The sequence below is a fragment of the Pyxicephalus adspersus genome, chromosome 2 (genome assembly GCF_032062135.1).
Source record: "Pyxicephalus adspersus chromosome 2, UCB_Pads_2.0, whole genome shotgun sequence".
In the NCBI taxonomy this organism is placed as follows: Eukaryota; Metazoa; Chordata; class Amphibia; order Anura; family Pyxicephalidae; genus Pyxicephalus; species Pyxicephalus adspersus.
Genome location: NC_092859.1, coordinates 22,937,755 through 23,009,843, shown reverse-complemented (window position 1 = coordinate 23,009,843; position 72,089 = coordinate 22,937,755). Strand labels below are relative to the sequence as shown.

At 38.9% G+C, this 72,089-nt stretch overlaps 2 protein-coding genes across 5 annotated transcripts in view; one reads left to right on the top strand and one right to left on the bottom strand.

Moving 5' to 3' along the window:
• IRAG2 (inositol 1,4,5-triphosphate receptor associated 2) overlaps positions 1 to 3,636 on the bottom strand; it is a 51,741-nt gene extending 48,105 nt beyond the window's left edge. For both annotated transcript variants that reach the window (XR_011919307.1, XM_072399932.1), the window contains exons 1-5: positions 3,045 to 3,636; positions 2,812 to 2,922; positions 2,011 to 2,191; positions 1,695 to 1,768; positions 1,191 to 1,269 (exon numbers count right to left, since the gene is read on the bottom strand). Coding sequence is in view for 1 of the 2 variants with exons in the window: in XM_072399932.1 (XP_072256033.1) it covers positions 1,191 to 1,269; positions 1,695 to 1,768; positions 2,011 to 2,191; positions 2,812 to 2,922; positions 3,045 to 3,636 (1,037 nt within the window). In the remaining variant the exon portion in view is untranslated. The remainder of the gene's footprint in view (positions 1 to 1,190; positions 1,270 to 1,694; positions 1,769 to 2,010; positions 2,192 to 2,811; positions 2,923 to 3,044) is intronic.
• A 12,515-nt stretch (positions 3,637 to 16,151) lies between these two features.
• On the top strand, positions 16,152 to 53,895 carry BCAT1 (branched chain amino acid transaminase 1). Of its 3 annotated transcripts, none has more exons than XM_072399929.1 (11): positions 16,152 to 16,269; positions 32,880 to 32,954; positions 39,759 to 39,959; positions 40,645 to 40,755; positions 41,759 to 41,878; positions 43,298 to 43,461; positions 43,841 to 43,983; positions 46,487 to 46,572; positions 48,223 to 48,363; positions 48,734 to 48,808; positions 49,894 to 53,895. In XM_072399929.1, exons 1-11 carry the CDS (start codon positions 16,264 to 16,266, stop codon positions 49,939 to 49,941), a joined length of 1,170 nt encoding a protein of 389 aa, XP_072256030.1. In that variant the 5' UTR covers positions 16,152 to 16,263; the 3' UTR covers positions 49,942 to 53,895. The 3 variants fall into 3 exon arrangements, with proteins under 3 accessions (XP_072256030.1, XP_072256031.1, XP_072256032.1); XM_072399930.1 differs by lacking the exon at positions 16,152 to 16,269 and adding an exon at positions 28,936 to 29,025; XM_072399931.1 differs by lacking the exon at positions 16,152 to 16,269 and adding an exon at positions 29,130 to 29,150.
• Positions 53,896 to 72,089: the final 18,194 nt, after the last annotated feature.

Sequence of the window (72,089 nt, the reverse complement as noted above, 5' to 3'; positions counted from 1 at the left end):
AAAAGTTAATAACTACCGTATGTAAGAATATTACTGCTATAGACAGAAGAATACTGAAATGGAACACACATGGGAACAAGAAAAATAAATAAAACCTGATTGCCGGAAATCAGTTGAAAGGGTTTATGAATCCATACGTGACATTTAAATCACATATGAATTCTTCTGGACTGAAAACCTGCTAGGTTTTTCTATTTCTTATGCAATCCAGCATAAGGAACTCTTCTAATCACATTTTGATACCTTGAAAAGCTAACTTCTTTTATTACATTCTCAAAATAAATTGAGAAGTCAAGCAGGGATGGTGAAAGCCCCTATAATAGATCTAGACCTCACTGCAGCCAAATTTACCAAAGTCTCCCATTGTTCTTGCTTCTGTGCTACCCATCTCCTGAGACCTACAAAGCTGGATCCTGGGAACATACTGGCTTACCGGTAATATCAGGCTAATTACATTGTTAGAGATAAGTGACAGCTAGATGCAAAAAATACAAACCCTTGGTAGGCAGGTCAGGTCCAAGAATGCTCATATTAAACTGAACTGTTCCCTTAATGTAGCATTTTTATTAATATTTTTGCACAGAGCATCAAATTATGGAAATCCTAATTTCTATAAACCGGATGTATTTCAAACCCCCCCATACCTTCCACCTTCACAGCAACATAACGGGTGGCGTCACTGCACTCCCTCAAGCTTTCCAAGAAACAAACTGTTCATAGCAACTATAGAAACTAATCAGACAACAGATTTCTGAGCAAGTCAAATAGTAACAGCAACAGTGTCAAGACAGCAAATGATTGTTAAAGAGAACCTGTCACATCAAGCATTTTTTAGGACCCGTGACAAGCAATAATAGTTAATAAGCTGCTAATGCTGACTTAATAAAAAGGCTGTCATACTGATTCCCTAGCTTTAAACGCTGATGACAGAGAAAATATTTCTTCTCTTGTCCTGACTTCTATTTTCTGCTTGAATATTCCCAGGTCCAGAATGCTAAGTGTTGGTACAGGAAAAAACAGGCTCCAATAAACTCTGCTGTGCTGGTAGTTCTCCTGATGTGCTGTTTTTATGGAAAGTAAAACTATATATTGGCCAGTAGTGCTAACTCGGCACACAAAATTGTCACTGCATGCGATTCTGGCATTATGCAGAGATTAGTGCATCATAAATATACAATGATTTCACTTACAGATCCCGGGAGATGTCACCGCCAAATGCCTCCAGACTGCCCGATGTAATATTCATGGTGGTCCCCGAGATCCTCCGCACTGCACAATATAGAAATCAACTTATTCTTATACAATATTTATATAGTGCCAACATGTTACGCAGTGCTGTACAAAGTCCATAGACAACTGTCCCTCAAATAAGCTCACAATCTAACGTCCCTTTCATAGTCATATGTTTGTTATACAGTCCAAGATCAATTTTGGGGGAAACCAATTAAACTAACTGCATGTTCTTGGAATTTGGGAGGAAACCCACGCAAACACAGAGGGAACCTACAAACTCCATGTAGATAGTGTCCAACCTGGGACCTAGCGCTGCAAAGGCCAAAGTGCTAACCACTGAGCCACCGTTTATAACTACAGAACAAAACTAGATTACAGATTGCAAACTATACCTATAATACAAATGGTACATAAGGAAAAAAAATCATATATATGAATGAGGTGGTGGCATCTGATCTCACCTGCCATTAGACTGTCCCGGAGTTTTATCATAGAATCCTCTGCAATAGCAGATTCCTTCAACTTAATTTCAGTGCTGGAAGACACAAAACATCAGCAATTGCAATCACCAATTACACTGCACCCCTTTAAGTGCCTGGAAATGGAATTGTCTGTAGTGAACAGGTAGAGAATGGCACATTTCATAGGTAAAATTCAATAAAGTTAAAAAATAACCCCCCCCCCCATTGCACAAACTATTATAATTATGACTTGGATGCCAGGTATAAGGTCTGATAACACCAAGAATATAGATACTCAAATGCATTTTTTTCTTACGCATTGTTGCGGCAATCGTCCACCCATTCCTTCATAATGGCATGGTAGGTGTCCAGGTCCATCGATATATCTCTCTTTTCAGGGTCCAGCATTTGGCACAGTTCGCTAAGTCCGCTGTCCTCTGAGCCACGGCTGGTCGTGTGACGCAGGTAATCCACAATCTTTGACACAGCCACTTTACCTGAGTCCAAAAATTACTTATATATGGGTTTCCAACTTATAAATGGGTTACCAATCCCCTCAAAAAATACAACTCCTACATTATGACACCAGCTACAAATATATGACTTGGCCACTTCTACATTGGGCGCCCTGCCCTGCTATATTGTTGTAAAACTGGGGGAAGGGAACATTAGTTGTGGTGGCTGCCATGCCTCCAACTGTACCACTGTCCAGTCTTCCACCAACATATTAAATGGCTAGGTAACATACCCACCCGGTGGTCTCCATTACCTGTAAGTCAGTCCTAGTACCCTCTGGACCTTTTCTCCCCACCCATAATGGCCCAGAACCATTTGGTTACACCATCAATTCATGACACTAAAGCTGATCAATTTGGATAAAATGAACCACAGGGGTGGACATACGGAGGGGCAAAGCTTACTGCACGATGGCCCCAAGTCACTTCTGTACCAGGGCCCACCGCTGCCTACATCCACCACTGATGGACACATATAAAGTTTGGGAATCCCTAAACAAATGCAGCACAAATTAGAATTTAGTAATGGTGATAGTATAGGTTGGGGCTCTAATGGTTCTTTCTATGGGCTCCCATTGTACAGTTACAGCCCTGGCCCTCACCTCTGTGTTCAGTGTCGCAGGCATGAAAAATGCTGTCTAGCAAATCCTCCTCGCAAATCAGACTGACTTCAGCTGCCGGCTCAGCTTTGTGTTCTATTATACGCTTCAAACCTGCAGAGTAGACATGAACATGCAGAATGAGTAGCCATGGGGTCACAGTGACCTGCTAAACATAACGTTGTTGATGTGGTAGCCCCCTGTGCCCCATTGCCACCCTCCTCCAGGAGTTTTACCTGCACTTTCACTCATCGACAACCTCTTCACCACTGGAGATCTCAAAGTAAAATTTTCAGATTTCTGCTCAAAGTAAAAACTTGAGATGGAGGGCAGGATCCGGTCTTCGAGGATAACACTCTTAAATTCAGAGCCCGGTATGGTAGACTGGTGAAATTTAAAGTGAGTATCTCGGGGAAGGACGACTGGTGTGGAGCAGCTCTGGGAGCTGCAGGATGGCCAAACTTTCTTGGCCTTTTCTTTGGAGACCACACTGGCAGAATAGAGCATACTGCTCAATGGGGAGTCACAGTCCAATGTTTGCTGTATCAATGGAGAATGGACCTGGATCCGTGGAGAAAAGCCGGCCACCGCACTAGGGCTGGAGAAGCTGCCTGCTTCTTTGCTGGCACTCTTCATGGCCCGATTCTTAAGAACCTCTTCCAGGTCTTTCTTAGTACTGGACTGAGGACTGTCAAAGTTCCTAGATTGAAATTTGGGTATCTGCAAATGGGGGTTGGACTCTTGGTCCCGCATCTCAATGGTCTTTATCTTGCGACGTATGCTGTCCACAGGGTTGTGCCGTTTGGTTGCCGAACCTGAGTCACCCATTTTTATCTAAACAAAATAAACCATTTACATTACACCATGAACTGTACCACCACAGCCATCATTATATGTTAGAAGTAATGCCCTGTAACAATGACAAATTTAATGATTTAGGATCCAAAAAATAAAGGGGCCAGTTTCCCCAATTTTAGCAAAAACTGGTAGAATTTGAACTTTTGCCATTTTGATGTTATGCATTGAAGTCATATTTTTGCAACAAATGGCCCCTCAATATGAAAGAGATTAGTGTGAAACACAGATCCTCATCAGAATAAAGGAAAACCAAACAGACACTATATGATGTAAAAAAAGTATCTTCTGTTCTAGGTCAATGATTAACCAAGCCAAGCTTTATTACTGAACGCAATCTAGGGAAGAAGTAGACATATATGATAGACAGACTGATAGATATTGACAGAGATTGTCATTCAAAGTATAAAATATTTTGTTGTTACATTTAAATCATATGGAGCTAATCCATTTGTTTATATTATTGGCAGCCATTACTAGGAATATTACTATATAGTAACAGAGAATAGTTATGTGTTTCCAATCACTAGGCTGGATTAAATAACTCTTAAAATCCACATTCCAAAGCTACCAAACAAGCCACATTGTGAATCTGTACAGTCCCATGTGCCAGTAATGATTGCAGGATATTCACCTGCCCTGCAGAGTACTGTGATATGTTCTCTGGAATTTGGAGAGCCAAAACTGGTAACATTACATAACAAAGAAAATATTAGGATTTCCAGCTACAAACCTGTTCCCTCTCACCTGTCCTGGGAGTTTGATCTGAACTACAGGAAGTGATCCTAAGACCAGAACCAGTTCTGGATAATCTACAGAACCAGCACCAGGTGTGTTTCCATCATCCCAACAGACAACTCTGAGCATGCTGCCCCCTGCTGGATACTCTTGTATACAAAATCTGCCCTTTGTAGAATTAAACAGGCTGGTGCTGACCTCCTACTGAAGATACCAGATGCCTGGTTGCTTTTGGTTTCAAGAAATTTGCAGTCAGAATCTTGATTAGTGTGTGTGTTGCAAACCAGTGAAATGGATAGGCATTGGAGGTAGAAAGTTAGAATGACAACCAGACAACTGGCATTTCTAAAAGTAGAGGTCACCAGTAGTAGAGTTATTTTTTCCTAGATCAGCATGTTAGAGTCTTCAGGGCCTATATATTTTTATGGGTGCATAATGCATTGCTTTAAAATGTAATATGTGTGCATTATCATGCATTGCAATATGGCAGCCAGTGCACTCTAATGTGTGCAAAAAAAGTTTTAATGCAATGCAATGGACTGCTGTTCTTTTTGATGTACTACAACACATTTGCACTAATAGAGCCTTGAGGTGTAATTGAGGCTATTGCAATGTTATTGAAAGACATAGGTGTGGAAGATTCCCCACCAGGGAATGTTAGATGAATGCCTTATAAAAAGACCTGTTGTTAAAACACCCAAAGCAAGGAAGCAAGGATATGGATGAGAGTATCAGAGACTGGGCTTTAGGAAACATCTCAGGAATGCAAACTTCCATATCTCTGTAGGGTTGTTTCCTTCAATCTGGAAGTGTTTTACTGACACATAACAGAACATTAAAGTGTAAAGCTTCACTTAAAGTGTAAGTAAAGTGTGAGTTCCCACTTGGGAGATTCACCCGCTATTTGCTGCCCCGTTAATTAAGATTTGTCACCCTAGAATAGGAAGTGATATTAATAATAAATTCTACAGTCACATTCCTACATTTACCACTTAATAAATATAAGGGCCAAAGTCTGTTATCAATCCTCCAAAAACATTGCCAATATTTAAGGCCATGCTGTATTCCAGAAGTTCACAATGTGTCCTCTGGGAGGCGCTGCTCTCCAATCATGAAATCTGCACTGACTATAAGATTAGTTATAAAGAAGTGACAATAATTATAAAACATCAACAAATCAACATAAAGATGATGAATTGATTGTTGGAAATTGTGGAGCAGAGGTTGTGATTTTTTTTTAAACAGAAAGCAAAACGCACAACCATTCTTCACAGCCCAAGACATGCATAGTGGGCTTGATTTATTAAAGCTCTCCTAGACAGGAGCAGACAGACTCAAATGGGAAAAAATGTGATCCAGCAAACCTGGAATAGATTTCCTAAAATAATTTGCTATTATTTGGCACATATTTTCAATCCTGGACCTGATTCATTTCAGGTTTGCTAGATCACCTAGGTTCTCCCATGATAGTCTATCTTCTCCAGTCTTGGAAAACTTTAATAAACCAGGTCTTATATCTTCCAACTTTTAGAGATAGGGAGGAGGAACACTTTTAAACTCATAAGTATGTGATCTCACTTATATGTATGATACACCTCTGCTGTGCTCTAATTTTTACAGACCATTGAAAAAATAATACACAATATTGGATAAACTGAATAGTGTTTTGTCTTCAACAACTATGCTTCCTTTATGTTTGCTTTTCAGAATAACAAATAGAACAATTTAGATTCCAGATATATAGTTTACTGCACGTAGACACTTTTTAAAAGCTAATAAATGATGAGCAATCAACTTAATAAAAAATAAATTTAAAATAAACACCTAATGCGGTTCCATCCATTCCATATTCTATTACAATGTTTCTCAAACAGGGTTCCTCCAAAGGTTGTTAGGGTTCCTTGGGCAATGAGCAATTTTTGCCTCTCAGGTTAGTTTAAGTAACACCAAATATTTGTTTTGGCTATCTATAAGAATGACATTATTCTCACTAGCAAGCAATGTAAAAGAAATTCTTCTTACTGACCACCACACTGATTTACATTGAGCTGTAGATATAGGAATTATAGGAGAGGGTCCCTGGAGACCTAAAAATTATTTCAAGGGTTCCTCCATGATAAAAAGTTTGAGAAACACTACTCTATTTAATGCTATCAAAAAGTTTTGGTTTTAGAAGCTCTGGAAGCTTTTTATTAGCTTTAACGCTCTATTTTCACAGCAGTAAACTAAGACCTAGGAAACATTTAGGAGGTATTACAAGGTAGCAGGTTGCTCTCTATGAGATTTTAATTCTAAGCAGTTCTTCCCTAGCAAATTGCAATGGTAATGGCCAAATAAAACCCTTTTTTTGGGTCTTCAGACTAACATAAAATGTGATTGGCTGTGGCGGCTTCCTATACATCATGATTGGTTACCTATAGGAGAGGTCAGCCAGCAGTCGTTTTGTTTAAATGTGTTTTAGGTTCCAGTTCACATCTATGGGACTGCTGTAGCTCAGGCGCATTGATAATACAATGTGCAATGTATTGGAATGTACAATGTGCTGCCCTGCGGTGGGCATTGGCAGTGGGTGCATAGTGGTGCATAATAAAAGAGGGCATATACTTCTTCTTGTTTATATTCTCAAGTAATGTAATACAGTACAGAGCGCACTACAACACACCACAGCTTGAAATAATTATTACTGTGTAGTGTGTTTCTTCTCCACAATGGCGTGAACCACAGCGCTGCGTAATATGTTGCATGAATGGATGCATATTTAGGAGTTATGCCATCCTTGCTCAGCCAAGATGGTGAAGATCAGAACTAGGAAAAGGGAGAAGAAAGAAGACGGTGGCCCCCGCAAAAGAACAAGGACAGGTCAATATATTTTAAAAAATTGCCATCAGCCAGGTACATTTATTTTATTGCAGAAGGAATATCATCATTGCAATGAAGGACCATCATTGGTGTCAGTGGTATCTGACCTGATAGTCAAAAACTGCTCATTGCTCAAGGAACCCCCATCAACTTCTAGAAGAATCCTTTATGGGAAGCACTGAATATAATTATTTATATTAATATTTGCTTGGTGTGTATAGCACTCCAGAATTTTATAAACAGGTGATTGCTATCCTGTGAACACTGACCTGTATAGCAGAATATGGGATCACAAACCCTCAGAGCTGATTGGTTTAGAAGTTGGTCTCCAGTGTACATCCAGTGCCGCAGCCAATAGGAGCAGAGCTAGTGATGGGTTTTCTTATTAGACAAACCAACATGAAATACTGAGCAGTAAAAAAATCCCGGTATTAAATAAATATATGTAATTGTTTTACTTGGGATAAATAGATGGTTTCTAGCTTTATACATAGGTTGTGTCTGGGATATAAACCAGCAGCTCTGGATGTACAGTTACATAAATGGCTCTTTATTTGGACTATATCTGGGCTAGAAAATAGCTGTTCTGGATGGACAATTGGATAAACGGCACTATTTATAGGCTGTATTTGGAATAAAGGCCAATGGCTTTGGGTGGACAGTTGGATAAATACCTCCATGCTTCTATAATGCATAAATATATGATTTACTTGTCTCTGTCCATAATACATGTTATTTTTTAATATGTGATGGAAGTGATGTAAACACTAATATGAAAGAGACTCTCTGTATGTGCTAGAGAGATCTGTGGACTGCTCTGAATATTTTACTTGTAATGCATCCAGTGCTGGAAATGTGGTTTATGTGAGCACACACCCAAAAGTCAAATTGTGCAGAAATAGAACATTTTGTAAACTAAACAAGTCATGAGATAAACCCATCGTATCTTATTACTAACCTCTCCTCTCCAATATTGTGTATCTGTAAATCAGGACACATATAGTATGTTGATGACTTGTCTTACTTGCCCAGGGACGATGACGAGGAAAGCATTGGATGGCCAGTCATTTAGTATTTTCAGAGAAGGTTAGCAATGCAAAGCCAGGGATTTCTGTTATGTTAGATTTTCTGTTCTGGACCAATCACAGCAGAATAAATTACACTTTTCTCAGTTTTAGGGGAATTTTATTATTTGAATCTGTAATTCTGATTTCCTTATTCTTAGCGGGAAGGAGTGGGCAACCCAAGGTGGGCAGGAATATCCAAACCTTCATGATGGGTAGGAGTAGTGCCAGGTACGGGTCTTACCAATTAAGTGTGCAACAGATATGGGACCAGCAAGTGACCCCCCAGACTCCTAAAACTGCAATATAACTTTTATGTGGACTGGCCATCAGAGAGGCCACACTCTATATTTCTCAATCATCCCAGTTCTTTTTTTTTCTATTTTTGTGTCCAGAGGTGGTCAGTCTCCACCACATAACCTGGATGTTGGCAGACAAGCCATTGAAAATATTTTCATATTATGCAATCAATAAGCACACACAAACACATTATATATTGATTTTTTAGATTTTAGCTGGTGCTTATCAGGGTGATAGCCGTATTTCCTCTGTTGACGCAGAGGGGTGTGTGTGTAGGGGTGTGTTGTGTACTTGGCGTGCCCCCTAACACCTGAACACACCTTCATGTTTGTACATTGAGTGTAAGGGATAACCTTGACTGTGTGATATAACAAGGTCATGTGCACCGAGGCAGCAAAGATTGGAGGATTGTAGACGTCCTTTAAATGGCCCTGAACGTCTTACACACTGGCAGTGTTATGGGAAATGGAACCTTGAAAATAATGAACAGCTCATGGTCTACTTGGGGGCAACCTTCACTAAAACAACTCTGCAGAATTCATCATGGGATACTGTAACCCAATGATATATATCAAGTAATATGGAAAACGGTGGTATCAGACCTGTAAAATATAAACTAATAAATAGTAAGCTCTTCGGGGCAGGGTCCTCTCCTCCTGTGTCACTGTCTGTACCTGTCTGTCATTTGCAATCCCTATTTAATGTACAGCGCTGGGTAATATGTTAGCACTATATAATAATAACATATGGAAAGTGGTGTCAGGTATTTATTACCATTCACAGAGGTAACAGTACTCACCTTCACAATACCTCCCCCTGATTTATCTGCAGATAAATCAGAGTCATATGTATTCAACCATCATCCAAGCTCTATATTTACTTTCTAGACTAAGATGATGGGTCAGAGCATGCAATTGTGTAAATGTTAGTGCCTGAGCAGTTTTTCTGTTCACAAACGATGGAGATCAGCACTTGATACAAAGTTACAATATTGCAGTCTGATCACTTGGAAAGAGGAAATCCCTTCTAGCAGACATGGAAGAATCTCAGAGTAGGCAAAATCACTGGAGGGGAACTCAAAATGGATTTTTAATGATGATAAGTGGAGCTTTTCTGAATAATCACCCTGTTGCTGCATATTGGGATGTCAGTAATTTATTTATGCAGGCTGATAAAAGTTTAACAAAAAATTAAGTTAATAAACATGGTTAACTGGGTAGATTTCACTTGGGTTTGGCCATGATGTTATTGCATTTAGGTGGAATTTATTTTGGATATCACCACATTGCACATGCTAGTGCAGCTCAATGCATGTATGTAGTGGTGCCGTACTTTGAAACAAATAGTACAGGAAGGTTGGGTGTGTTGCAGCAAACTGGAATTTTAGGATGACTTCATTAAAATAATGCAAGAAAAACACAAGATAATGCAATGCGGCACAGTGACCACGTGTGAACAAAGCCAAAATCTTAGCAATTAGTTTTATTAGTGTGATTGAATTGTCATCCTTTTTGTGGGTGCCCAGCTATATTCACATTGGGTAGATCGGATAGATTGGCCCTTCACTAGCCATAGCATCAAAATTGCACAAACCAAAGTGTGAATCACTGTCTGGTTTTACATTTTCACTAAACCCTCCTAATGATTCACTCCCATCATTGTTTATTGACTGCATTCCTTTTATGTCTTTATAAAGCTTGCAGTCTGACTTATTCTGTACGTTTCAGCTAAAGTTGTAATATAAGGATATAATAAAATATAATCAGACTCCCACTGAATGTTATGGTGGTTACACGTGGCAATGTAATAGAATTTTGGCAGGAGGAGAACATAGAACAGACAGGAGGGAGGAATGAAATAAGAGAGAAACTTGGCACACGGGGCTCCCCAAGGTCTACAGAGAGATCCCGAGAGATCGCACAAAGATGACCTGTTATGTATGGACACATGTTCTGTAATATAAAATAATTCCTAGAAGCCAATGCTAGAAATCCTTCATCTCCAGTCCAGGTAACCTGAGCAGACTACATATATTAATTGGAGCCCAGGCTGGCTTCTACAAGCTTAGCAGCAGGGCTATCCATCCAATTTGTCTTTAAAAAATACAGTTAAGATGAGATTTAGGATATGTTCATAAAACCTGGCAAACATTGGTGACTTCAACTGGGTTGAACATAATGTACTATAAGGCCTTTGAACAAGGTCAGCTGGTTGAATTGTCAATGATGGCGCAGATAATGTCAATTACATTGGGACTCTCTGCAGGGAATCTGTGAATAACTCATGGGACTCATGATAAGTTGTGATTGATTAGTAGTTGGGATAAATTCTGGGGGTAGATAATATTTAATTTTAAATTGGTAGTATGTCTTTGTTTTTGTTTCAATAAAGTATTTTTGTTACAATGCAGGTGTCTTTATGTACTTTAACTTTTTTTTAGGAACAAGAAAAGGGGATCCAATATATTCCTTTACTCATTGAGAAATATATGTATGAGCAACCCTTTAATAATAGGGAATCGTAGATTTCTGTAGTAGTCTAGATTTCTGGATATGGCCCTCAAATAAACCTGCTTTTTGGCAGTTAGGTACGGGGAAGTGGCCCTGTCTCTCAAGTTTGGGTCCCCCATTTGTTGCTCCATTCCTTTTGCAGGCCATGCTCCTCAAGCATACAATTTAAAGGAGTGGTCACCAACCTTTTCGGTTCCGCGGACCATTAAATTAAGGGCTCCTGACTGTGCATATGAGGGGAGTCAGGTGTCATGCAAAGGGGGAGAAACCACCCCCAGCGTGAGGTCATTCTGACATAACCCCGCCCACTCCCCCATTGCAGATCTGAGCCTGCAACGGGAGAGTGGGTGGGTTGTGTCCAGGAATACAAGGAACTGCTCAGGGGACATGGTCCGCGGCTCTGGCCAGTGCATCCCCCTAGTGAGGTCCTTCTCCTGACCCTGTTGGGGGGGGACCAACCAGAGCCACGGACCCCCAAAATTTTCCCCCGGACCACCTAAAAATGACAAGAACATGAGTGGGATGTCAAATTGATTTCTATGCAGTTGCTGAGTTCAAGTTTGCCAAACTCTTTAGCAACTGAACCTGAGCACATTTGTTCCTCTGTAGTCGTTATTACTAATGGCTGAATCATTGGTCTATTGTGCAAAAACCTCTTGATGTTTGTTAAACCCGATGTTTATGGTGAACCCTATTGGAAGACGAAGCTTCAACCTCTAGTAGTAATAGGCAAACTACATACTGATCCGCAAAGTCATGGGGGAGTACCAATGCATGATTTTTTTTTTAATATTGTATGTCTGGAAGGGAGAGAAGCATAAATATACACAAATCCAAAAAATCATTAAACCCTCCTTGAGGGTAGTTTAAGGCTGCACATAGTGTTCACTATTACCGTTATTTAAATGTAAAAAAAAAGCAATTTTATCCAGTACATCAATTTTACCCAGCACATTATTACATCTATTGATCATATGGGGTCATATTGATCATACTGAATAATAATGTGCTTTCCATATTATTTTTCATTTGTATATCTTCTGCGGTGCTATATTGAGAACATTGAGCCATTAACACCAGCCTATGCATAAGAGGAGCCTAAATTATAATGTCTTCACCACGTAGTCACACACTTTTATTATTATTTTACATTTATAGACCTCTGACATGTCCTGCAATTCTCTAAAAAGAACACAGAACCATATCGGTCATTTCAGTCTCTGCACTTAATTTCCCCACACTGGCCTGAATGAAGATTTTGAGTCTTTTGTAAAAGCTACAGAACCCTATAGTAACCCATCAGTCTTCTGACTGCTCTAAGGAAAGATAGCACATGGTTGCTAAAGGTTAAGTTAGTGGATTCTGTATATTATCATCACCTACCTCTGCTTTGCCTCAAGGAATAAGGAAGCAAAAGATGTTCCAATCTCAGCCTGTACATCCGTTGACACAGAAACATGAATTATAAAATGTCAGATTAGTATTTCTCGTTTCCGTACTAATACCCAGTGGATTAGGAGGGTCATTATTTCCTGCTATCAGTGCCAGGATGATCAGGGATGGGATGCTGTGTTGCTCAGGAGATGAAATTATTATTAAAGCAGCAAAGAGATGGGGAGCTGAGCAATGGATGGAGAGAAATTGAAATTTATGGTAATCTATGAATATGGAACAGTGATGGGTTCAAATTAATATAATTAACAGTGTAGTAGATGATGATTTCAACAAGTGATCGGGGATGAACATGCTGAAGATTAGGAGGGGGAATAATAATTACCGTAGTAGTGTTCAAAATTTAAGGCCCAGTTTATCTTCATTCAGGGCCAAATTTAAAGCCAATTTAAAGTCAAATTTAAAGCCAACCATGAAATCGTCCAGAACACTGCTCATTTGTTTCAGTTCTGCTAGAAGAACATCACTGCTGAAATGTAAGTGTTAAGGTGGGCTTCCTCATAATGAACTAGTGCACCACTGAGTGGTTAAGGGAGGAGCAGGGGACTCACCTCCAGATCCTATGAAAAGCAATGGCAGTGGTCACCAACCTTTTGGTTTTCCTGGACCACTAGTTTCACAGACTCTGGACCACATACGTGCAGGGGGCCGTGTGTCACTCAAAGGGGAAGAAACTTCCCCCAAAGTGATGTTATGATGCCAGAACCCGCCCGCTCAGACCCACCATGGGAGAGTGGGTGGGTTGTATCCAGAGACACAACCCGTCCACCACCCCAAGCCTGCAATCTGTATGCGGGACATGGTCCATGGCTCTGGCCGTTGCGCCCCCCCATGGGGGTTCTTCTCCTGACTCCGCAGCTGCTGCAAGCGTTTTCTCAAAAAGGGGTCTTCTGATAAAAAATGAGCCAGGCCTGAATGAACCTGGCTTTGATATCTGATGACTTCCATACCCCACCGGTGGATTACAACAATAGCAGCAGCATAATGCGGAGTCTTTAAAGGAACATATATTTACTAAATTAGGAACATGTGATCTGATCTTACTTGTACCTAGTGGTGCTTTGCTGCTGCTACCTCCATATTCTTCTCATTAAAGCATCTACATTCTACATAAATCTACATTTTATAATTTTTTATACTAAATTAGTGGTGCACTGTTCATTATACTCAGTGTGCCTGCAATGGCTTCCTTCAAACCCACCATCACCAGCCACCCACCAAAGGTAAAGCTTTGAAAGACCTCTCTATGACCTTCTCACCTCCAAAGCCTTTACTAATTACCTTTTTATATATTTAGCTAATTTTGGGTATAGTGAAACATAACTAAGTGAAGTCCATTTATGTCTTAAGCTTATTTTTCTTCCTATGCTACTAACCCATAAAAGACTGTTTGAGATTCTGGAATACCATGAACAGGGTTTAGACACATTTGCCTACTTTTATCTTATTTACCGGTAATACAAAGCTCTTGGGTTATTTGGTGGTTTTTCCATGTCATTTTGGTCCATCTGGATAATGTATTGACTTTTCTGAGATCAAAGCAAACCACCAGAATATATTCTATTGACCTTAGTAGTGTTCACATTAAGGAATGGCCTGCACCTGAACATCACAGCAAGTGTAATCAAACAGACCAAACAAAGCCAAGTTTGAGCAACCCTAATATTTCAAAGCAGGATCGTCACTATTAAACATTGTAGCAGTGATTATGAGAAAAAATAATGTAGAAGATGATAGAAGATTTTTACAAGCAACACTTTATCAAGAATACACATAGTGGTGATCAGGAGAATGAATCAATAGCAACATCAAAATATGTGTCTGGTGATAATAAAAAGGAAGAGTACTTCAAGTGACAGGGAGGAGGAATTATTGTACAATGACAAGAAGGATGTGTAGTATATTAAGGGGAGTAGTACAGTCAGTAGTACAGTCATAGAGGGATAAGGGTAGAAGTGCAGGAATAGTGATAAAATAATAAAATAAGAATAAAAAAACAAAAAGGATAAATACTACAGACAGGGGCAGGGAAGGTGAAGAACTAATGACAGAAGGTGAAAGAAGTACAAATCAAATGACAGAAGGAAGAAATGATTACAGATGATAGAATGAAGCAAGAAGGATTACAGGTTACTGAAGGAGAGTGACAGGTGAGGAATCAAGGGAGGAGTACAGATGTGGGATAGAAGAGTACAGATGACAGAAAGGAGGAGTACAGGTGACCAGAGGAGGGAAGGGTACAGATGAGAGAAAAGGGAGTACAGGTGACCAGAGGGGGGAGGAAGGGTACAAATGACAGAAAAGGGGGTACAGGTGACCACAGGAGGGAAGGAAGGGTACAGATGACAAAAGGAGGAGTACAGGTGATAGAAGGGGGGATAGGATGACTAGAAGTAAAAGAATGAGAGAAGGGTGATTACACCTAAAAGGGAAGGAGTACAAATGACAAGAAGAGGGATAGAGAAGTAACATAAGGAAGGAAGGTGGAGAAGTGCAGGGGAAAAGGAAAAAGAGTAGTAAAAAGAAGAAAGGCAATACAGTACAGGAGGAGCAGTACAGACAGACAGTAGAAGAAAAAGTAATACAGGCTAAAAAAGTAAGAAGGAGTACCATAGGCAGAGGACTGAAGGAGTAGTATAGGTAACAGAGGGAAGAATGTATAGTATGGGCAGAGAATGGAAGGAGGAATGGTAAAGACAGAAGAGGCTGGAAGATGTAGTACAGAGAGAGGAGGGCAGGGGGTGTAGTACATCAAGGGAAGTATAGCAGCAGTAGTAGAATATAGCAGTGATTTTCAAGCACTGTTCCGTGGCACACTAGTGTGCCGTGAGAGATCTTTAGGTGTACCGTGGGAAATTATCCAATTACCATTGTCGAGTGCCTGTGCTGTAGTGACTGGCAGAGTAATGTAATACTCTTCCATGTCAGTGGGTGGCAGTAGGTAGCTCAAGCGCCTTGTTTATTTTTAGAGGCGAGAATTAGCTACAAAGTGTAATTTTGTAACACTTTAGATTTGTGGTGTGCCGCAGGATTTTTTTAATGTAAAAAATGTGCCGTGGCTCAAAAATGGTTGAAAAACACTGGAATATAGAGAGGTGCAATGATTTAGTTGTATAGGCAAAGAAAGAAAGTAGTAGAGAAAAAAGTAGAGAAGGAGGGGTAGAACAGAGAAGGTAAAAAGGAAAAAGAGAGAAGGAGTAGTAGTGCAGAAATAGAAGAGAAGCACAGTTATACAGAGAGAAGAGGGTAGGAGCAGTAGTACAAATCGAAGAAAAAAGGAAGTGTAGTACAGGGAGGGGAACACAAAAAAAGTAGTACAAGCAGAGAAAGAAAAAAAAAGATTGGTACAGAAAAAGGAGAGTAGTACAAGCAGAGGAAAATACGAATAGTACAGTGTAAGGAGAGAGATAGTAGTATAGGCAGAGGAAGGACAGAGAAATACTACAAGCCAAGGAGGAAAGGAGAAGTAGTAGAAGCAGAGGATAGAAGCAGAGGAGGAGAAGTAGTAGAAGCAGAGGATAGAAGCAGAGGAGGAGAAGTAGTAGAAGCAGAGGAGAGGGGAGGGGTAGTAGTGCTGAGTCTCCTCCCGGCAGGCGGATCTCAATTCACAATTCTGTCCAAGCTGACTTCAACTCTGCAACGTGTCCGGGCTGCAGCAACCTCATCTACTGCCCCATATGGAGGTAAGGGGAGGAGGGTGCACCCTGTGGGGCTATTAATAGTGTATTATGTATACTCTGCACCACATGCTGGCACTGCTGTTGGAAAGTACTTATATACATCATATGCAATATACACCACATGCTGGCATTTTATTTCCTAGAGGCTGTTTGCCACCACATGCTGTCTTTCTAGTACTCTGTGAATAACTTGTTGGCATTCCTTTGCTCAGAATATATCCCATTCTAGGACTATGGCACACACTATGCATCTCATGATGGCACTCCTAGACATCCCAGGCTGGCATATTGTACAGACTATACACCCAATGCTGGCAGTCTTGTACATACTATATATCCCAGCCTGGCACTTTTGTGTGCACTATTCATCCTAGGCTGGCACTCTTGTACAATCTTTATTACACAGGCTTGCATATTGTACAAACTATACACCCCATGCTGGCAGTTGTGTATATACTATGCATCCTTTTTCTGATATTCCTGTGTACACTATACACCCCATGCTGGCACTATTGTGCACTATATACATCCGAGGCTGGCACTATTGTAGAAACTTCATAACCCATGCTGGCAGTCTTGTACATACAATAAATCTTATGCTGATATTCCTGTATACAATATACATCCTATGATGCCACTTTTTTGTGTTGTATGTATTATGTCCTTATTTGCCCTTCCACACCATCCATTGGTATGCTGCCTATTACCACCCCATATGCTTGGGATGATGTGCCATATATCATAAGTTGGCGTTTCAGTGCTGGTTACTTTGTGAATCATTTATGGGAACCTGTGTACCCTATGCAATGCACCCCCAGTTCTGTGTTATATACAGCTCATTCTTTGTAGTGTAATCAAATCATTTTACTGCTTACTCCTCCCTATATGCGATATATCTTTATTTTAATGTATATTCTTCTCTATACACTATTCTGTACATCCAAATGTAATGTATACATGATATGTATTCAGACTCTTTTCTCTTCACCTTTTGGTAATCTTTCCCCTAATTATTCTCTTCTCAGTAAAGAATGTACATTATTATTGCTATACGCTGGGCACTGGGAGTACAGCTCTGTATAAACCTGGCACTGGGAGTAAAGCACTGTATAAACCTGGCACTGTGCTGTCTCCCTCCTCTTACCATTACCAGCACCATAAAATGATGCAACATGCTTGCCATATTGGCACACTTGTGTGAAATACCAATACATTCATTTCCTATGTGCTGCCACCTGTGTATTACAATATATATTATATATGTACAATCTGATAAATGGCAAAGAGTTTAATACTGGCATTTCCTCTCTCACTGTACCCTTAATCTACCAGCTCAGAAATGTAATAAATTGCTGTGTGGCATGACACCTGGGTTTCATGTTGATAACAGATACCGTAGTTATAGGTTTAGTTTACATGGCGCTCAATTTAAACTTTAGTATATAGCAGTAATAATTATTATGCTAACATTTGTACAGTCATATAGTTCAAAGTACTTAAATATTATTCGGACAAAAACATGCAAACTCCATGTATGCCCTTAGTGTCATAATGACATTGCTGAGATTACATTAGTGCCATGTTACAGAAGTGGTGCAGGGGTTGTATGATCGGAGCAGTGTAATGTGTGATGCCATCTTATTGGTGTAACGTAATGTCTCTAGTGTGCTGGAAGTGATGAATTCAAGAACTATTGCCTAGCCCACGTTCTTCTACCCTATTGCCTAGCCCACGTTCTTCTACCCATCTTCTCTGTGGTGCCATTGAAACCAACACATATCCCTGGAAGCACCCTAAAGTGCATCCAAGGCCTATACTGCTGTCTGTGTTGCCCCTGGGGGGAATGCACCTCTTATTTGTCTTGGTGATCATCAACATTGGAACAAAATGTAATGGGAATTCCAAATATTGACAGTTGTCAGAAAAAAGGAATACGTAGAATCTTCCAATAGGGACATCTGCTTTGCCCTATTTTCCCCTAACTTTTTGTTTTGTCTATGGATTGAAAGCAAAGGCCATTTCCACAAAAACAAATATTTTAATAACTTCCCACTTAATGAAAAAACAAATAAAGAAATGTTGCACCTATACTTTAAAGCTGAACTTGTATGAAAAATAAAACTGCATGATACAGTTATATGTTTATTAAATGTAACTGTAGTTGGATTTGGCATCAGGCCCTTGGAAGCCCCCCACCTTACACCAGAATTCTGATGGTTGTTGGGAGGGAATCAGACTAATCTAAAAAGGAGCCTGCGTATAGGAGAGCACATGGAGGAATTTATCAGTCTTCTGCTTCTTTTTCATTGTCCAGACATAAGTTATATGGACAGGGAGATGGCCAGGTTCCTCTTGTAGAAGTCAGTTCATGCTGTGTGTGATGTATTCTGTCTGTTGCTGGATTCTAATTTACTGCTGTCAGAGGTCCCAGAAAACTAAATTGTATCTTTTATTTAGAAAAATCTGTTACTCTACTACTAAGGAACTGGGGATCAGCAGGGGCAGCAGCTGCCCAACATAGAAGTAGCTAATTGGTGCCCAAATGGATTGAGCCCTGGTGCCATAACACTGGTTTAGATGTCAGCTGTCACACCTGCACGGCAGGTAACTACAGGTCTGGACAGAGGGGTCATTCATCCGGGCTCATTCTGGACCTGGTCCTGGGCAAACATATTCTGCATCACTTATACAAACAGCTTTCTATGACCGCTAACAACCCTCACCTTCATTGCCTGCTGCCTTGAAATGGTCAACAGGGTGATGTCAGCATCAGGTTTACACATTTATTATCAGTTCTTTCTTTTAACATTTATAAAAACTGGAAAAGAATGAATTTAATGAGATGACTTGTCACAATAAACAGCAATAAAATATTTTTCTAGAAATGCTCTTTAAAAGTCAACCTTGAGCTCCAGAAAGTTTATATCATCATTCTGCAAGAAGAAGTATTTCTTCAATCTCCTCTCCCCATTGATAAGACTGTAACACTGTAAGTTTGTTATAAGAGAAATGGCTGCTGCAAGGGCTGATCTGTGGCAGACATAAACACAGCCAAGAACTGCACAGTCAGCATCTAAATCCAGGGGGTGAATAGTGGCCCAGAATGATGCCTCCATCTAGATGGAAAGCATATGTAAGCATTATCAGGGAAGTACTAGGATCTCAGTGAGAGATAATAAATACCTGGCAGTGTCACACTGCCATGTTCCTTGCATGCACTCGCTGCTAAATAGTTTAAATCTAAAGACAGGTTCACTTTATTAGGAAACTTGAGATCTAGGAACTTGGATGAAGTTTGTATCAGAGAGAAAAAACATTGCACATGCTCTAGTTTTGTGTTAGAGTTGCACTTTTTGTGTTTTTTTTGCATTAATTATACAAAGTCCCAATTGTGATACAATATTACAAGTACAAGCCAAAATATGTATCAAATATGTAGAAGAGAAGACCACTGCAGGTTCTCTGGGTGGAACAATCTCCATGATCCCACGTTTTATACTAAGGGTACCACGTGGGCACCTTGGCTGTGATTAGTGCATGGAGGAGGCACCAGGGACAAACATCTCAGCCTTTTTTCAGAGGAAGGATTATAGTTCTATTGTTGCTGCATGAGTTCACTCCTTTATGTGTTCCCCTCACAGCCCAGACAGCAGATTTCTACTCTTCAAGGGGCCTAGCAAGAAGGTGTCATCCATTGATATGCTGGTGGTCACAGATAAGACAAAGCACACGTCAGTGACTGCAACTTGTGCACAGAGCATGCACTGAATAGAGGAATTGGAAACCTTCACTTAGATATTTTAACATCATTTCCCATTATATTTTTATTTATGATAAACCTTTCGGCTGCAAAGATATAAATCTTTTATTGCTAGTTGATCTTTAGCAATCTTCAATATTGTTTTTAATTCTATATGGGTTGGCCTTATTTGTTCATTATATGTAGGGTCTACCCCCTGCTTAGTAGAGCTATTTGGTTATTGTGCTTTACTATTTTTCATTGTCAGTCATTAGTCATTGGTCTGCTCTTTAAAACTTTAATTCAATTTTGAGGTTTTAAAGCAAACTTTTACATATCAGCAGGGCTGGAGTTACCATTAGGTACAAGCTTACAGGCATCAGAGAAAGAATATATTGATGTCCATCCCAAGTTTTTCCTTATTGCCTGATTTGTGCTAAAAATATAATTGTCCTTGGTGCTTTCAGACCCTGCCAGGTCTTTACAGAAAAACACTGGCTACCTGTAATAGGAAAAATAAAATACCTAACCCTCCAGCAGCCTGGGTCTCCTGCCTCACCTCCAGTTCAGAAATACAGCTTGCTGTGTATCCAGCATTACATGCCATGGTTCATTCCTCCTCCTGTGTCTTCTCAAGACATAGGGATTCAAAGAAGGAGCTTTGGCACAGGACAATGCCTGTTTAACAAGTTTAACTAGTTTTACTTTTTTGTGTGGGATTTTCCTTTTTTTTCTTTAGACCTGAAAAGTTCCTTTTAAATGATCTCTTTTTGTTTTTGTGCTTTAGTGCTGTGTGGTTGGTTAAAATGTTGCTGGCATGATTCTATGGCTATGTTCAGACTGGCAGCGAGGTTGCTGTGTGGTTACCATTTCCTCATGCTAGTGACCTGCTGCCTCTAGGGAGGCGCTACATGTAGCTTCTACCCATGGCAGCCCCATAGAGAATGAATAGGGGTGGCAGTAAGCAGTTCAGTCCAATACTGCTCGCTGCTGCCTTCTGTCAAATGTTCTGACACTGGTTCTTTATTAACAGGCACAGCAGTGCGAGTGACCACACAGTTAGCTAGGTGCAAACTTTTATCACAAAAGTCAAGTCTGAACCTAGCCTAAGGGTGCTACATAGAGATGAAAGGTAATACATAATTTATAAAATACAGATTTCTCATTTATATGTGTAAAGCTGGCCATACATAACTAATTAATAGACAGATCAGTCTTTCCTTTTCATTTTTATAGTTGATTTTGCAAGCAGCTAATGACATAAAGAACCAATATTGGTGTTTTTTTGAGAATATGGCGTCAAAATTACCCCTAGCATTTAAACATCCAATAAACTATATTGAATCTGACAATGTATTTCCCAGTGTGCACAACTAGGCACATTCTAGTGGCTGAATGATTGGACTCGTGGGTGGTAAATTTTCTTTTTTTAGCAAATAATTGTGAAGTTCCGGGTGCATGGAAACAATTTTTTCAAAAATTGCCATGTGTTGCATTAGAGTAGCAGACCTCGTTATAATAAGCTCTATGCTATGGTTCATGTGAGGACAATTTACACCTGTTGTATCTCAGGTTCACCTCTTACCTGCTTATTGTCCGCCATACACTTCTAACACAGACTAGTTAGGTCTGCAGCATGGAGTCAGTAATTAGTGTACTTACTAGGGAGCAGGCATAGACCGCTGAATTTGGAATGTTGGGTTGACCATGGAATGTTTCTAGTAACCCCGAGCTGACCTATCACACCGAGCTCTGCTCTGCCTTGGTCCACTGCTCCATATATATTCTTAGATTGTAAGTGTCCATGATTACACAGTGTCTGATTTTTATTAAATTAAGGTCAACACTTCTGTGTTTTTACTTTTTCAATGTTTATTAAAAAAACACATTTTTGTTTTTCACATGTTGCAACTTTTCTCTTCCACTTGTCATCAGCATTAATATAAGAAGATAGTGTGAGATAGTCAGAGACATACATACATGCAGGCATGCTACAGAAGACGGTTTGAGACTGCAGACATGAAACAGGAGACGATCAGAGACTGCAGAAGATGGTCAGAGACTGCAGACATGAAACAAGAGACGATCAGAGACTGCAGAGACTGCAGGCATGCTACAGGAGACGGTCCGAGACTGCAGGCATGCTACAGGAGACGGTCCGAGACTGCAGGCATGCTACAGGAGACGGTCCGAGACTGCAGGCATGCTACAGGAGACGGTCAGAGACTGCAGCCATGCTACAGGAGACAGTTAGAGACTGCAGACATGCTTCAGAAGATGTTCAGAGACTGCAGAAGATGGTCAGAGACTGCAGACATGATAGAGGAGATGGTCAGAGACTGCAGAAGATGGTCAGAGACTGCAGACATGCTACAGGAGACGGTCAGAGACTGCAGAAGATGGTCAGAGACTGCAGACATGATAGAGGAGATGGTCAGAGACTGCAGACATGATAGAGGAGATGGTCAGAGACTGCTGACATACAACCTTTTTTTTAAAAAAACTTGACGGCTTTGTGCTGGTAACCTTGGGCTGTGACATGAGTTTGGGACCACTGGTACTAGGAATGGCAGATGGTAGCAGAATATGTAGCAGAGAAAGAAGCCAAACATGTTTGCTGCATTGTCGAGTGAAATGTATGTGTAAGTTCCCATTAGGGACAGGCTAGGGATGCATGCAGCAACAATGGAGGAGCACACTGTCCTTGCGCAGGACCATCTACAATTCTCATCTTAGGACACAGGGGCAAACTGGCATCTATTCTGCATAGCCGTGTCCATGGTCTTTGATATTCTGTACTTCCGAAGAGGACTCAATTGGGAAGTTTGGGGAATTTGCATACAAAACAATCATGCCTGCTGGGAGATTGAGATCCAATTATTCCTGCCCTCCACAGGGCCACCAACAATAGGGTCAGAAGGTCATCCTGTGATCTATAAGAAGAACAGAGCCCGGGGCCAGAGCTGCCTCTGTGGGCCTTATTAATGTCCAGAAGAATTCAATTTTCCTCTTTGTGACATATGATATTCAGGACTGCAAATCCTCACCTGTCCCTGACAATAAATTCCTTTTAGTTGCTGGGTCTTCAAACTGCAAGCATTTTCCACATTTTTATGGTTAAAAACTTTTTCAACTGTAGAAGCTCTACTAGAGCTTTCACTAAATTCTCCACTTCTCATATTTGCCTATTTGTTTCAGCCTTGTCTGTCTATTTATTAGCGGTCCATTCTTTTAGTCTTTGATGCAGAAATCAACTATTTAGAGTCCTATACTAGGGATTGCAGTAAAGATACTGTCCTTTTACTAAAGATTGCAGTAAATGTAATAGGTAGGCACAGCCTACATGGGAGTGACAACTCTTCTTTGCATTAAGGAGCAGTGCAGCATAGTTGTCATACTTACACAAGAAGTTGTATTAGATGTAAGTATTTATGCATGTACAAGTATTTAGCAGAATAGGAGAAAACTGTAAATGTAGAACTTCTAATAATGTTCTGCAGATTTTTTTTTCTAATGGGAGGTCATAGTTCTACTTGAAACACAAGATAGAAAAACTGCTTTTTGATCTAATGATCTTGGGTTTGCAAGGGGAGGAGGTTTTTGTCTTCTCTGAGCCGGATATTTGTTCATGTGTTTCAAGATGTTCAGAGACAATCTTAGAGATTTATATCCCTAGACAGCTGCGTGCCCTGTAAATGGGTCATTGTGCATCTGGGAAGATATTTGTATCACCCCGATCCCCCAATATAATGGCAGCTGTGTTTATTAGGAGAGGCACTGAGTGTTTCCAGTTTGTTGGAATTACTGCAGAAAAATAGATGGCTTTTTGAACAAGTGCCTTGTGCTTTGGTAACATTACCAGATCCCTTTAGATGCCTCACTTTTTTATTAAATATTGCACATAATGAAGAGGAAGGCACCATAAATCTGTGGTACTTCACCAGAGCTCCAGCATTCCCGAGCAGAACCCAAATCTGGGCATTTGTAGGGTGCACATAATGACTTTGCTGCAATTTAGGATTAGAAGATTTAGGTACTTCTTTAATTCAATGCCTATTGGTCCTTGAGGTGCCTGGAGTGTATTGGAGCAATGTGGGGTCTAAGCTTCAGCATAGAGCAGGTTGTGTGGCCCCTGGACCCCAGCAATCTATTGTGTTAGTGGAAGCATTGGTTTGTAAAGAGGCTGGAATAGAAGTAAGCTCTAGCAGTCTCGTGTTACATGTGCAGTGTCTCCAGTCTCCAACCACACCTGTATCTTGAGCTTCTCAAGGGCCCCAGGGTTAAATTGGAGCCAGACGAGATGCTTACAGACAGTAAATCTTTCCTAATTGTTTCTAGTGACAGTAGAATGAATGGGTACGGTGCAGATAGGGCTGTTCAAATTTATGGAGTAGGGTGGATAAGCAGGAGGCTCTCCGCTGTGACCTCCACCATAGATTATGAGGGTGGTTCCCCGGCCTGAGCGAATCAGGGACTGCAGTACACATGCTAGGTTTTCCTCTGATCACAATCATGATAATCATCATGTGTATATAACTTTACCCAGATTGTTCAAATCCAACTAACCCAGGAGTGGAAACTTTTCAGGGAATGAAGCAATCAGAATAGAAAAAAATGTCCCATCTCGATCCTCAGGGGTGGACATAGGGAGGTGCAAAGTGTGCCAATACATGGGGGGCCCCAAGCCAGTTATGCATAGGGCCCCACAGTTGGCTACGTTTGCATTGGTAAGCTTAAAGTGATCCCCTTATGCACTCATACTTGTTAAGGGACTCTTGTGTTCCTCAACACCCTCCCTTTCAATGTCTATGGTGGCTGCGATTTTCTAATGAGGACCATTTTTTGAGAACTAGATGTACTGCCATTGTGTGCTTGGGTTGGCACTTAGTATGAAGTACGCTATTCATAAAGCACATTCTGCTCTTGGAGAAATTACATGAATTTCCATAAGGGATCTAATGTCTTTCTGGTGGCCTATGATAGTAGAATGGTCACTGACCTCCCATAGTTACAACGTACATGGAGGTTCTTGTCTGGTCTACAAATTACCTTCATTTTTGTGTACAAGACTTATCAAGAATTTGGGTGGGATCCTGCAGAATGGACTCTAGAACTTTCCAAATGATAGCACTCTGAAATCAATTAAAGCATTTTCCCGTGTTTTGCGCCGTTTTCCCAAGTTTTATTTTTTAAACATTGCTAGCAGTGTTATAGATAACGCTCATGAACGTGCTTCAAGGAAACATGGTGTAGGTTAGCCTATTGGAATGCATGGGGATTTCAAAGATGGGCTTATTATTATTACACAGTATTTATATAGTGCCATCATATTACGTAGCGCTGTACAAGTCCATAGTCATGTCACTAACTGTCCCTCAAAGGGGTTTATAATCTAATGTCCTTACCATAGTCATATGTTATTAATACAATTGGGAAGCCAATTAACCTAACTGCATGTTTTTGGGATGAAACCCACGCAGACACGGGGAGGGCTCGCAAACTCCATTCAGATAATGTCCTGGCTGAGATTTGAACCTGGGACCTAACGCTGCAAAGGCATGAGTGTTACCCCTGAGCCACCGTGCTGCCTTAGGTTAAATGCTGGGGAAAATGTCCATGTAGACTAAGCCTTAAGTGCAAAGAGTTCATATTCCCCAGGGGTACAGTTTATTTTCTAAAATCTGTAGAAGTTTTTTTGTCAGCACTGGCCTCCTCTGGCTCAGAACAGCTCATTGTCATCCATTTCCTGTTATTGTGCTGTAACTGGCAGCCATAATTAAATTTGTGACATTCTGAAATGATTTGCGCTCTCATTCACGTGATGTCAGTGTGAGCCACATGGAAGGCGATGAAACGGAAACCCCAGATGCAGAATGTCACAGGCACCCTTTACATAAAAACCACTACATGCTACAGAGAAATTTACCGGAAAAGAACATTTTATTTTGTTCAGGTTTGCATAGTAGGATGCACCATTTCCTTCTTTGGATGACTGTTGAATGTGCAGGTCAGCTTTATTATCATCACCTAATATAAATTCTTTACATTTTTACTATGGGGGAACCCAGGTCTTTAGGGAACCCTTCTATAATTACTATATACACAGCTCACAGTATGGTAAAGTGATAATCTGTTGGAAAAATGCCTCTTACATTTCAGGTCATTGGGAAGGCTTGGGTCCCAATAGCCAAAAACATCATTAGTATCAGTTCAACTGACCTGAGAGCCACAAACTGCTCAATGATCAAGGAACCCCCAGCAACCTCCGGAGGAACCCTGGTTGAGAAACACGATATAGAAAGACGTAGAACAGAACAACTCTACCTGTACATCATGTATTCATTTTACTGGAAGCGATCACTAATTTTATTTTCAGTGACATTGAGCATAATAATATTGTGTATATAGCATTACCGTTACATCTAAAGTTGGGACGTTATTACAGAAGCTTACCACATGCTTTAAATACTTCGAATTGTCATTACAAATATGAACAAACTTCCTCTTTGGGTTCCCACATACATCAATAATTGTGACAAGCAGCAGAAGTAAGCATGCTCCCTTCTTAATTAACCACCCACGCCTTCTGCGCTCTCCTCCACAGCACACCATGTATTTAAAATATATTAATATTATTATTATTATTATTATTATTATTAATAAACAGTATTTATATAGCGCCAACATTTTACGTAGCGCTAACTATTGATAATTCCCACATTTTCCATAGTGAATCCAAATAGAATCGTGTAAATCTTATAAAAGATTTATTATTAGACTGCATATTTTATTTCAGGGTGTTGATGTTGGAAAGCCCCTTTACTGTTTATTTCTAGTTCTTTATGGAAGTGGACATTTAAAAAAGGATAAGCAGAGCAATTTTGCTGAAGCTGATTTTGCCACAGTTATTATTTTAACCTTTTTAGCCTGAATGTTTGCTTGAAAAACAACAAATATTTTATTTTCTAACAAAGCCACAACATACAATCTGGTGCTGACCTGACCCTAAATTAATGGCTTTGGTAATTGCCCGACCCTACCTAATTTTTTCCTGATGGATGAATCTGGAAAATAAATGAGATGTAGTGCAGTGTGCAAGCACAGTTTAGCCAATATTCAGATCTCTTGTCCTGACTTCCATAACCGACCCTTCTATGTGTGTTGAGAGGTTGTATAGTGTCACCAATGTCCGGTTCATTCCTCACTACTCTGCATTGCATGTTTCCTTTCTTGTGTTTGGCTTCTTGGGATATCCAAGCTGTAATGGTGATTTGTTTCAGGCAGTGGAATTAGGGGATAAAAGTTTTTAGATAGTCTCATGTTTCAGGCACAGAATAAATGTGGGAGGCAAAGTTGAGCCCTCATTGCAGGACCCATGCTTAGTGGACCCATTTAGATACGGCAGTGGTGCTTCATAGAATGGTTTCATAAGGGTACAAGTCACTTTTGTCCACATGGTTGCTTTTTCACTCCTGGAGGAAGAACCACACTACATGTGGTTGGATGTGGCCTAGATGCGGCCATCCATGTGGTTTTTCCATTACAAGTATTTACGGGGACTTTTGGCCCGATGAATGCTGATGGAAGGAAGCACCGGGGATTTTTCAGACACTCAGCATCTTTATAACTGCTGGGGAGATTTTTCTTGTATCTGATTGGAACATTTCTGTAACTTCCTCTAATATCAGCCGCACACACCGGATCTCAGCGCAGTTCCTGAACACAGCATAGTCACCTTGATTTATCAGTTTATATGACCCCATGTGACCCTGGTAAAATCATAGGTTGGGTGGCGTTTATAGAACAGCCGGCGGCATGTAATAAAAAAGTGGCACACAACATTCATAATTATAATGGATGGCGAATGGATGACGGCACAGGCGGGGCGCAGAGTATTCCTCCATACATTCCTCTGAAGTCATGTGGCTTTGATGGGAGATGACCTCAGCTGGCCACCGTATTATCTCGCTCGACTTATAAAGAATTGGCAGTGTTGTGTCAGTGTAATCAGCTTGTGTAAACACGTCGTTCACAGGTTATACGCGGCACAGCGCCAGGGGAGTACACACCGTGCCATGCTGAGGAGTCATCTAAGGGAGAACTCCAGAAACATTGCAAAAACACAGCTTCTACATCAATTCTAACCTTACAGAATGCCATCCAGATCATTGCCTACGGCACAGCTCTGGTTATATATAAAAAGAAATATGTTCTTGTAGTTCATCACACTGCAACCTACAAAGATTTCTGCTACAAGGTCAAGAGAGAAAATTGAAGATTTAAAGAGGACCCAAAAGAAGATTTATGTTAGTTAAATATTGACATTTTACTAATAAAAAGCCATCAGTGAGTTCCAGGCAGTGACTTTGCCTAGGCTAGGATAATTTTATGAGGGGCTTTGCCTCAGTCTCCTCTCTCCCCAGTGATCAGAATGCAACATTGTAATTTTGTAGCAGATCCCAAACTGAGAGGCCTAAGCAAGGCTGATCTTTGTTAGACATTTGTGAACTAATAACTGCACAGGCAATGATCACTTGTAGAAAACTTTTCCTATTATAAATGTGCAGAATTTGTATCATGTCCTGGACTGTCCTTTATACAAGATATGCTGTAATCTGTAATTCCCAATACTTTACAATTACAGCAGTTCTAGAATGATGATGATGTCATGTGTGCAGTGATGATGTCACACTAAATGTCACCATTATAATATAATGTTCAGTGTGATGATGGCCATTCAGTTCCGATAGGATAATTAACTGGAGATTTCTGACATCATACCTCAGATCTAACAGCTACTTTAGGAGATTTCTAATGAATAATAAGCACATCACACATTGATACAATGCAATGTAACTGTGACGTCACCGCACCCACTGGACCCGCATTGCTCGAGGCTTAGGGGGGCTGTGACGTCACTGGAGGGGAGCAGCGGGCTGGGAAGAAGAGAGACGTCATTGGAGTGGAGGCGGAGCGGGATGGCGAGCCTGGCACAGCAAGAGAGGGCATCGGGGCACCAGGTAACCCGCATCACCCGGGGGAGGGAGGGGCCTGTGCGGTTTATTATAGGGGATCACGTGACTGTAGAATAAACAGCACTGAGAATGAAACTGACCGATCAGCCACCGATCCGGTGTATACAGAGGTATTGTTTATATGTAACATTCATCGTACAGCAATGATATCACCTATAGAGAGATCTTGTATTTTCCTGGGAGATGCCACATGTAATGTATTATAGTGTGCCTTATATCATCTTCATCATATAGCATGCTGCAGACTTTGTGTGTGTGTGTATGTATGTATATATATATATATATATATTTGTGTGTGTGTGTGTGTGTATACCCCATAGATACCACATTGTCCCCTACAAAGGTCAGATCTGATATAATACACATCATTTGTATATACAGTAGGTGCAGGAGTATACAGCTACAGCTCCAGCATTGCCCCTACAGAGATCACACTTTATGTAATCTTTATCACATAGGATGCTGCAGGCTCTGTATGTACATCCACACTATCTGTACACTGAGCTATAGAACCAGCAGTGACCCTATAGAAGTCAGAATTTATGAATATCCATCATATGGAATCCTATAGGCTTTGTATACAGATGTACATGCATACTCATCTATAGATTAATCATTGTATAGAATCAGAAGTGATATCTTCTCCATGTTAATAGATTCTGCATGCTTTGTATATAAAACTATAGATGCAGCCCTAAAGATGGCAGATCTTATATAATTACCATGTTACAGTGCTGTATATAGATGTATGTGTGTTCTCGGCTATAGATCCATTCCTGTAGAGGTCAGATCCTATATAATAACATTCTAAAGTGCTGTTTATATGTATGTGTATACTGCTATAAATCCAGCATTGTCCTCTATGGAAGTCAAATCCTATGAAATTGCTATATTATAGAATGTTGCAGGCTATTTAATATCTGTGTACTGAGCTGTGGAACCAGTATAATTTCTATAGAGGTCAGAAAGAATATATTTTTAGTAATTTTGTGTGCTCCAGGCTCTGTATACAGATATAAATGTATACTGAACTAAAGATGCAGCATTGTCTTCTACAGAGATCAGATTATATAAATTATTTCATATACGATACTGCAGACTCTGTATAAAGATCTACAACATCTGTGTACTGAACTATAGGGAAAACTATCAGAATGTAAGGAAGCTCCATCATATGGGATGCTGCAGGCTCTGTTTTTAGATTGAAATGTTTGCTCAGCTTTATATCCAGCATTGTCCTATATGGAGGTCAGATCTGTTAAATCTACTAATTTATAGGATTCTGTAGACATTCTATATAAATGTATTGGTATATTGAACTATAGATTAGGTTTTTAATAAATCTCTACCAGACAGGATTCTTCAGACTCTGTATATATTGTGTGTATGTGTATATATATATATATATATATATATATTTATTTATATTTATATATTAACGCGTGTATATATATGTACATTGAACTATAGATCCAGCATTGCCCTATAGAAGGCAACTCATATTAGACATATTTATTCCTTTACCCTCTGGCCAGATGAGGAGGAGTGTGTATGTAATATTGGTGATGTCTGTATCAGCATCCTCTATCAATTTTATTCATTAGTCCTAAGGTCAATGTCATGTGACTCCAGAACAAGTAAATGGTTATAGTTCCCTTGAGGGCCACACTCAAGGTTCTCAATGTAATAAGATATTCTGTAATGTTTCTGCTTATGAATTGATCTTTACACATATTAACGATGGATGTTTTGTCCTAAATAATAAATGGGAAGCATATCAGAGGCTTCTTTTTTCATACCAAATCATCAAAGTATTATTCATCATCCAAACTGAAATGTTACAGATTAGAATAATATGTGGATGCATTGGATGTAGTTTTCCAGTGTGAAATACCTGGTCCCTGGTGTAAGGTATGAGCTAGGACCCCTCACTACTGTATTCCTAATGGACCAAACCCAACTACCCCCTCTCCATTTTATAACATTCTCTTCTTTCTCACTACCTCCAATTCTTTTACCCTCTCTATCTCTTCCCCTAATGGCTATAATCACTTACCTTGATCCTATATCCCATCCACATAGCCTTTCTTTTTATACATAACCCCCTATAGGTCTTATTCTGTCCTATAACTCCAAACATTATCCCGTACCCCCCTTTCCTATTAGCTCCTTATCCATCACCAAAAATACCTTAACCCTTGGAAGATTTCTTCCCACTACTTGTTCCTGCATCCAACATGTTAGATTCCCAATCACTTTGCGTTGTTTATATAAAAAGAATAAATACATTCTAGCAAGCAGATTCATATTTATTGTAAGATATTATCTTTGCCATAAAACTTTTTATTGTAGCCATGATGATGAATAATTGAGAATTAAACTGCCGGAATCTTGGGTGGAAGCTGACTGCTTTGTTTATCCCTGCATTTAATATTCATGGTAATATTGTTAGATTTTCTCAGTAAAAATTTGGGTAAAAACATTCACAAGCGTGGAAAATAGTTTAGTGTAATGTACCGTGACAAAGCCTGGTAACCCATGTGCGTATGTCCTCGTGAAGTTAATGATTACAGGGATCTCCATTCATAATGTCTTCATTAGCATCTGAGAAACTAGTAATGTACACCGCCCAGGAACGTTATGACAATACATCAAGGTCACCCATACCATAAATGTGGTTTGTTGATGGAACAAGACCTGAGCGGATGATGTCTGTAAAATGATACGTTCAATAAAGAGCTTGGAATGATTCAAACATGAGAAATAATAATCATTGAATTTCCTGCTACATTGTATTGGTAAACTGATACTCCATTGGGGGATGTTCCTAATTTATTAAAGTGTTTGTAAACACAAACAATGAACTCTTCTTATTCTCTGTTATACCGTAAATCATTGAATGCCTTTTGCTGTATCTATTTTATAAGTATAAGCTCAGTTGGTTATCCCTTACATTAGGCCTGATTTATCAAAGCTCTAGCAAACTTGTAATGGATCTGATCCAAGATTAAAACATTTGCCAAATAATAGCAAATGATTTTAAGAAATCCATTTCAGGTTTGTTGGATCACCCAGGTTCTCCAGTCTTGAAGATCTTTAATAAATTAGACCCATTCTTTCCAGCTTTGTCTTTAGACTACAGAATCCTGATGGGAAGTTTTGTGCAGTCTCACCCTGTTTCTGTTGTCCTGATACAGTGCAATGAATGACCAATGTCACCAGGGCCTGGGAGTGTAGTACTGTCAGGATCACCAGTAGAAAATTAAGAAAACTGATGTAGCCACCACATCTAAGGCAACGTACATACCTGCAATCTTTCATGATCGATGGAGAGGGGTGAATGAACAAACGGCACCCCGCTGTGCTCATCTCCATTGACATATATAGTGGTCGTTCTCCATGGATCCATGAACAACATCAGGCGACCACTATACACATAACAGACATTTTTCTTTTTTATTGGTGCATTGGAAAATCTGATTTTTGTATTTAAAAAAAAAAATACATTGAAAAAGTCATGTGTGTGGAAGGATCACAGGGAAAAAATACAATGAAATGGAGCAACAGCAGTTAATTCTATCACATTTATTAATGAATGGATCTAACCTGGATATGTCCAAGGTGAAGGTGACTCCAAAAGAACAATAAATCAGCATGTGATAGCTGTGTTTGTCTAACAATATATTGTGCAAATCTGAATTTATTTGAAGTCATCTCACCTCCTCCTCGAGAAATGTTTTGTGTACATAACAGTTAGATAAGCTGTGCAGTCACAAAATACAACAATCATTAATATTGCTCATTGTGTTGTAATTAATTTGCTGTCATATTTATTTCAGAACTGTAAGAATGGCTGTGAGAATGGAGCCCCCTTCTGTGATGGGGAGAAAGATCACGTACCCGACGCTTTCAAGGTAAATATTTTACATTTATATTGCTTTGGTATATTCCACAATGCTGTACAGAGATACTAAGCCATTGATATCAGCTTCTGCTCACACTGTAATGTCTCCACCAAAGTTACACATTATTATAAAACATTTCTATAGCTCTGACATATTCCATAATGCTGTACAGAGAACACAGAGCCAGTCACATCAGTCTTTGCATCTGAAGAGCTTTAATGTCTCAACACAGTCACAAATATTAATATACATTTATATAGCTCTGACATAATCTGTAGTGCTGTACAGAGAACACTAAGCTCATCACATCAGTCTCTGCACCAGAGGAGCTTCTTACTTTCTTTCTTTCTTTCTTTTTACCTTGCGTGTTCCTCCTTATTTGCTGCTCTTGGCTTTGAATGGACTACATCGGTTCTGTCTTTTTACTGAAACATTTTCCTGATTCCTTTTAGACCTGGCAGTCCCCAAATTGTTGGTATCACCTACTAGATTGTAAGCTCCTTGGAGCAGGGTCCTCTCCTCCTCCTGTGTCACTGTCTGTATTCGCATGTGATTTGCAACCCCTGTTTAATGTACAGCACTGCGTAATATGTTGGCGCTATATAAATCCTGTTTATTAATAATAATAATCACCTTTGACCGGAGTTCACATCATCTTTTTGGGACAGTGAATTTGCTGCACTAAGAGATAGACGTGCCCTTTAGCCATCAGACCATGACTTTAGCTTACATTGATATCTGAAAATATGTAGCAAATAATGTGAAAATATGTGAAAGTAACAATCGTTACTTTTTATTAAACTTTCCTGTAAAAAGTAAGTGCGTGTTCTGCAAAGACATTGTGAATCCCTTTAATTGTGTGTGATTGCTCTGTGTTAGTTGCGGCAGCATTTTTATATCTCAGATTAATTATGAGTGCAGTTGGGTGTAACACAGCTGTCCAAACACATTGCACAATATAATGTCCTTATCTTTTATCTTTTTATGTGCCAACAGAAAGCTCATAAAGTGAGCTAATTAGAACCGGTTTCTAAAAAGTACAGATGTTAATTTTATATCCAGATCTCTGCTGTGCTACCATATCCTAAAGTTCATCTAACCCCAACATTTGTTTAAATTTAGTTTTAGATAAGGTTACCTGTAGATCCATCAGAAATCCAATGAGTTTATAACTTTCTGTTTGGGCTGAAGAATTTCCACTGCTGCGCTGATATACCGATATCCGTCTATCCGTCTGTCCCTCTCCACTTGCATGCATTCATTTTTTTTTCCAAACAAACAACTTCCAAAATGCCACCCATAAACTGTGTATAGGGTCTCTGGGTGATGTAGTTCTGGAGTTGTGCCCTTGCAAGAATTTTACAAAATTGCTGCAGGTTATAATACAAACTGTTTATGTCAATAGGAAAGGACATAAAGCAGAGGCATGATCTCATTTGATGATAATTAAACATATACTTTAAACAGTTGCGTTCCAGTATATGGCTCAATGTTTTTTCATGCATGCCACAGAGGCTCCCTTGGGATTGACATTTTATTAAAATGTTAAGAGTTTAAAAAATTGTCTTTGCTGGCTGTCTGGGAACTAGAATATCTGCTGATCTATGATTGTCCTTTCCTACAGGCACCTCCCTTGCTAGGTATAAACTGTTTGAGTTTTCTTGGTTCTATCTTGTCACATGTACATTGTGCAGAGCTCAGAAATCATCACTTAGTGAAATACTGTATTTGTTCAGCAAACTGTGACCTTCTCCCTGAGGTCTCTGAGCTGGGAGGAATCCGACCCCCAGCGCTGGGCGTGTACCCAGAAATAGACAGGAATCTTGGCAGCATCCCTTAAACTTAGAGCTACAAGTATAAAAATCAATTATCTGCAACTGTGCTAAAGGCAGCACATTGCATCAGTTAAATTAGTGTACATCTGTCTGGATGGGGCGCTACCACTGTTGGCCGCCCTCTTAAAATTCTACTTGCCTGACTGTGGCTTACTTTATTATTTTTTAAGTCACAGACATGGAAGACCCACAGCTCCTCTCGGTGTTATTTGATATGAGAAATATTGGCAGGGTAGCACAAATAAAAGTGCTCAAATGCGTTCTTCCCTTAGCCTTTCCAGGTCCTGCTTTGATGATCAGCGTGCAATAAAATTGCTGTGCTGATGGAGGCAGGACATATATCCAGGCATGCACCGGAATTCTGGCTGACTGTATGCTGTGGTCTTAAGGCCGCTAGTCTGATTTTTTAAAATTAAAATAAGCACCTATTGTTTTTGTACATGTGTTGCAGCATGCTCTTTGTTGCAACAATCCCTGTGCCACTCATGGGGTGTAGGTGGAAGTGTCACATAGAGCACAGGGTATGCTACAAATGGTTGTGGCATAGGTGCTACATGGATTATTGTAGCATAGTAGTGTAGTATAAGTACAAATGTTTTCCATAATTAATTTGCAACCATCTAAATATTTATATTGGTATTTGAACTTTATTATTAACACTACTAAATTACCTGGAGCATTTAACCAGTGCAATTTAAGCAGTAATTTAATGTTAGCATTCATTTTTAAATAAATAGTGAAGCTCTTGCAGTAAGGTTTTTCCAGGAGGATGGGTGTGTAGTAGCCATAGAGTCATCTTTTTGAGGGGCGCAAGTGACCCTATGTACGCCCTATGTGCAATGAGTAATACATTTTTTGGTGAATTAGACAGCATTCAGCATGAAAGCCAGGAAATAAACATTTGCAGTTGCAGCCTACATGTGTCTCCTATGACAGGTGTACATTTCTCAAAGCTAAACTCCAGGAAAAACTTCCTTTGCAGTGGCTTTACCCCTGAGCTGGAGAGATTAAATGTTTGTTTATGCCTAGGGGGACCAAAACAAGTTGGTTTTCTTTCCTTATTTCGACATTCTTTCAGGTTCCATCTTCATGTAACAATTCTGCTGACTTATTTGTAAACTTCGGGCTATGGTCGCAGGTACTAACATCTTCCCCTACCGGGGCCAATAACCCAGCATTGTAATGGGAGGATGCTGCGGGTCCAATGAGCAACCATAAAGAGGCCCCAGCACTTGCCATTGTGGAACTAAAATATATAAAGTAATGGTCCCCATTGCATGAACAAATACCCTAAGCAGTGAGGCGGTAGCCAGAACAGTTAAGTCAGGTTGATAAAGATAAGCAAAGGTTGATGTCTGGATTGAGGTCTAGACTGTGACATTCCAGGATATTCAAGTTCTTGTGAAGCTCAACCTCCACCATTTTCCACCAGAATTGCTCTGTATTTGGCTATACCCATCTTGCTCTCAGCCCTGACCATTTTCCTAAAACCTTCTAATGAAAACCATCACCACTACATGATGCCTTCACCATGCTTTACAATGTGAATGGTGCTCTCCAGGCTCTGACTTTCTGGCACAAATGGCATTTTGCACTGGAGTTCTGTTTAAGTCTCATCAGATTGGAGCACCTTTTCCATGATAAGTTCTATGATTCAGCAGTCACCATGTTCCTTGATCAGAATATTGTTTTGTGCTATATTGTCTGTATATTTTATACATTTATAAGGATGTTCAAAGCTTGAGAAATATAACCAAACCACCCTGATTGTTGACATCTCTTACTCTAAAAGTGAATCTTTCCAAAGCTGTTTAGATTTGCTTTTTACGAATGATGGGGTTTTCCAGAAACAGATATATGTCCTTTAGGATCTTGTGACACCTGTTGCAAACATCTTCATACAATCAATCACTAGAACTTAGGTTTTATGGCAAAGGGGACAAAAAAGCGCACAATAAAAATGTTTCCTTTTTTTATTGGTTATAATTTTCACATTATTAGTGTAAATTGTTGGCTTTGGTGTAGATTGTGGTAATGTGTGTTTAAGTGAGCATGAGCAATAACGGATATAAATGTGTTATAAAATGCTTCCCACATACAGTGACTGTTTCAGCTGATGCTGTATTTATCTTTATAGAATCTCATTCTGTACTCTTCCTCTAGAACTGACCTTGTATGACCCATCGCTCTATCCGACATTTGGCATGGTCACACATTCCTGCGATAGCAGTTGTTTTTGGAAGACATTTGTATTGTCCTGCTTCATCTCCTCTGCTTCCCGCTGTCTGGATCAACTTGCCTCCTGCAGCAGGAAAGTGACCGCCAAGTTTTGTCCTATTAGGGGCTTTTCTTGGCATTAGTATTGTGGAGTTACACTGCTCTTCTGTGATTACTTCCTGGAGAGTCAAACATCTGGGACTGCTTCCAGGGAAGATTCCTTGAAGAGTCTTGAACCTTTTAGCCTTTGAATAATTCAGAAAAAAACTCTTGTTCAATGCTTTTTATTGGCTTCCTATAGATATAAAAGCAGACATTATATAGACATTGAAGATCTTCTTTTCCCAAGTCCCTTTCCCCACTCTCAGATTAAAATTCTAGGTTAAAGTAGATCCAAATTGAACTGAAGAATGTTTCGTTTGCTCAATTAATTGGGTATCATAAATAAATAAACATTAAATAAATAAAACAAATAAACATTTTTTGGTAAAAAAAAATATATTTTTTTCGGGTTTTCCCATTCCCCGTTAAGGCTTGTTCCTGAAGCCATTTCCTCCGGCAGGAATCCCGGAAATGGTAAAATGGCGATATCCACCTATAGTCCCTGATATGGCAAGCTGACAATGCAGGAGAATAACTGGGGGACAAGAAAGAACATTATCACCATATACCAGCAATGAGAACTTTTATGGCAGTATCATGATGGGTTATCTATCCTAAAAGAAGTTTTAGATTTAGGATAAATGGAAGTGACTTTGGAAAGTTATATTAAAGACATTCTACTGATATATTTTATATCACTTTTATATTTTTTCTTCTAATTTGATTTTCTCTATAACCTAACATTTTTTTATTCTGGGAACCAGGGGCTTCCTAATACAGGATTAGTTAGGTTTCGGATTATTCTCAAAGAATTTCGTGCCTGATGTAATTTTATTTCCCAGTGACAGGTTGCCTTTTAAATGTTTGATTCAACTTTTCTTCCAATAATGCATTTCACAGCAGATGAAGAGAATTGAGCCATGTGATCAGCAGCTGTTCTAACAGAGAGAGGGGTCCGGCTCATTGCACCGTCCAGTTGTCTCTCGGAGAAGGGGGCCGGCCCATTGCACCGTCCAGTTGTCTCTCGGAGAGGGGTCCGGCCCATTGCACCGTCCAGTTGTCTCTCGGAGAGGGGTCTGGCTCATAGCCCCCTCCACTTGTGTCATGCATTAGGTCCCCTGTGCTACTCTCTTGGTGGGATTATCCTTGTAATAGGATAACATCTTGGACTGTGTTGGGGTTTTGTTTGTTTTCTTCTTGGAAGAATTCCAGTTCGGAACAAACAGCTTTTTGTAGATAACAGTTCTAGCTGTGAAATCAGATTTTGGGATTCTTTTCTATTTAAGCATTTGCAGCAAAACAAATCTCAACTTGTATTACATTACAATAGTAAGTCCAATAAGTCCCCGTGATGAAGGAAAGGTGGGGGGTTGGGTTTAGACTCCAGTTCCTTGCATTGTTTTTATGCTGTTTTTGACCCCCTTGGAGTTTTGGGTGTTACAGAACATTGTAAGATGTTCCAAAATTACCTATTGCATTCTCCCTAGTATAAAAAATTAACCAAGCCAGCAAGGGTGGTGGAATACTCTAGCAGTGATCACATCAGGTTCTTAAAACCCGTTTTAGAATAAGTAGAAAATGCTTAGAACACCTGCCAGGGTTTATAGCTTTGAAAATTGAGGTGATGAAACACTACAATGTGTCAGTTCCTGGAAAAGCCAGCTTGTATGCAAGAAAACTGAGAACACCATGTCAAATGGATTGGTCCAAAAAATAATTTTTGTTTTTAAATAAAAATAATTACCTAAAAGTGGCCCCTAAAATGTGTGTGAACTATCCATAGACCTATTTATTGTGGTTATTAATAATTCATGTCTGTGATTGTACAACTTGGTGCTCTCATTTCTTCACCCCATGCAAAGTTTTACTTTCTTGTAAAGAATCTTGGGAAATTTGGGTTCTCTTTTCACCTTCTAATAGGTCTCTTGTTCCAGTGACAGTGATCAGAGGACTTTTCTCACTTAGGAGAGACTTCTTCTCACTTGCTGTTGTGTCTCAAGGACAGAAGAAATGTAAAGGCTCTTTCTGGCTTCTATTGGTTTCATATTTTGGGCTCGTGTTTTATGCACTTGATACATTTAACCAGTTTTCTTTAACTCACCATGGTTTGCCAAAGTTGACATATTTGGTGGATGGACCCTTTATTTGTGTTGGTTTTACAGTCTGGCGTTTAGCCTGCAGCGTGCTCTGTGCAGTGACAAGACGTTATCTCTCTTTGTATTCCTGGAAGTGCTGCCTTCACTTGCTGTAACAAGGTCGTTTCCTTTTTGTTGACTCAGTTTTACATTTTTCCCTCTGTACATCTTTCCCCCATCAATGAGCATGCATGTGACTGTATGTTAAAAGGGCGGGAGGGGTGAGGATCTTCTACTAAGAGGTCTTAACATATTCTGTGAGAGGTGCACAGAAAAAATGGAATTTGGGGATATCACTGTGCCTTTTGCCTCATCAAGGTAAAGTGCATCAAGAGGGAAACACAAAATGTGAAAACTGTATGAAGGTAAAAGAGAGTCTCCGTCCGCTTTATGCACCACTGGCATATATCTCAGTCACTCCAACTTCTGTGCTGTCCTATACCCAGGGTAACCCACACGGAAATGACTGAAGTGTTACCTGCCACTCATGGTTGGAGGTCAAATCTTTTTTTTCTCTGTTGTAGGCATCGGAAATTACCATTGAGCTGACCACCTCTCCCCAAGAAAAGCCTGACGCAAGCAATCTGGTCTTTGGCTCTGCATTTACTGATCACATGTTCATGGTCAACTGGTCAGTGCAGAAAGGGTGGGAGAAGCCAGCCATCAAACCTTTCCAGAACATTCCTATCCACCCTGCCTGTTCTGCACTTCACTACGCCATCCAGGTGAGTGAGGGAACCAAAAATGACATCTCCTAGCTGTTTTATACAATTGTTGTTGTAAAGTCCATAGTCATGTCACTAACTGTCCCTCAAAGGGGCTCACAATCTAATGTCCCTACCATAGTCATATGTCTTTAATACAGTCTAAGGTCAATTAAAGGGGAAAGCCAATTAAGCATGTTTTTGAAATGTGGGAGCAAATCAGAGTACATGGAGGAAACCCATGCAAACATGGGGAGAACCTACAAACTCTATACAGAAATAGTCCTGGCTGAGATTCAAACCTGGGAACTAGTGCTGCAAAGGCAAGAGTGCTAACCGTGCTGCCCCTAATATATAGAAGCAAACTCATTCTGAATCAATAAGGTAACAGTGGAATTCTAACCATGACTATTTAATATTAAAGCTAAACTCTGACCCAGTGAGTTAGTGTTCTGCAAAGACAGTCCATCCAGGAAAGCAGGTTTTTCAGAAGGAGGTCAAAGTAGAAGAATTTCTTTGAAATCCTTGAATCTTGTGCAGTGTTATCCTATAGAGATCATATTTATTTTTAGCTATAAGCTTCTACTCGAGCCTGGTAAAATTAACCCTGGTGATGGTTTGTGTTGGGAAGATTTGATAATTTGTATTTTTTCTGTAAAATGTATCCTATGAATTGTATCGTTCAATCATCATTTCTATCTTTCAGCTCTTTGAAGGAATGAAGGCTTACCGTGGTGTGGATGGTAAGATCAGATTGTTTCGACCTCAACTCAACATGGAACGAATGCTGCGCTCTGCCATCAGAATGACCCTTCCAGTATGTGAGAAAAACATTTTTTTATAATGTATCTGTTTTATTACATTGCAGTCGAGAGCACCACAGTCGTAGCTAGCAGCTTAATAAAATAAAAAGCATCAGAAGATAGTGTATATATCATTTCTGAAATGCATTGCATCACATATGCATTACCATATAGTGCAGTGCCACACACATTACAGAAAGACAATTGTGTGAATGGGCCTATTCATTTATGCTATTGTTTCGCTGTAAGGCATTTTCTACCACAGCATGTGGCAAAGCATACCAATCATTTTGAATGGCACCCCAAGTCACCATGCCCACACACATGCATTTTTGTGCAGTGCTTTGCCAGAAATGGTACATGCGTTTTTTCGGTACTTTATTACAGTCACCACAATGGTGTGAAAGTTGCTAGACTTGCAGAAAATGTAAATATATCAGTCTGTATTCACCCTAATTGTACTGTTGAGTGCAGGCTATCACTTTGGCAAAACTACTAAAGACTAGTTTTAGGGCTCATCCTGATTGTGGCTTTTCTTGCACTTATATAGGACATAAATCAGTAGCGATGTATATATTTTGTTTATTGTGTTAATGTGTGCAACCCAAGTAGTGTGGCCAGGAAAATATATCCATCTGCACACTCTGTATACCTACACACAGTCATAGTCCTATCAAAGCTAAATACCTGACTGCACCTTGACAGTTTGTTGCTTTTAATACGAATATGGGTTCTGTTCTCTGGTGGGAAACCTTAAATGACATATGGGGTGTACAGACCTAGAACTCAACACATGGCTGGTGAGGACCTCCTAAAATATGCACAGGAGGTATTCAGACCTAGAAACTTGGCACAGGAACGTTGGGAATGTCTTATAATGAGCCAACAGGTGTGCAGGCCTGGATTTCACCAGTAAAAGTAAAATTTCCAACATCAACCAAAACTGACATATCAGGAAGTGTGTGCAAATGTCTTCATTTTCAGAGAACTTTACTCTAATGATATTTGTGTTTCCAGCCATTCGATAAGAAGGAGCTTCTGGAGTGCATCAAGAAACTGATAGACGTTGACAGAGAATGGGTGCCAAAGTCAACCAATGCCAGTCTGTACATCCGTCCCATCTTCATGAGCGCCGAGGTGAGATTTTATTCTGATTGGAATTCATGGTCAGTGTATATATAGCCAGACTGCACAGGATCATTGCTGTGACTAACTGGAGCATCAGATAAATGGGTGATAATGGGTGATTTTGGGGTCCCTGGGATCCATTTCATTGATCAATACAATTGGCAGCCACTCCAAAACTGTTTTGATGTTTTAATATTTAACAATCATCAGACTTCAGTTAATCACACAGATACGTTTTTTTTGGGTAGGACAATGGTTAGGTTCTCTAAGGAAATGATAGTAAATGTTTTCACAGAGAGGGGGAAATGCCCTATAACTAGTTGTTCCTGGGACAGGTGTCCCTTTTGGAAAAATTTCCATACCTTCCCATTACAACTAGTATTCTGATGAGAACTGTAATATTTTGGATTTCCCATTTTCCTCTTTTAAAATGGTAATTAGGATTAATTAAGAGGATAAATCTACCTAATTGGGATGTAGACAGCAGTAAAACCTGACAAAAGTTCTAATCTTTTCCTTTTCAAAACTTTGAAAGAAGCCTGTTACACTTTCATTTTGCCATCTGTGTTTCATTAGAAAGGTTTTCATTTCCTGTCCTGTAAATTCGGAGAATATCATTCCAATGACGCGTTTCGCAACTTAAGCTTTCTCAGAACTCATGAGACTGGTATCATATTTTGGCTCATATCTACCAGATATTAAAATGAGAAATAGCCACAACTACTACTGTAATTTTTTAAGATGGCAAAATCAAAAAGAGACGAGACCAAACAGCCCCAGTATCCACCATCAACCCAACATCTCAATTTTATAAATAAGCTTAATGGGAGGGCCTTTTCATAAGGTCCTGCTGCATTTGGTGTTCAGAGTTTATCACAGACACCTTCCCCTCTTTGAATTCATTCAATTTCTTTAGTCTTTAGGCCTGTGTGTAACTGTGGTAGTAGTTGTGGCTGTTTTTAGTATTATTACCTGTTAGAAATGATCCTAATTATGATACCAATCACATCAGTCCTGAGGACACTTATGTGAAACGCGTTAAACACCCTGTGAGATTGAATGTACAACTAAAGTCCTTGTTACAGCAAATATATCATATGTGCTTATACCTTGTAATTCATGCCTTAAAAGTTCCTTAAATTGGTTTGCAATGACAGAGACTCAAGACAGCATTTGTGAGCAACTCCAGAGAACTAACACCCACATACAGTCCTGGAAGGGTCACCCCTCCATGGCATGGTGATCATGGTGCCATCCTAGGTTTTCTGCATCCCTTTCACCCCCTTACCTGTTTACAGCAGAGGAGTCTGTTCAACTCTGCAAGATTGAAGCATAGGCTGGAGTTCAGATTTGAGATTTTGTTTTTGGATTCTGTATATGTGATCGTACTTCTTTTATCAATTTGAGTTTTTTTTCTCACATCTGCAGCCCTCTCTTGGTGTGAAGAGACCATCCAAGGCTGTATTATTTGTCATCCTTAGCCCAGTCGGGGCTTATTTCCCAAGTGGAGCTTTTAATCCGGTGTCACTATGGGCTGATCCAAAGTATGTGCGTGCCTGGAAGGGAGGCACCGGGGACAGCAAGGTCGGAGGGTGAGTGTTACTTTATATCTTTTTGCAGTTTCCATCCTAAATGGCATGATAACCTCAGTGTGATACATAATTTGGGGGAAACACATTCTAACCCCAGGGGAATTTGGTATGTCTTGGCTCAGTAAGTACTCGGCATACTCAAATCTTTGCCCTGAATTGGCAAAATACTTTAATAAAGGCTCTATGTCTAACCATTAATGACCTGGGATTGTCTCATTAACTAAGAACTCCACAAACCCAGTTTATTTTTGGCTTAGAAAAAAATGATAATGCATATTAGACTTTCCATCAGTTATCACGTTTCCTAGTCAGCATTTGCAGAACAATGACTGATCCGGAGTTGCACTTTACAGATGTGTTTACCTGTTGTGTCCCCAAGGAATTATGGCAATGCCCTCTTTGCGCAGTATGAGGCTCAGGATGCCGGCTGTCAGCAGGTCCTCTGGTTATACGGAGAGGATGAGCAGATCACTGAAGTCGGGACAATGAACCTCTTCCTCTATTGGACAAATGAAGATGGAGGTAGGTTATTCATTTCTATATAGGAAACTTGTACATAGACATCAATCACTTTTGAGTTCTTGCTGTAAATAAAATTTGCCTGGCTGTTACCTGAAGCTAAACTCTAGGCAGATAAAATAAGTAATGCAGGTTTCTATTCATTAAAACATATTTATTTATGTATGTATAAAGCTGACCGATGAGCTACAGTTTCCCTGTTATTCTGTACTCATTTGTCATGTATTGTTTTATTTAAATAAACTCCTTTTCTGTAATTTGGTTTAAAAATTTTCAATAAAAATACAATAAAAGTGACCAGTTTAGGTGACCTGGTATCAGCCTTTTGCGATCCTTGTACTGATACTTTTTTTTTTTAATAAATATATTTTATACCTATCTACGTGCAAAAGATGATCATTTACCTGTCATTAAATATTACACACCGAGACTATGTAATGTAAAAGTTGTGCGTTCTGTGGAACCATGAAGCAGCAGGACAGAGAGCACAGATCTGGGTGCTGGCAGATGGTCTGGAGACAAATTAATTTTAGATCCAATTTACAGCTTAAAGATTCCTTTACTAAAGAAAATAAGAGAAAGGCAAAGACACAGTTGTGTTAGTGACTACAGTCTGGGAGATCTAAGCAGAATGTTTCCTGGTCTTATTTGTAGTCACATACTGGGGTTCTGCTAAATAAATTCTTCCTCTCTGGTATACACGATAGACCTAACCTAAATACAAGTTTGGCAAGACTACACTTTCTTTTTTGAAAATACTCTGATCTACTGGCGGAGTTTGACCCCTTATCCGTCTATCTCATTTCCCCTAAAATACTCTGTTTGGGGACTCCTTCCTCTATCTACCCTTCTCCTGAAATACTCTGCACTACTGGAGGATTCTGCTCTTCCTTATTTTTAATTATTTTCTCCTGATATAATTTGTACTATTGGATGACTCTGCTCCTTCCTCTATCTATATCCCTTCTCCTGAAATACTCTGCACTTATGGAGGATTCTGCTCTTCCCTCTATCCAGTTATTTTCTCCTGATACAGTTAGTTCCTGAGTTAGGGACATCCGACATATGGACGACACCTAGATATGAATGGGGGGGGGGCTTCCCTGCTTGCTTGTGTGCAGGATGGAGGCTTGATAGGGGGGCGGTTTTGCATGGCTTGCAGAAGAAATCTTTTGCTAAACACAGCTGAGGTTGTGGGTGATCTTAGGGGGGTGAACTCTTCTCTAATATCTTGTAACTCTTTAATGACCAAGAAAAAACTCTGCAGTTGTTTCTTTTTGATTATCAAAGCACAGCTTGGTCCAGAACTTAATGAATGTCTAGGCTCCATAAAGATTTGGGGTTTTTTTGTGCTTTTTTTGTGATTAACTCACAGTGAGGATTTTATACTGTAACTGATACCGTACATACAAATTCAACAAAGAATAAACCTACAGTCCCTATCACGTCTGTAACCCGGGGACTACCTGTATACTCTGTACTGTTGGAAGACTGCTCCTTCCTCTATCTATTCCTCTTTTTCTGAAATACTCTGTACTGCTACAGGACACTGATCCTTGCTCTAACTTTAGCTCCTAAATCTCCAGGGTGAGATATTAGTAAATATCAGTGTATTTATATTGTCGGATCACTTACCTCTCTCAGAATCAATGCTCTGTATCTGTCAGCCAGTGTTTCACCTGCAGTATAAATACAGGTAGATGTGTGGATCTATTTATCTGTTACTCAGATGCTTCCAGGACTTAAGACATGAGTTACAACAAACTCCCCCTTAGTAGAAATCCCTGACTCTGTATTTCTGCTGACCCCACAAAGTTTTATCCGGGAACCCCAGGAGTCATATTCCTCTTCCTGGCAGATTCACAGATAATATGACACCTGACTCCCGGGGCCCCATTCATAAAAAAGGTCTCTCAGCAGGTGGCTCGGCCATGGCAGCACATCTAAGGAATCTAAAGATGGACAGGAGAATACAATATACAACTGAGCAAAAAGAGTTTAGAATCTTTAAATAGCAAATTGTGTAACTATTACCTTCAGTAGTCCAATCATGTGAAAAGAAAATCCCTGTTCACTCCAATCATTTGCATGAATAATTAATGATTTGCATTAATGTGAACAAAGTAAACCGAAGTGTGCTCCCATATGATAGGATAATTGAAGGTAATATTCATCCAATTTATTTTTCAGAGATTCTTATTTTCTTTAGTAAATAAACTTCCATTTCCTCTTTAATGATTATTTTTGATATTTATTTTAGTACTATTCTTTTATTGGGTGAAGGGCTGGGTTGGGTATTTCATTATGTTTTCTATACTAGTGCAGTTAGGAATTGTGAATCACCTATAGGGTGACTATTATTATTATTATTATTATTATTAGTTGCAGTTATTTCTTCACTGACAGCTGAAAGGATTGGTTAACTATCCAAAGAATTTTTAATTCTCTGTGACCTTCACAATTCCAATTGCCAGTAACCACTATAACTCAATTAATTATTTTGCAGAACTAGAACTGGCTACTCCCCCCCTCGATGGAATCATTCTTCCTGGAGTTACAAGGCGTAGTATACTAGACCTCGCCGCCAAATGGGTGAGTACTTTGTACAAAGCTGAATCAAGACTTTTTAAGGTGAGGATGTGTGCAATCACTTCACCCCCCAGGCCATTTAATTTGGGTCTAAAAAACAAATACAAATGTTTACATGCAAAAGGGTAAAATAGTGCAAATGTAAAAAGAAGTTAATAAAATAATGTTTTCGGTTGTAAAAAAAGCTAATTAGGTTTAACTACAAAAGAGTTGATTTGCCTCATTCACTAGAATAATAAATTTAACTATAATTCCAATTTTCCCAGCACAATCTAATAAAACTTTATTATATAGCTTATTAAATATTTTATTTTAGGCTTTGACATATTCCAATGTGCTGTACAGAGAACAATGACGACCCCTAGTGGACATAGGAATATGGAACTACAGAGTATAATAATGTACTGCAGGTGCATTTCATCTGTGCAGGGCAGACTTCTCCATAAATAGGACTTTTCACCTGCACCGTACTTGGTGCTCATTTATTATAGTCAAAATAAAAAAATTATTATAAATAAAATAAAATACATTTTAAAATAATAAAGGACCCAATTTTTTTTCACTGTACTGTTACCTAGAAACTTGTTAGCCCTTTTGTGATAGCAAAAAAATGACATTAAAATAAAAGCAATGGAAACATAAAATATTAGCACAATGTGTAAAAATTCAAGAACAAAAAAAGAAAAAAAGGACCCACAGCCTTGCCCATATGCATATATTGACATTTGCTTAACACATCCTGGGTATAGCCAAGTACACCAGAATCCTTTTTTCAACTAAGCAGCTGTAATGGTCACCTATTTTAGTTTTTTTTTTTAATAAAACAGGGAATCTAAAACTTCCTGGTAAATGTTTAAGGGAATGTCTGGATTATCTGTTTTATAAAAAGTGCCCTTTGAGTAACATCACTTTTTGACTCTTAGCTGTTTAACATACATTTTTCAGCTTTGAGATACTTTGTATCTACAGGTAGTCCCTGTGTTAAGGACATCGGACATACGAACGATTCCTAGATACAAACAGGGATTCCCTGCTCGCTTGTTTGCAGGACGGAGGCTTGATGGGGGAGGGGGTGATTTGCATGACTTGCAGAAGTCTTTTGCCAAACACAGCTGAGGTTGTGGGTGATCTTAAGTTCTTTCTGCAGCCTCTTGCAACTCTTTAATGACCAAGACAAATTCTGCAGTTGTTTCTTTTTGCATATCAAAGCACAGAATGTCCAGGCTTCTTAAAGATTTTTTTTTTTGCTTTGTGAATAATTTTTTAGTTACAGTTATGTTTTTATACAGTAACTGACACTACGCTGCCTAATAATATGTTGAGACAAACATCTGTCCTAGTTGTATTTATTAAAATAATGTACCTGTTCCGACTTACATACAAATTCAACTTAAGAACAAACCTACAGTCCCCATGTAGTATGTAACCCGGGAACTAACTGTATTGTATTTATTCTGGCAGATCCAAGTATTCACAGTTCAGAATGAGGATTCTGTTATTGCATATTGGGGCTTTTTGTTAAACCTGGGTCCAGCATAAGCCAGAATTTTATTTTAAAGTAATTTCCCCTGTAAAAAAAAATGTAAAAATGTAAGGAAAAGGTAAAATCCAGCAACCATTAGGCAATTTTTTTCAATTTGTTCCTAATGACAGGGAGAATTTAAGGTGTCTGAGCGTTACCTCACCATGAAGGATCTGATAACAGCATTGAAGGAGAACCGGGTGAAGGAAATGTTTGGTGCTGGCACGGCTTGTGTGGTTTGTCCAGTTGGAACCGTACAGTACAAGGGAGAGGTGAGACTGAGCTGTGCTGACTGCTGGAGATTTAGATATAAGTAGATATAATCGGCTTCTCAGCTTTTTTTTCACGAGAAACACTAAGAATGAAGAATATTGTTCTATGTATTTTTTATTTTATTTGATCTTTTTTTCTTTTTACATCTTTTTTAACTACTTTTTTTGGCTTTTTTATATTTCTTATTTATTTTTGACATATTTTTCCAGAAAGCCAAAAAGTAGAATAATAGAGGAACAAAAAAATTTAAATTTAAAAGGGAATATTTAAATCCCTTTTTAAAACATATAAATAAAAACAAATTACAATAGGCCAAACCTACAACATGCTACATTGAATAAAAACTTGCCATATTTTGGATTTCCACAGAACTTGAATATCCCAACAATGGAGAATGGACCTAAAATTGCTGCTCGTGTATTGAAGGAGCTGGTTGATATCCAGGTGAGGTATTATGTCCTTGCTCCTATTTGGAGGTAGAAGTGCTTTACACGGTTTACACTAATATGTTTATTTAATAGGGATCAAATGTAGCAGTTTCAGAAAGGACAGCTGACATGCTGTCATAGTGAACATGTGATCATAAACCATATTGGTTGGTTCAAAGTTGTTTGTGGAGACCTGAACTGAGATATACAGCATGAGCTGACATTTAGCAGTCTGCACTAATGCACGCTGCTAGCTGTCAAATGAGGACGGTAGTTTGATGATACTTAATTTCAAGGTATCTTGCTGAGCAGCGTAAATATATAGATTACAATTGGGAAGATGTTCAGAGAAATCTATTTTGTATATATATCAATTGAAAAATAAACCAAGGTTCCTATTTTTACCTGAAAATATAGAAAAATGTTTTGACTCAAATATAAACCTAGGGCACAAAATGTGGCAGTTACGGCTAGAATTTAAAACCGTAATCAATGAAAATTAAGTTGAATAAATAAACATTTAAAAAAAAATGTGCATGAATTAAAGTGAGTAAATAGCACAAATGATGTGTTAATTTATTTAGGGGAAAACATTTAAATCACATAGGCTGAGTCAGTTTATCCTTTTTCCATTTTTTTATATATATAGCAAATATATATTATATATATATATATATATATATATATATATATATATATATGCATTTTGTACTTTAGAGTTGGTTACGATGGGTGCTTTTAAGTTATCTTATCAATAGTGCATTATTGTTGGCCATCAGTAGATGACACTGTGGCCTCATGTAACATGCGTAACAAATTATGTCTCAAGTCTCATATAGCAAGAGTTTTTTACACACTTTACATGAGGACACAGCACCACCTAGTGGTGCTGCCTAAGTATAAACCAAGATTTTCTGTTGACATTTTGGTGATGGTAGTGGTAGTGGTGGTGGTGGTGGTGGTGGTGGTGGTGGTACTTAATTATATAGTTGTTTTTGGTCAATGTTTTTCCTTTTTTGTATGTTTGTAAATTGAATTAAGTCTAATGTTGCCCCTATTTTTAGATTGGCTTGTAATTTTTCATTTTTTGTATGGTTCCAGTATGGAAGGACAGAGAGCTCCTGGACCGTAGTGGTGGACAGCTCCTAGATATCATCCTGATTCGTGAACACAAGACATAGAAGTAGAGCCCGCTGTATAGTGTCTCCTGGTGTATTGTGGGTGTTGGTGTTCCTGTCTCTGGGTTAAGCTAATAGCAACCTTTCCTAGATATAGAAGTCTGTGAAACACAAAAAACACTTTTCCCAATCGTATCTTGAATGAGACGTCGTAGATGTCAATCGGAAAATATCAATTGGAAATGATCCTCCAATGCACCATTATCAGGGCATGATGTGAAGACTCTCCCTCTGTATTTGCTCTAATGTGGAACAATCAGGGTTTTAGGCATTATTAGATGGTGTGTTTTATTACAATGTGAACATTTCTGTATCTGAAGCAGCCAAGAGATGTTTTATACTTCAAATTATCACAGAGCAATATATGATGAAGCACAAGGTTTCCAGAGCACAAAACATTATCACAGACTTTCTGTAGAATTTTTGTATTATCACTGCAATTTCGAAATGCTTGGACGTGTAGTTCAGTAACATATAGAGATCCCCATTATTTCCCATCCCCTCAACAGAAATAAGATAATAGATCAAGAATAGAGAGACCCTGTCAGGACAGCCAGTACCTGACACAACGGAGGTTCGTGCCATTGCCCAGATCCGGGAGGTGATGCTCAGGGATAAGAATGATTAGGACTAAACTGATCTGAATGCCAAAAAGAAACTTGCTGACCCCTTAACTCTGAAATTTCACTGAACTTCTTTGGAAAAATGTAATAAAAAAATTTAGGGGGGGTGATTATTATTATATTTTTGGGTGGTTGTTTATTTGATTTCGTGTTGTGTGTGTTGTATTTGCATTTTTATTTCTCTGTTGTTTCTTTATATTTTTATTTTACTTTTTTTGCTGTCTGTTTTTATTTGGAAAAAAAACATGACCCGCTAAAGCAGGGGTGTAAACTCTGTTAAAATCTTGTCTGCAACGTCCTTTTGTTTTTGGCCCTCAAAGGAATCCTAAATATGAATTGCAGATGGCCCACCGCTGCATTGAAATAGCACCACTACTACAATTCCCGGCATCACTCACGTCTATAGACCAGCGGGCTCTCTGCCTATGCATGGCCCCGCATTAGACTATTTTCTTGATGCAGGGAATTGTAGTAGCGGTGCTATTTCAGTTTCAAGTTTGGCCCACAACTTTGTCTAAGTTTTTAATTTTGGCCCACTGTGTATTTGAGTTTGACACCCCTGCTATAAGGGTTGATTTTTGGCAGAAGAACAGGCCCAGAATAGGTGAAAGGAGTTTTGTTTTACTGTCCAGTGCCATTTAAAAGCAAATGTAACCCCCCACACACATTTCACCTTCTTTTTTTACTTCAATACTTTTTTTTAAAAAGTGTAACGTTTCGCTGAAATCTCCTGATTTCCACTGAAATTAAAGAAATTACACATTTCGATTTTGCTCATCCCTTGCAGTACCAGTACAGCTGGAGCAGCATGTCACATCCTGGCCTTATCTGTTGTGCCCCTTCCAGAAGGCATTTAGCAAATCTGGCATTTGGGATTTTTTAATGTGACATAGCAACAGATGTCCTGATGGGTAATCAAAAGAGGTAACAAACATAAACTCAATGGGAAACTATTTAAAAATTATAAAAAAAAAATCAGAAAAGTAAATTGTAAAGTATATATGTAATGTTTAGGAAACTAATGTGCAGTGTATTTATCTGAGCTGCTACTGAATGTTATAAAGATCAAATGGCAATTATGTATTGTGGAGGTTGCTGTTGAACTACAAACTCCAGTATACACTACCAGCTTCCAGGATGACACAAAACACAGTGGGTGGGTAGTAGGTTTTGCTGAGTCTCATAGTTCCTCTGGTTGGCCAAGGATTATCACTCAGGAAATGAACTCTGTGTTGGAAACTATATCCCAGCGTCATTTCTCATTCATTCTGCCCTGATATGGGTCCTGAAGATTTTACATATATCTGACAAATGTTCACAGATACTCCTTGGCTTGTTCTTTAAACTCTACTGCTTGCTGCTTATGTCATATAATGAATGATCTGTATTCTTTGTTTGATAAAGTTCCCTCTAGATCATTTTTATTTTAAAAAATATATATAAATGGAACCTATGAGAATAACACTATGGGGGATTTCATTTTTAGCTTGTTTGGTCTTCCTTGGCTTGATATGGTTGTTCCAGGTCACTAACTCAATGACAAGTAATAGTAAAGCAAGGATAAGACTGACCTCTCCGGGATGTCCCTTTTAGCATGTTCCATGTCTCTGCTCTGACCGGTCCCATTTGGAGTTTCTGCTTAGCGGATCACATTGGTTCTTTTCGTTCTAAATTCTGTCCGGTTCATTATAATAAAACCTCACTATTACTGTATGACAGTTGGAAAAGTGCCATCTACGCTGTTCTAGATTATAAATGAAGGTATTATTGTATTCTTTGTTGGCATAAGTAGAAAGATTGGGTCATATGATGAGACCGCGATTTTTACAAGTTTTTAAGAATTGAATATCTGTCATCATGATCTGAAACTTTAAAGAACCAATGTGTTGATTGCTGTGAAAGCAAAGATGAAGCACCATTCCCTTCCTGCATATTGTGTGATGGCAGCACAATAATCCCTCCGGATATAGTGGATTTTATACATTGGTGCAGAATGATCCAAAGTGAACAGACTGTGCAACATTTAGGTCATCTGCTAAATCTTCATGGGGATGATTCCACAATAAAACATTTCTTGGTCTTTAGGATGTTCTATAGAATATGTATTAATATTTTATCCGGTATCCGGTATAAGAGTGCAGAGCAATTTGCTGCTATTTACAAACGTTTGTAAAACAATTTATTTTTGGGAATATTTACCCTGTGGTGGTTCCCGTACGCCCTTTCATAGACAGCTCACAAGAACGGTAAGTTGGGAGTCACCATGATTCAGTCCCATAATGTAACTCATCCAAGGGGTAAACACAGTGTATGTGCCAAAATATTTCACTTTTTCCATAGAGGGGAATGGCCAGCATCTGAGATTTACCACCTTTGAGAGTCAAGACGTTTATTTTTACTGCATCATAATGCAGGATTTGCTGATCGTCTTATCTAATGGTTGAATCGGGCTAGATTTTATGTCAATCTGGCTGTTAGGGCCACTTTAGACCTGACTTAAAGGGGTACCTTCTTGAGAAAAAAAATGGAGATGTTACTCTACCAGTAATGAACGCCTGCCTCTCTGATCTCCATTTAAAACTTAATACTAATTGCTTTTATGCCAAATAAATGTAGGTTCCCAAACCATTGATACATTCATTGCATCCAAAATGATATGCCATAGGCATACCTACCTGCTGAAACCACTGTGCACCTGTGAGTTATGTGTAGGGCCCCATAACATTCACTTGGTGTGCTATGGCTGTAGATTCACCCTTTTAGAAGTTAAATAACATTATCATAACATAGTCATAAGGGATTCTAACAATCAGGAGTATTGATTGTAATGATCAGTTTATGGGTTGTCTAAACTTTTCTGGAAATACTTGTAATGTTTTATTTATGGGTCCCTAAGCACAAAAAAAAAATCCTGCAGGTTTTTAATTCATTGTTAAAGGTTCAATTTCTCTGGGTGTTCTGCAAAAGTACCCCGTGGCCGATACTGGTCCTGTTACTCTATACAAGACACACCAGAACCACAATATTTCCCCTTAGTGAACTCATTTATCTGCAGATTCTCCTCCGCTCTCTCTCCATGTGATGTGATATTCAGATCTGGCAGCTGTGAAAGTCATAGATGTCTGTTCTGTGCCAGCAATAATTCACTGTACTGTATTATCCAGTTATTTTATTGTAATCAGACCAATGGGTGACGCTTACATTGTGCAGTGTTTGTCTCATGCTGAAACACTCCAGATGTTTTGTGTTCATTTGTGCATTTCTGTGACTCTGCATAATCAATAAACAGTGTTAAAAAATAATGGTTTCGTGGTTTTACTTCACCTTTATCATTATGGAGGTAGCATGATAAATAAAACTTCCAGATATTTAGAGCCTCTTACAGAGATACAATTCTGGCCAATGCCAATGCCTTCATCTTTTAATATTAACTTGAGTTTATATGTTTATATAGTGATGGTAATATAGTGTTTATATTATCTGGTTTCCTATTCACAACCATCACCCAGGCACCATTCTGCCTGCAGCAGACTGATTACATCTGAGCCTAGGTAAAGTCATTGATTGGTGCTCATGGATGGTTTTTTGATAATAAAAAGTTGAACTTTTGATATAAAATATATATTATTGCAGAATGATGTGACATCGGGAATTTTTTTGCAGGTTTGTAAAGCTGGTCCACTTTTTTCTTTTCTAAATTATTATTTTTTAAAAAAAAGGACATCTTTGCTGAGACCATACATTATGCTGGCAGCCATTGCTGAATTTTTTGGAAATTGCTATTACACTTGTTTAAAGCTTTGAAGCTAAGGAATAAGCATGGCTGCCAGGAAACATTTCAGCCACAAAAAAATCATCAGCAGTAGCCTTTGTGTTTTCCAAAGGTCCCCTTTAGCTCTGAGAATTTAAAAATCTGTGTTTGAGGCTCACTCTCTTCTTTCAATTAAACAGTTATAGTTGTCAATTGCTTTTTGGTGCATTGACCATTACTGTACCTCCTTACGGTGATGCTTCCGATTAGCATATATCAGTGTTTATCCACTTTTTAAACTTTTATCAACCTATATATACAGTTTATATCATACATTTATATATATATATATATATATATATATACAGTAGGAAGAATGCCTCTTACATTACTGGCCAATGGAAAGAATGTCACCCAAAAAGATCATTGGTGTCAGTGGTAACTGACCTGAGAGGCACAAATTGCTCATTTCTCAAGGAACCCCCAGCAACCCCTGGAGGAACCTTGGTTAAAAATCACTAAGCTATATGTTAGTTTTTTATTCCTCCACATCTGTTCTCATGAATGCCACAGGGTGAGCCTAGGCGAAAGGCTAAATGTCAGGTAGAAAGTGCGTATGTGCGCCGTCCCACAATCCCCAGCCTTGCTAGCAAGCTCCCAACAGATGTCCATTAAATGACTTCACAAGCGATACAAGTGCGGCATAATTGCTGCACTCATTGTGGAAACCTCGAACAATATAGAGGTTTTCGATTAGCGGAGGACGGGTGCGATAACAAGGCTCTTTAGACACGCACACACATCACACGTTCATGGCAGATGGCACGTGGTGAACAAAGGCTTCTCTGTGCTTTTAATTGTGCATTTAAGAAACCTGCTAGAGAGGTAGAGACCGACGACACCGGCAAACAAGACGGATGAAACATCTGTCAGCATTGTCCCGTGCCTGGCGTCTTTGTCAGCCGCTATTACCATGGATGGAGTGATCTAGGGAAAAGCGTTTTACCTTTGTCTATAGCCTCATTTTCTGCTATTGAAATGGTTGGCGCGCTACACATTGTAGACATTGCACAATGAAGAGTGCAGCGCAAGAAGCTAATTGTCTTCGCACTCGTCTGAACAAAACAACGTGATTTAACCAGGCCGCCGGGGTTATTTATTAACCGAGAACAAGAGGCGAGTAATTGTCTCAGCACTCCATTATCTGCGCTCTTTCCACGCATTAACCGACATCTCGCTGCTCTCAGTTCGGCAGATTGGTTTGTTTAAAAAAAAAGATATATGTTATATAGTAGCTGCATTAGCAACTTTGAAAACTATTGGAAATTACCCAAAAGAATGATGACTCTTATTCTATGCAACCATGGTGATGGAATTTAGAGAGGGGATCGCCAGATTTCCCATCCTGTTGCTCCAGTTTTTCATTCCCGAAAATCCTAAAATTTAGTAAACATGTTGTATGGAATGTAGCATCCCCATTATTGTTCCAGGGTTAAAAGCACCAAGCATTTCATTTGTGATGAGATAGTACATAGTGATCCACCTGTAGATGGAAGAAGATGGTAAAATGAGAATGATCACATTTATAGTGAAAGCAGAATCTCTTTACATACTTTGCAGCACTCTACAAAGTCCGTAGTTATATGAGTAACTGTCCCTCAGAAAGGCTTACAATCTAATGTCCCTTCCATAGTCGTTCAGCAGTATTTGATATAGTAGACCAGTATGGGACAGGGAGAGAGGGTTGTCACCCTACAGCAGGAAGTGCTTTAACAGTTTCAAACTACTCAAAAAGAAAACTAACTATTCTGTTTCAGCTACATAGGCTTCTGTTGCAAACAATTGCAAATACAGGTGTACAATTTTGCCCAATGGGATACATACTGCTTTTTAGCACAGGTAGTCTTAAAGGCAGGTTGGACAGTACCGTGCATGGGTGCACACTCCAGCTACAAGGTGCAGAAACCTTCTTTTTAATGCTAGCGGTGTACTTACCTGGATCTGATCCAGTATCAGTTCATCCATTGTGCTCCAGTGCAATCAGTTTACTGATAGGCGGGTGTAGTAACAGAGAGATGGGCTCATCAGTCTGCTGCTTCTCCTTTTTCTGTTCATTTACAGGCTGGGGTTGGTGACCTGTAAGTGAACGTCAAATTACACCAGAGAAAGGTCAGGTCTCTTCCTCTTGTTATATGGGCTGTGCTGTGTGTAAATCCAAGGACTGGATGGAGAGAAATAAAAATTCTTCAGAAAAATTCTTTAAAACCTGTTCTGTCTGTGTATTTACTATAACGTAATGTTGTTTAGCCATTCTTTCCTCTCTCCAACAATTACAGACACACTTTCTGTCTGATCATTGCCGATTGCCTGGCAGACAGGAAGGAGGATGAATTCCCAGAGCTGATATCACTCCCCGACTTTAATCATTACACTGTGTTAATTAGGAAACCACTAAATACCAATTTCCAGCAGGAAGCCCATAACAGTTCCATTATTACTTGATTTGCATGTAAATTGTTGCATGAAATATGTGGGAGCATATTGTACCAATAGAACGGAAGATAAAGGACTGGGTGTAGTCAGACACATAGCACCTCCTGAAAAATACTACTATTGGATATTCTATGGAAATACCAGTGAGAATCGCAGGCGATGAGCGCCATGTATTACTATAGGAAAAAGACCAACCAGCATAGTTATTGATGGGAAAGTGAATGGTGTTCTGATATCTTAATATGTATATTGTCAATACCCATGTTAGCAAACCCTTCCTCCCTGTTCCCTAATCCTGCAGCACTTTATTTTCAAACCCATCTAATATATCTTAAAATGGATGTAAATCAAATTATTTTAAAAAGAATGCAGATCTTCTAAAACAAAAAGTTTTCTTATTACTTCACTTCCCCAAAACCTCTGTTCTCAGTTGGTTTAAAAAATGAACTTTAAAATAAAAAATAAGTTAAAATTATCTTTGTACAGAACCCTGCTGGCCCTCCCGCCATCTATTATCGTGTTTATCAACCTTTTTAACACGGGGGAACCACTGAAATAACTTTCAGGTCTCAGGGACCCCCTGATATAATTACTAAATCTACAGAATACAGTACATTAGCGTGGTAGTCAGTGGGAAGAATGGCTCTAACATGGCCTTTGGGAAGAATTTCACCCTTATGGATAGCCAAAATGACCATTGATGTCACTGATATGAGATGCACAAATTGCTCAAGAAACCTCTAGCAACCTCTAGAGCAGGGGTTCTTAACCGGGGGTATGGAAACCAAATGCTGGGGGTATATGACTCGATCTCCGGGTATTGGTATTTATTTTATTTCATGTATTGATTTATACTTAGGTACATTATTAAATCTAAAATCAAAGTAGAGAAATTGACTTGATGTGTCGGATGACATGCGAGTAGCTTTATCCATATCTGTACCCAATTCCATGCTTTTATTGCACAAAAACAACAGCAAATATCTCATTAGATTAGTGAAAGTCTGTGTTATGTGGCCGAGATATTGAAAAAACTTGCACATTTAAGTGTATTTTCTTCATTTGTGTAATAACTGTAAGAAGTATAATTATTGGTTTATAATCTGAAACAGGTAAATCAAAGTAAAATAGTTGTAGCTGTTTGTATATTTGTCGTTTTTTATTTTGCTTTTTGTAAATAAATATGATAAAGTTATCAATGGTTATGATTTTAATTCATGTTCTCTTCCCAGCTATCCATATCTAAAGTATAGTAAATTCAAGCAGTTGACATATTTGTAAGTCATACTGGCAACTCATATAAGGAATGCTGATGATTATTTCGACAGTCAAGTAAAGGGGGTTTTATGGGACCATATTGGACAATCTATTGGGGGTCTGGAGTCATCAAAAGGTTAAGAACCCCTGGTCTAGAGGAACCCTGGTTGAGAAACACTGATTTATGTCTTCATTGCATATAGAAGATGATGGTGTTGCTGGGTCTAGATTTCATTTTTTTAATATTATTTATTAGTTATTTATTATTTATATATTACTGGCATTGATCACATGACCCGTGGAGGAACTCTGTATTATTTAGAGCAACAGGTAAATAATATAATTGTTTTCCCTTTTTTAGTATCAGAGGGGACAGAAATGTTTGAGATGTTATTTCAAAGGAATGGTAGCTTATTTTAATTGTTTTAAACCTCCTGCTCTGGGGATATCATGCTATCTGGTTGTTTAGTATTAAACTCCAGAAAAACACTGTATCTTGTGATAGCTCATCTGACCCTGTCATGTAAGGTCATGTCACCGCAGAGGGGGCGTCAAATGACATTACGCCGTAACACGAGACAATCGGTCGAGGCCATCGGAGTCGCTGTAATCCATTATAAAACATCTTCTCTTTGTGCTTTGACTTTCTCACATTTCCCCGTAAAACATTCTTTCTTCTTCTCTAAAAAAGAAGCGTTAAATGTAGTCATTTTAATTACATGGGATAAAAGAACAATCTGGAAAGATCGGCGCCCTGGGCGGGATCCATATTCATAACTTGTCAGCAGAGAAAAGGCTGGCCTGTCTGTTATATGAGTGAATTATGGAGGGTCAGGGCCTGTGCTATAAAAAGATTAGTCTGGTGTAAAAGGGTCACAGCCCTTCACTGCAATTTATTACCCCGGGGTCACTCGTCAGTGCTGAATTCTGCCAGATAAGGTTACTGAGTAAAATTCCACCAGAGATGCAGCTATAAATATATAAGTAATACATATACATTACAACCGTATGACAATCAGCACCTCGCTAACCGCCCTGCCAGGGTGACCATCTGCTAATCCCACTGTGGATTTTATACAGTCACAAAACATCACTCAGTAATTAGTTAAGAAATTATTTTATGTGAATCTTTGAGTGGCTTTAATAGTCTGCCTGGGGATACCAGTGAGAGGTTAAAAGGATGGGAACACAATGGTGCCCAATGAGGATCAAGAGGAACAATAGTGCCCAACAGAGGGGTGCAGAGGAATAATATTATCCAACAAATGGTAAAGAGGATCAATAGTGCCCAGCAGACGGGTGCAGAGGGGCAATAATGTCCAACATGTGGAAAAGAAGAGCAATAGTGCCCAGCAAAGAGGTGCAGAGAAGCAAAGAGGATAAAATGATGGGAACTATGGTGCCCAAAGAGGGTTCAGGAGGAACAATAGTGCCCAACAGAGGGGTGCAGAGGAATAATAATGTCCAACAAGTGGTAAAGAGGATCAATAGTACCCAGCAGGGGGGTGCAGAGGAGCAATAATGTCCAACAAGTGGTGGAGAGGAACATTAGTACCTAGCAAAGGGGTACAGAGGAACAATAACATCCAAAAAAAGGATAGGAGGTGGTTAGGGGGGAACGATATTGCCCAGCAAAGGGGTACAGAGGAACATAATGTCCAACAAGGGGAAGGGGGAACAATTGTGTCCGGAGCAGTGCACAAGAGCAATAATGTCCGGTTCTTTCTGTTCTTCGGAACTTCCTAACTTCTCACCAAACAATCTTCTTATGTACAGGTTGGGAGGAAGGCTGGTAATTTTTACACTTAATTGCTCAGTGCTACAGCTCTTGCTGCCTCATCTCGGCTCCTAAAACCATGAGGCTTATGGTGGACAGAGGTGGGTGATACTTGAGAGGGCTGAAAGGGGGCTAAAAAAAAAAGTACAAAAACTGCCAAAGAAAGTTCTGCTGGTCAGTATTCAGAGATACAATTCCACCAAGTTNNNCGGTCGTTCATTTCCAGCGACTATTCTCGTTCGTCGGCGTCGTTGGTTACTTTTTTTACGAACGATTTTTGACCAATCGATCGTTCGTCGTTCGTTCGTCGTTCATTTCCAACGATAAAAATTGGAAGTGTGTACGCAGCTTTACTTCTCACCAAACAATCTTCTTATGTACAGGTTGGGAGGAAGGCTGGTAATTTTTACACTTAATTGCTCAGTACTACAGCTCTTGCTGCCTCATCTCGGCTCCTAAAACCATGAGGCTTATGGTAGACAGAGGTGGGTGATGCTTGAGAGGGCTGAAAGGGGGCTAAAAAAAAAAGTACAAAAACTGCCAAAGAAAGTTCTGCTGGTCAGTATTCAGAGATACAATTCCACCAAGTTAAATAAGCAGAGATGCCCTGAAAAAGCCACTGACAGCATCCCATGGTTATTGTAGGGTTTTATGGGACACAATGAAAGACCACCAGATAGCGTGATTTGAGCTAAAATGGAGGACAGTCCTTGCACAACCTATTAGGAGGTAAGTGGTATGGGATGTGTTAGGCCTCTGCAGAGAGACCACTGTTTCCAGACACAGAGTATCATTCCATCATACTCAGAGGGGAACGGATGTGGCTCCACAAACTGTAATACTTTGCACATCTTTTGTTTTGATGTACCTGGAATGTATTGAACTGATGCAAATGGAAAGTTCAGTTGGGCTTTAAAAGTTGACTGGAAGGTTTCTCAGCAGTTGCTGATGTCTGGAGTCACTGACACAGAAAATACTTTATGTGAGATTATCCCAGAGCCGCTCTGATGATAAAGGTGATTTGGGCTGTTACCTTGCCAAAATCTTTTGTCGCTGGTCTTGAAAATGAAAGTCATTAAATGTGTAAAATCCTTGAGACAGTAGGTAAGAAAATTATGACCCGGGACATGTGTCCATTTGTCCTGGAAGTTTTTATACCTTTAAGCCGCAGGTCAGTAATACAGATTTATGACAAGAAGGTGAGTGAGCGGTCGCATCAATATCTCTCAATTTAGTGCCCATAAATTTGCCCCATGAAATTGATTTTGGAAGACAAGTCAGTCTGAAACACTTCTGTCACTTAACTTTGATCTTGGGAGTTTGTCATATTTTATGAAAGTTCTCCACTATTGTGCTTGTCCAGAAAAGGTGGAGTACGGGCCAAACTATTTCAGCTTATAGAAATGCTACTCCCTCTGTTCTCTTCCCATGTGGAACAATGGCAATATGACTCTGGTATTCCACTAACCAGACTCTCTCCTCTACAATCTAATATGAATGCTGCAGCCAGACTCATCCATCCTTCCCTCCTCTCCTCTTCCGCTGCATCTCTTTGTAGTTCTCTTCATTGGTTTCCATTTCACCTTGGAATCAAATTCAAGCTCCTGTGCTTTGCCTTCAAATCCCTCCACAGTTCTTGTCCCACTTACCTCTCTGAGCTTATAGAAAAATGTCCTATTTGGCTTGCCCCTACTTTCTTCTCTTTAAAAGAGCACTCAAAACTCATCTTTTCAAACTTGCCCACCAGTCTTTTTCTGTCTCCTAAACCTTTGTACTTACAACTAGTGTTGGTCGAATATCTCACTATTCGATTCAACAGTTTTTTTTATCGAATGGTGAGATATTGTTCGGGTGATTGAATGCGGAATTCGAACACCATTAAAGTCAATGGTAGGAGAATTTGGCATTCAATCACCCGAACAATAATGGAAAAGCTGTTGAATCAGATTGCTCTTGCAGCCCTTTACTAGTTGTATGTGTATTCTTGGATCTAGTTTCCCTAGAACACGGGGCACTAGATGTGATGAATGGGGAAACTTGTCCCAATTTAACCTCTAGTGTCCGGGGATCATGTGATGGTAATGTGACCGTGGGAACTGAACTGCAGATGAACTCTGCAGTTCCACTACGATCTCCAGGGCACTACGGGTTAATTAACCTGTAGTGCCCTGGGGATCGCACACTCTTCACAATGATTGCAGACTCAGGTGCAACCATTGAGAAGATGCCCTGCAAGTATCTCTTACCCTGTAACACACTTTCTAGCACAGTAATATGATACATTTCTTACATTTTTCTTGCAGTGGATAAAAGAAAAATGTATCATAATATTACTGTGCTGGGAATTGTGTTACAGAGTAAGAGATATCATGCCATTGTAGGATAACCTGTAAAAAAATGGTTAAATAAACACAAACACTCAATAAATTTAACATTAATTTTTATTTTTTTTAACATTATCTTTTATCTAAATTTTTGAAGTTGAATCTTGTTTTTTTTCGGGTTGGGTCTATCGAAATTCGAACAGCCATATGTCTGTAATTTGCAACCCCTATTTAATGTACAGTGCTGCGTAATATGTTGGTGCTATATAAATACTGTTCAAAAATAATAATAATAATATGACCACTTCAAGAAGCTACCAAAAGTTGTCCAAAAAAAAGACAAGTTACCCAAGCTAGTTAACTAGAAGCTAGTTACCCAATTTTATTATTAGTGTTCCTTTCAAAGCAATCCAAGTTATTTTTTTACCATTAATTTATCAGATAACGCTGGTTGATAATGTTGTAGGGGACCAGTCACCAGTATGGATGATCAGTTTACTCATCATGTGTACCCCCCATTATAGATTTGCAGGTTGCATCTATGTGACTTGGCTCTGCAGGACCCCTCCCTTTGCTGCAGAAGAAAAAAATCCAGAATGCAGGTGATATCAAAAGGGTAAAGAGAGTATTATCAGTTGCAGGGGCAGACATAGGTTTGTGCAGCAGAATGAGGAGCTGTGTACTGCGTAGGGCCTATGGTGCACCCACTGCCATGTCCAGCCCCTGTACAAGTGCTTCACCTGTTTATTCTTTCCCTCTATGCAGATTTAAGCAGGAAAGCATGATACAGTCATAGCTACTTGTAGGCGCTGATGCTGGTCCACACTGAACTTCCTTTTAAATCCAGCTGAGGGTACAGAGGAAGCAATTTGTGTTGAACTTTTTACTATTTAGCATTTAAATACTTCAATGTACAATATGGTTTTCCCTATGTCATTTGGCACTATCCCTTTAATCATGCTCTGATGACAAATGAAACTTTTTTCCCTACGCTGATCACAGATGTCATGGCATTCTTCCTCCCAGAAATACTAACACCAGGCATTTTTTTACCTACTAACTGCCAATTTTCCCCCAACTACAGGTATTTTTTCTTATGACGTTTTTATTTTTTCAATGACATGCAATAAATAGGGCCATATAATACATTATGTCATACATTGCACTGTCCTGATTACTACACTGTGATGTAGAATGTTACACGAAGCTTAAATCTGCACTCTTTTGGCTTTTTTTGGTCTTAACAAAATGTTAATTTTCTATACTGTTGCTTATTGCTGTACAATTTGAAACTAATGACGTTCGTTAAGGTATGCATAAAGTGTAGGTTTATACTTTGGGATTAGTTTATTTTTTTTTGATACTTTCAATCATAGTTCATGAATTATAAAGTGTGGGTACAATGACTGTAGACCATGTACAGTGCATACAATATGTAGCTCATATTCTATTTAGCAATGCACCTTTACTGGGCCATGCTCATAATGCAGCACAATTTACCGCATTTATTTTAGGCTGATTTGTTATTGACAGTTTTTTTGATGACTTTTGCAAAAGTAAACAGAGGGATCCCCATTGCTGTTTTCATAGTGCCAGGGAATCTGTCATGAGGTTGTGGGAGTGGGAGTCAGCGTGTTCAGATCCTCAGGCTTTGCTTGTCATGACTAATATTGGATTTACATGACTGGTCGGTGTGATTTACCTTAAGTTACTCCTGGGAACAGAAAATGAATACATGGATTCCCATGACTGTGGTAATTAAGATCTTCTCAATAGCTAACAAACCATCCCCCCCCCCCAAACCAAATAAAACCACTCAAATATATGGTACAAAGTGGCCTGACAGCCATTTATTGGTTTAGCGCTTATTATTATTAGGCAATATCACGTTTTACAGATTTCATATCCTCGATAAATAACACTATACCAAATAATAACAACCAATACATAACCTGAATTACTAGTTTAACCAAATCACAGTTTAACCATCCCGGTTGCAGGTCCTAGAAGGCATTACCGATTTACCACCATCAACTTGTTATCTTCACCTCATTTATTTTGTAGGTTATCAGGTACAACTCTACTGCCTTGGGAACAATTACTTTTCTCATGCCCAATTCCAAAATCCACACCATTTAGGAAACCCCCTACATAACATGGCTCTCCACCAGTTTCATCATATAATCCACATACTGCACTCACGGATGTCAAACCTCCAAACCCAAATGACAACCCTCACCAACCAGCTCCAACTGAAATAAGTTTACCAAAATTTGGGACGGGGACACCTTGTTGTACATCCTCTGACCCCAACTTTTGTTAAACCCTACTATATCCCCTATTCCCACTCTCAGTCTTCATGTCGCACCAATAGCAACCATGAGCCAGTTTATTTCTTCTGGGGACAAAAATTCAGTTATAATTGATGCTAGGAACTCAACACACGTTGTGAAGTTTTGAGTTCCCATCATCCTTGCTCTTTCTTCTATCTATGCTATAATATGGACAAGGTAATGGAAATAACTAAAACACACTGGAACAGAAGAACCAAAATGCCCACATGGACAGAACAGAGTCAAAAAATATGACAGGGAGATCTGGTTGCTGGAGAAACCAAGATATATATTCAGGGGCTGGCTGAGCATACTTATATCTGCTCAAACCTTAAATGTAATTGAGTCAAGCCCCTAAAGTTCAGGGTCAGCATCAATTGAAACTGTAAGGTTGATAGTTAGGTTTAACATTAGATCTGGTGTCAACATTACAAACTCAACCCTAGCTGGCTGAACTTGGGTTCTATGGTAAGGGGTTAAAGAGTCAATTAGATTTAACTGAATGCTCAATAAAACTGCTAAACAAATGTGAAAGACAGATACACTCAACGGTTGTCCTAAGACAAAGGGATCATAGTTTTAAAGGTCAGCTCAAAAAAATGTGTTGATAATGGTAATACATAATAATGGTGTTCTTGAACTAAATGTCTTCTCAATGGTCTGTTGGTGGTAAAATTGTTTACATGATTTCTTATCCTGGTGTTCTTTATTTTATTGTCAACCATTGTCTTCACATAAGTTGTTCAAGCACCTTTATGATGTCTTCTCCCGGGGGGGCCTTGCTCTAACTTATCCATAAACTTCTTCGTTCTAAAACGTTCATGGCTCACCTTGGATCAATACCTGCCAATCCCCAACTCATGATGCTGAGTTGTACTGCCTATAACTTGTCACCTTATTCTCTCCTTAATCCCTTGTCACCAGAATTATTATCAGCCACCCCCTTATCCCACCTACCCTTCCATTCCAATCTATCTTTATGGATTACCCTGCGTTTTATTACTTCCCACCAACAATATATTCTAGAAGTTAAGTTATATATTGCTAATTTTTCTATCCACATAACATATTTCCTCATTTATTCTGCCATTGTAATAACTTGAGGATAAAATGTATTTCACATAATAGATGTAATTGTCTAATGTATTGCCTTTAGAATTTTTGCATAAGACTTTTCCATTCATTTATTTTGAAAATTAGACTACAATTTTTTATATTTGTAAATCTACCTTTCCTATTTATTAAACGTGTTTAAAAAACTTTTATGGTCATACTTGATAGATCAAGTCTATTGAAAGAAATGCAAAATCAGCTCTTTGTAATTTGTGACCCCTTTATTTCATTCTACAATATCATCACCCTGACAAGTTATCAGTCTATTATGTGGTGGAAAGCATATATACACCACCCAAAATCTAAAGCTTTCTTTAAAATAACTCCTGGTGATATCGCCATAGGGGGACCCATGTTGGGGCACTTCTTTGTACATGGGGTCGCTTTCCAAATTGTGCTCCAGCATTGCCACCCAGTTACACAGATTCCCAATAGAGACTTCAAGTGAAGAAGAAACATTTACAGGCATGGTTCCCTGATGTTACTATCAGAAAGCAGAAATGAGCATTCAATGCTGAAGAAAGAGGCCAGACTGTTAAGAAAAAAGGATGAAAAAAGGCAAAACCAGGATTTTATGAAAAAATGACAATTGTTTATGATACTCAGTACATAGAGGAGTTAGAGTTTAAATCGATTTTCTGATGTTGCATCATTCAAGCAGTTTATGAAGTGTAAAATGTAAGTTGGACATTAATAAAACATGTTACTGTCTGTAATCAGTGCGATTCAATTTACTACAATATACAAAGATGAGAAAGTGTAAAGATATTTAAACAGAACCATTTATCGTGCTGACCTTTTTTCTTTGAAGTGGTGATAATTCACTTATAAGTTATTATAGATGTGTTTGCTACTTTATGATAATTTTCATATTATATTTAATTTGTACAAGAAAATACCTCGTGGGTACCTTTATGGAGATTAGTTAACTATTATTTAGCTTTAGCTTTACAGAATATGGGCCTGATTTATTACAGCTCTCCAGTAATGGAGAAGATTAACTGTCGTAGGAAAACCTGGGTAATCCAACAAACCTGGGATGAATTTCATTCAAACAAATCGTTTGCTCTTAGTTGGAAAATGTTTTCAGTCCTGGACCAGATCCATTGCACGTTTGCTGGATCACCTAGAATCGTACATGATAGTCTACCTTGTCCATTCATGGAGCACTTAAATAAATCAGTGCCTATGTATCACTGCATAGGTGGTGGAAGATTCAAGTGCAAGATATTTTTGCCTATAGTTCAAATTTGCACACATTAAGGCCACAAATGAGTTTGAATTTACATTTTTTTCCATTTAAGGCTCCAAAATTTTGTGAAATTGAATTTCTAAATTTTTTTAAAATTTTGGGTCCGTTTCGAATACCATTAGCCCTTCAAAAATAGGAATTAGGGTATTTTTGAAATTGACAGGGAATGGGCCCTGAGAACCCCAAAGTTTTCTTACTCAAGTAAAAATTTTCAAACTTAAAATTTAACTTAAGGAAAATTTTGATGAATAGAACCTTAAGAAAAAAAAAAAAACTTTCTTCACAGCTGCTCTGCCAGTTTGAAAAAAAAGTATAATTATTGAAAATTAAATGATTTTTAATGATATTGTGAAACAGGATATTTCCATACCTAATAATATGTATTTATATAACTCTCAATTAAATGTTCCCACCATAGGCATCGTCATACAGTATAACCCTAGCATAGTCCAAGGGAGCCAGTTCCAGTCTGCTGTCAGGTGCTCAAAAATATGGAGTAGAGCATTATCTAAAGCAGTGTTTCTTGATCTTTTTACCATGGGGGAACCACATAAAAGAATGTTCAGGTCTTCAGGGAACTGCTGCAATAACTAATTCACAGCCCACAGTACATCATTATGGTCAGTAGGAAAAATGTCTCTTCCATTGCCAAAAAGGTCATTGGTTCCAATTAATCTGACCTGGGATGCAGCAACCTCTGGAGGAATCCTGGTTGGGAAACACCGCTCTAAACTATGGAGAGGTCAGTTCAAATCAGCAGTCGCCAATCTTTCGGACCTCACAGACCACTAAATTCATAACTTTAAATCCAATGCACTATTAATATGAATTTTTTAAAAAAGATAAATATGTTTGTAAAATAATGATCTTCCTAATGGTGGTTGACGAAGACTGTGGAGGCTCTTGATTCATTGATCAGCTCACGGTTAAGTGAAGTATTACTATTGCTACTATTACCATTAGTTACATTATCTTTGGTATTACTAAAGAAATGCAAAATATTAGTTTGCTTTTTCTTACTCATTATGGGTTTATTTCATTCCAATCCAAGACCATAATAGTTATCAAAGTCAAACTATTTGAAGCCATAAATATAACAGGTAAAGAAAATACACAATTATGGTCATACTTACCTAAAAGAGCATCTGAGAAATAAATAAATAAAATAAAACAATCAGATGAGAATCGGTATTCGCGGAGCGGGAAAACTGTTGTAATGGTGGAAACAATACTGAAGCGTACGGCTCGACAACTTAATACTACACTGACGTCACGCTGCGCCTCCCTTGTTTTTCCGTCTCTAGTACAGTTCATTAATTTAGTGCAATATAAAGGCGAAAATTGTCAATCACAATATAAGAATTTATTGGAATATTATTTTTTTTTTTTAATAATAAAACAAAAAAATTGCAAATAATTCCAAATTTTCTGCGAACCACTGGTTCAAAGGATCCGATTTGCTTGGGGTGAATGCAATCAGGAAGGTGGAGATAAAATCAGGTGCAGAGTATTTTCTACCTTACGAAGGGACATGGTGAAGAAGACTGCATGAAAGATAATAAGAAAAGTAAAAGGAAGGTCAGAAACAAAGTATTTTCTACCATGTGGATGATCATGTTGGAAGTTGTGATACCCCGGGAGTGAATGTAAAAAAAAGATATTAAGTAAGCTAGGGGCAGAGTATTTCTAACTTGTGAGAAGGTCAGGGCCGGGTATCTTTGACCTTATGGAGGATCATGTTGTTCTTGGAATAATTCTGGTCATGTTGTAAGTGTGATATCCTAATAGGGAACTATAATTAGAAATGTAGAAAGAAGCTCAGGAGTATGTTCTACAATGTAGATGGACATGTTGGACGTTGTGATACCCCAGTAGTTAATGTAATCACAGGTAGGGAGCAGGTCAGGAGCAGAGTATTTTCTACCTGCTGGTTGGTCATGTTGGAGGTTGCGATATCCTCTTGGAGGATCTAATGAGAAAAGGTAGAGAGAAGGTTAGGAGCAGATTATCTTTGACCTACTAGAGGATCATGTTGGACATGTAATAATTCCTGGCCATGTTAGAAGTGTGACATCTAAGGGTTGACAGGTGCAGAATATTTTCTGTTATGGATGGTTATATTAGAAGTATGATTTCCTATTTGGAAGAAAAATCCAGAAAGCTAGAACTATCATTTTTCACCTAATGGAGGGTCATGTCGGAGGTGTAATATTCTGGTGAAGAAATTTAGAGAGAACATTAGGAGCAAAGTATTCTTTACCATATGGAAGTTTATATTGGAGGCGTAATCAGAAAATTATGGAAAATACTTTTTTCTTCCTTATGGTAAATCATCGGAGGTCCGATATCCCTGGTGGTGAATGTACTCAGAAAGGTAGGATCATATTGGACTTGTAATATCCTTGCCATGTGAGAAGTGTGATATTCCAATGGGAAATATATACAGAAGGGTAGAGAAAAAGCCATGTGCAGAATATTTTTTCACTCATAGCAAGTCATGTTAGAGGTCCCAGTTGGAAGAATAATCCAGAAAGGTAGAAAGAAAGCAAGGTGCGGAATATTTTCTAATTTTTGGAAAAAGGCCACGATAGAGGTGTGATTTTCCAGTGGACAGATCAGAAAGAAAAAAGGAAAGTTGGGTTATGTAGCTTTTTTTTTACTTTATGAGTGGTGCTGGAAGTCCAATACCCTTGAAAAAAATGGATTTAGAAACTTGGAGAGAATGTCAGAAGCAAAGCATTTTTTACGTTAAGGAAGTTCATGTTGGAAATGTGATATCATGGTGCTGGGTGTAAAAAGAAAGAGAGAAGGTTAGTAGAAGAGTCTTTTCTACCTTATGGTGGGCTATGTTGGAGTTCTGACATCCCTGGTTGGTCATGTTCTTAGGTAGTTAGAAGGTAAGCAGCAGAAAGTCTTCAACCTTATGGAACTTGTAATATCTTGGTGAGAGGTGAAATCAGAAGGTTAGAAAGAAGATCAGGAGCAAGAGTATTGAGGGCCATCTTGGAGATGTAATATAGTATCCTGGTGGGAAGTGCAATCAGAAAGTTAGTGAGAAGGTTAGTAGTAGAGTGTTTTTTCCTAATAAATGTCAGTGTCAGTGTAACCAGAAAGTTAAAGAGAACATTAGGAGCCTGGGTTCATATTAGGATTTACAAACTTAACCAAAACATTTTTAATATCCACATATTGAAAATAACTGATTCTGCTACTTTTGCCCCAAAAGCAACATTCACATTCAACTCCTTATCAACAGCCCTTTAGCTGCAGTGCAAACTTTGCTTTGTAAATATGCAGTTGAGGTAATCACTATGTGAATTGTTAATAAATATACGCATTTTTTTTTATTTTAGACCATTTTCATCACAATAGATGCAGGTTCCATGTCGGATGCATTTAAGCTTACTGCAGGAAATATCCATTAAGAAGAAGTGATGTTATTATTTAATGTTAAAGGTAGCTTTAGATATACTTTCATTTTATCTTTCTATTTAAATTTCAAATTTTCAGAATAATGAAACTCTCTATTTTTTTGACCCTCAAATCTTATTTTTACACTCATTAGAAACTACTCACAAGATCTATAAAGTTTGAAGAAGGATCTGACACCCCGAATCTGATCAAAGGATCCCAACCCAAATCTCTGAGCCAGTTTAGTTCTGAGCCAATCATTTCTTATCTACTTCCATTGGTATACTCTACATACTCTGACAATATAGAGATCAGCATGACTTGTATACTAAAGAATGGAAGGGGGGGATTCTTAAAACATAACAGGAACACACTAGTGAGTTATTTACAAAACATCTCAAACTGTTTTACTGATAATAACACACAGAAATCATACACACACTTTTAGAGAAAATATAAAATGTGCTAATTGCCATGTTTTCAACACTTGCAAGTTTTATTAAATTGGAATAATGAATAAATTCATGACATGTAACAGTATGCAGTAACAGTATCACTTCTTAGAAAAGCTCCATGTTCTATTAATAAAGAGCTATCCTTAAATTCCAGTTGATGATTTTCCATGGTTGAAGGCCATTAGTGTGCTGCAGACAAGGTAAAGCATTTCCTTAGTCTCCTGTCCTCAGTGATCCGAACTTATATTGTTTGTAGCAAGTCACAAAATGAGAGGATTCAGCAGGGAATACTCTGTCTCAGAACTACAAGTCAGATGCATAGAATGGGTTGGGCCCCTATTTGCCTTCAGAACTGCCATAATTCATTGTAGCATATATTTAACAAATCCTGGTACCATTCCTCAGGGATTTTGATCATATTGATTGATGATATTGACATGTTAACATCACATGTTAGCTACAGATTTGTCAGATTGCCATGATGCAAATATTCTATTCCACCACATCCCAATGCTGTTCTATTGGACTGAGACCTGGTGACGGTGAGGGGCATTTGAGTCGAGTGAACTCATTGTCATGTTCAGGTAAACAGCTTGAAATGAACTGAGCTTGGTTATCCTGCTGGAAGTAGCCATCAGAAGCTGGGGCTAGGAAATGCAACAATACTAAGGTAGGCTGTGGTATTTAAATAATACTAAATTGGTACTAAGGGGCTCAAAAATCTCTAACGCCATTATACCACCAGTCTAAACCATTGATACCAGGCAGAATGGGTCCATACTTTCATGTTGTTGATGCCAAATTCTGACCCCATTATCCGAATGTTGCAGCAGAAACTGAGATTCATTCTTGCAATCTTCTTCTTTGGACATTTGGAGCTAATTTTCTCAGGTTCCTGTGCTTAGCTAACAGAAGTGGGATCCCATGGGGTCTCTTGCTGCTGTAGTTCATCTGCTTCAAGGTTCATGTGTTGTACATTCAGAGATTCTCTTCTGCATACCTGGGTTGTAATGAACAGGTATGAGTTACTGTTGCCTTTCTATCAGCTCACACCAGCCTGCCCAATCTTTTCTGACCTCTGTCATCAACAAGATATTTTCATTTAGACAACTGTCACTCAGTTAATATTTTGCTTAATTTTGGTCGATTCTCTATAAATACCCTAGAGATGGTTATGTGTAAAAATCCAAGCAGATGAGCAGTTTCTGAAATTCCCCCACCTACTAGATTGTAAGCTCTTCGGGGCAGGGTCCTCTCCTTCAGTGTCACTGTCTGTATGTCATTTGCAACCCCTATTTAATGTACAGCCCTGCATAAAATGTTGGCACCA

Coding starts and splice junctions, on each gene's coding strand:
- BCAT1 (XM_072399930.1), top strand. CDS start 28,984: ATGGCGAGCCTGGCACAGCAAGAGAGGGCATCGGGGCACCAG. Junction 32,955..39,758: donor ACGTACCCGACGCTTTCAAG/GTAAATATTTTA, acceptor TCTCTGTTGTAG/GCATCGGAAATTACCATTGA. Junction 43,462..43,840: donor GGGGACAGCAAGGTCGGAGG/GTGAGTGTTACT, acceptor TGTGTCCCCAAG/GAATTATGGCAATGCCCTCT.